The 70,256-nt window shown below is 51.0% G+C and overlaps 1 protein-coding gene and 1 long non-coding RNA gene across 4 annotated transcripts; one reads left to right on the top strand and one right to left on the bottom strand.

The window, feature by feature from the left end:
* Positions 1 to 15,581: 15,581 nt before the first annotated feature.
* Positions 15,582 to 20,754, bottom strand: EMX2 (empty spiracles homeobox 2). 2 transcript variants are annotated; one of them, XM_032423254.1, is made up of 3 exons: positions 20,230 to 20,754; positions 18,092 to 18,276; positions 15,582 to 15,868 (listed from the first exon to the last, which is right to left on the bottom strand). In XM_032423254.1, exons 1-3 carry the CDS (start codon positions 20,636 to 20,638, stop codon positions 15,701 to 15,703), a joined length of 762 nt encoding a protein of 253 aa, XP_032279145.1. In that variant the 5' UTR covers positions 20,639 to 20,754; the 3' UTR covers positions 15,582 to 15,700. The 2 variants fall into 2 exon arrangements, with proteins under 2 accessions (XP_032279145.1, XP_032279146.1); XM_032423255.1 differs by lacking the exon at positions 18,092 to 18,276 and having other exon boundaries at positions 15,765 to 15,868.
* Positions 20,755 to 21,589: 835 nt separating this feature from the next.
* Positions 21,590 to 65,923, top strand: LOC116643994. Of its 2 annotated transcripts, XR_004301683.1 has the most exons (9): positions 21,590 to 21,800; positions 31,880 to 32,044; positions 45,471 to 45,566; positions 50,272 to 51,558; positions 59,286 to 59,626; positions 60,207 to 60,491; positions 61,211 to 61,299; positions 62,841 to 63,003; positions 63,311 to 65,923. It is a non-coding gene; the product is annotated as an uncharacterized LOC116643994 (long non-coding RNA). The 2 variants fall into 2 exon arrangements; XR_004301682.1 differs by lacking the exon at positions 60,207 to 60,491 and having other exon boundaries at positions 62,841 to 65,923.
* Positions 65,924 to 70,256: the final 4,333 nt, after the last annotated feature.

Below are 70,256 nucleotides of genomic sequence, written 5' to 3'. Positions count from 1 at the left end.
GGCCCCTTCTCCTCTTGCCCAAGTCATTCATTGCAGCTAAGATTTTTGAAGCCACCTCACTAAGAGATTTTCCAAGACTCCCGTCCTAGACAGGAGGTGGGAAATGATCGTGTTTCTAGCTTGTAAGCCCTGCCTTGCAACTCGCCCCTTGAGACAAGACACTTTCTCCTCTTTCCTTCTGAATGGCCCTTCCCTATGCGCCCCTGACCCCGCCCCCATCTTCCCACCATCCTCAGTTCAGGCCAGCCACTTAATTCCACAGCCATTTGTCCCAGCGCCCCCGACACCACACAGGTGTACTGTGTACGGACCTGCTTTCAGGAAAGTAAGTAGTTTTTTGGTGGGCAGCCAGTTAAGGGGACTGGATACAGACAGAGAACAGAACACAGCCCCCTCCCCAGGGGACTGCCCCGGGCATGTTATCAGGCGCTCTTGAAACCCAATGCCTGGCCCTGGGGGGCAGCAGGTGTGCCCCAAGACAAGGCTGGTTTTCCTCTCCAGGAAGAAGCATCCCCTGTGGGGAGTGGGGAAGGGGTTCTGCTTCCTCCTGCCAGGTGGGATCTCACCTCCGAGGACCCTCTGGCTGGATCTGCTTGCTCTCTTCTCCCCCTCCCCACTCCATTATTCCCCCCATTGCTCCTCATCTCCCTCCTGACATTTCTGGGTCATTCGGAGTTAACCTCCTCCCACCTTCCTCTCCACGCTCCCCAACATCCTGCTCCCCAAGCCTCCCCTGACTACCCCCTCCCCTCCAGACCAAGCCTGTCCCTCCTCTTTACAGGATGCAGATGGGCTCTTTCAAGGTCAGACAACACCTCAGCTAAAAATCCCTGCTCTGTCCTGTGTGGCTGTGTGACCTTGGGCAAGATTCTGACCCACTCTGAGCCCAGGTGTCCTCATCTGTAAAATGGGGATAAGAGAGTCCCCACATTTAGGTTATTATTGAGAGGATTAAATGAGATAAGGCACATAAAGTTCAGAGCCCAGCACAGAGCACATTTAATAAGCATCCCTGCTAATACAGAAACCGTAATAATATCTTACAGCACATCCATGTTCTAACGTCCCCCTGGTCTCGACTCTTAATTTATGGCTTCCCCAGTATTGACTTTTTAGAGCTTTATTTTTACATTATAATTTGTTTGTACTTCATATGTATATGAATTAAGCTCAATTATATTCCCTGTGGGCCACATCAAATATTTTTTGTCATGAGACACACAGACCCACAGACACCAGCAGAAGTGACAGGGAAGGAGAGAGGGAAAAAGGAGAAGACAGCAGAAGGAGGACTAGTGGGGGGAAAGACTGAGCAGGTCTGGCTAGAGTCAGGCACTCAGGCCAGAGCCTGAGACGGGTGAGGCCCAACCCTGCTCCCACTTGCATCTTAGAGCCCCATTGCAGAGTCTGGATTTACGCGCTTAGAGAGAGGGAAGCACTTGAGGCAGCAAGGTGGAGAAAGGATGGCAGACTTTGTCCGGGAGAGGCCCCAGAGGGCTGGCTGCGGAATCCAAGTAGACTTCCTGAAGGTGGAGGACCTGGAACCTGCCCTAGAAGCACAAGGAAAGTGTAATGGGACAGTAAGGGGACAGAGGGAGGCATTTTAGGCCCTTGTGAGCAAAGATTGAGATGAGGAACGTAAAGGAAGCTCCCACAGGAAAACTCCCTACCCTTCCCCCATTTCCCACACATACACACCCTCATACACCCCATACACATATACACATACACACCCGTACAGGCACATGGCTCCCTGGAGGGGCCTCTCCCTCTCCTCAGCCCCCACGGGGTCATCCACACACACCTGACAAAGCTCCCAGGCCCTTGTCCTGGCGGCAGCCCCATGGACCTTCTCAGGCCAGGCCTGGTACCTGCTGCCACCTTGGCATGCTTCTCAGAGGCTGCTGGCCTCCCAGCACCCTCGAAACACAAAAGAGGATGGAAGAACATGAGGGGTGGTACATTGGGGTGGCCGTGGGAAGACACTGCTCAGCGAGTAACCAGGACATCCTGCCTAGAGGGTCCAGAGACTCCAGGCAAACACCACAAGGGCTCCATCCTCTATGTCCCTCCCCCTTTGGGCCTCCTGTCTGGGGCACACGGAGGGGCTGCAGATGCGTCTCCAGGGGGTCGACCCAGAAAGTCCCCCAGCTCTGCTGGCCTAGAGGCCTGCAAGGCCTCCCCGAGCACCCCCAAGCCCACCCGGCCCCACCACAGCCCAGATATCCATTTTTCCTCCACCTTCTCAGCACAGGTAACCACGGGGCTCTTGAAGAAACTCCAAAGGTTGGCTCCCTTGAAATGGAGAAGGAGGTCAGGAGACACATTTCCTAACTTTCAAAAAGAACCGTTTGGGATAATTAACACATCACCAACACCAAGGGATTGTTTTATACCAGAAGACATATAATTAAGGAAACAATAGCAAGCTTGTTGTCTATTTTGTTCCTAAAGAATGCTAATTATGTTTAGCACCCTGACACATCCAAAGGTTCTCCCCAATATTTAGAAATCAAACAGAACTTGGCTGCGAGGCATCGCTTTGCTTCGGCTTAGAACAGGGAGGGTTGGGGAAGCAAAACAGGCGTCCAACAGGTCTTCCAGTCGGCTATTCAGCTTCTCGGCCACTGATTGCTACACTGGTGAGGAAGGGCACTTGCCATTGCTCAACTGCACTCCCTGTTGCTTAATTACACCTTCCGAGCAGCACCTAATTTGCTTAGGGTGCAACTGAGCTGCTGTGGGTGGAACGCCTCGCCAGGACACTACTTAGCAATGCAGCTACAGCCAGAGGAAGTCAGAAGCCAGGCTCAGCTCTGCTCCGAGAGGCTCGGGCCCCGTGGCCGTCGCTGCCAGGGCCCCGGACTCCGGCAGGCCAGAAGAGAGGAAAAGAGGAAAGCAGCCCTGGCCCAGCTATTCCCTGGAAGCAAGCTTGGAGCCAGAGAGCTCAGAAAGGTCCATCTGGAGGTGTGCAGAGAGCGAACCCCTGCGTCCCCCCCCCCGCCCCACCGCAGGGCTGACCCTTCCAGGGGAGCCCTCCCCAGCAGTCCCTCCAAGGAGGCGGCTCTAGACTGTGACAGTAGCCCTGCCCAGGTGCTGCTCAGCTCTCCTGGTAGCCCCTGCTGGAGCCTGGTTCCCAGGGGTACTCCGTGCTAGGGCACAGCAGGAAAAGTGGGGCCTAACGCTGCCAAGGGGGACAGGCATGTGACCCTGGGCAGGCACCAAGGACCCCGATAAGGGAGAGAGCCCCTTCCTAAGACCCCTCAAGCCCTGCTAATGTCTGCAGTGTAACTAGCCTGGCAACATCGAGCTCTTTGGGCCCTACCAAGGAAGGGGGAGGCACCCATGTTTCCTCCCAAGAGGCACACACAGGGATCTTCTTGGAAGGAAATTCTCCAAACGGGAGGAGGGCATCAGCGTGTGCAGATGGGCCCTCCCTGTGTCCCAGATGGGCTGCCTCTCCTACTCATAACCCTGGGGAGCTCATCCCCAAGAGGGCATAGGTGTAGGCCCATATCTACTCACAAATCAGTGCGTGACCGCATCGAGAGTAGGGTTATTAAGGAATCATAGTGTTGTGGTTAAGCTTTCACAAGACTCCTGTTAGAGATACATCCTAAAATTTTTACTAGGGAAAAGGTATGAGGTCTGGAATTTGCTTCAAAATAGCAATGGGATGGGGAGTGCCTGGGAAAGAAAGCTAGAACAAGACTGACCTTGAGTTTACCATGGGTATGAGTCTGCTCAGGCTGCTGGAACAAGTGCCACCAACAGGGTACCTTAAACAACAGAAATTTATTGTCTCACTTCCGGAGGCTAGAACTCCAAGATCAAGATGTCCACGGAGTTGGTTCCTTCGGAGGCCTCTCTCCCTCTCCTGATGGCGTCTTCTCTCTGTGCCTTCATATCGCCTTCCCTCTGTGTGTATCTGGATCACACATACAAATTCCCTCTTTTTACAAGAATGCCAGTCATGATGGATTTTAAAAGAACACCAGCCCACCCTAATGACCTCATTTTAACTTGATAAAGACCCTGTCTCCAAACAAGGTCACATTCTGAGGTACTACGGGGCTTAGGACATCAACATATGAACTTGTAGGGGACAGAATTCAACTCATAACAAAATTTTTGAAGATGGAGGGTGTATACCTTATACCATTCACTCTGCATTCTATCAATCTGCATTTTTTTTTCATAATAATGGGAGAAAGGGGCACACGGGGAGGCAATGCTCCAAACAATTGTCACATCACCAGATGAACTCCAGGGAGATGAGACTTATTCTCCAGGCCTCCGAGAAAAATCCTAAAACTCAGGTCCGTTTCAGAAGAGACAAGGCAACTTTGATGGTAGTGAGTTTCCCAACTCTGGAAACATCCAAGCCCAGGCTGCATGACCACCCGTGGGGCCTTCCGTAGGATTCCTTATCTGGGGGGAAGCTGGGCTTCTGACTCTTGGTTGCCAAAAAAGCCAAGGCTGTCTTGGACCACAGGGATGGAAGTACAGCAGCCAAACATGGATGAGAGAGTCCTGTTCTACGTGGGACTGAAGGGAACCACTTGGACCCGGGTGCTCCGTTCCAGGAACCCCGTTGCAAAGGACACGTTAAGCATCTCAGAGCTACAGCCTTACATCTGGAGTGGGGCAGCCAGGTGCTCAGGGAGGGAGAAAGCATGCCATGGCATTCAAAAGAGACTATGGGATCCACATCTACCAGTTTCTTTTGTATCCTCCTGGAAAGATTATAAGCAACTTCAAACAAATATACACACCCTTTATGTAATTCTTTTAAACTAATGGTATTCTATGCGCACTCCTTTTGCTCTTATCAGTGGATATTTACATATCTTGGAGATCTTCCCATTTTAGAACATTCTTTTTAGCTGCTGCATAAATCCTATTTTGGGGTAAATTGTTGTACCAATCCCCTACTGATGGATATTTAGATTGCTTCAAATATTTCCCTGTAGTGAACAATACTAATTAATCTCATACACATATCACTTCACAAATGAATGATTAAACCTGTGGAATAAATCCATATAAGTAAAAGGGAGAAAGGAAGAAAGGGAGGGGGCAGGGAGGAAAAGAGGGAGGGCAGAAGGGAGGGAGGCAGGGAGGGAAGAAATGCCTAGAGAAAGGGGCTGGGCTCCAGGGAATGGCTCTCCACCCTTCCTGGAGACAGATAGGGAAACATGGGTGAAAAGCACAATCAGACGGGCAGCAGGAAGGGCAGAGGGTCGGGATGGGCTATCTTAGTTCCTATTTCTTTGGGTGACCCCAGCACCACCCTGGCTTAGCCTCTTTGGCTGGTAGGAGAGAGCGAGTCCGGGACCTGGGAGGGAAGGACACAAGAGCCTCTCCCGGCCCAGCTGTCCTCCATCTCCACATCCATCTGCACTAGAAAGAGAGGCCAGGGAAAGCAACGGGCAGGAGGCCAGTAACAAGAGCCTGACCGATGGCAGAGGGAGGGCATAGGTTGACCGAGTGCTTCTAAAGTGCTGGCCCACATAGTAGGTATTTAAAGCCAAAACAATGGCTGCTCACTCCCTGCTCACACTTGGCCTACGATCTAGCCCAGGGGCCAGGGAAGGGGTCAGAGCTCCTGAGATGAGCATCAGGGCCAGATGCAAACTCCCAGAGGCTCCTGGCCTCGCCTGTTCCCTTCCCTGGGGCCTGGAATCTAGTAACTTCTCTGGACTCTTCTTTCTGAGGTTTACACTGAACTCGCTCGGAAGAAACCCGTTCAGACAGCTGATGGACGGTGAGCAAATGAAGACCTCGGTCGTGGCCCTACACACACACAGATCACGCATGTGCAGGCTGGTCTAGCCACTCCTACCGTCGTGAGGCTGCCCCGTGGGTCTGGCCCGTAGTCCATGCTAAAGAAAATCTCCTTCTCAGCTGGGAAAACTCAAGATGAGGGGGAGGGGAGCAGGTTGTGTGGGTGGCAGGGTGGTGGGCAGAGAAGGGCCTTGATAGTGCTCTGGCTTTCCATAAACTTCAGCACTGATCACCCCCCCCCCCCACAAATAGCCAGGAGGTCCCTGGAGCTGAGTAAGTCCCCTCTGCGCTGCCCCAGGGAGAGGTACGGAAAACGATGTCTCAGTCAACATGGTGCCTTTTCCGCAGCCGTGGCCTTCCGCTTGAACTGATCTGCAGCATTGGTCACCACTTCTGTTTCTCATGAAGACAGAAGCACAGTCATTTAGAGCAGGGGACAAGAAGTGGTGCGGAGTGAGCCCTTTGCAAGGCCGACCAAAGGGGGCCCAATGAGGCCAGGAGAACCAGGGCGGCAAAGGCAGCTGCACCCCCAGCCCCTTACATGGTCCCCACCCACACACGTAGTCATGCCTTCCTGCCACGGTCACCCTATGCTCACCTACACACACACACACTCTTGCAGGTTCTCACCCACAAACACAAAGTGTTCACACTCATGCACTCCCAAACATTCACATGCACACGTGCCTTTGCAATTAATTACTCAGCATCCGCCCCTCCAAACATACTTGCGGTTACCACCCCTCTGCGTGACGTGCAGTAACTCCATAGTGACTGAGACCCAGGGCGGTGGCATCCAGAACCCCAAGGCTGGGTAAAGGGCGGGGGCAAGTGGCGGTCCCCCGCTCAGTGCACACCAGTGACGGAAGGACAGCTCAGAACAAAGCTGATTCTCAATAATAAAGGCACTTTCAATAATATCAGAGCCAACACACAGAAACCCTGCCCAAACTCAAGTGTATGGAATAGAGTGTGCGCTGCCTAAAAGGCCGGGTGCTGGGTGGGGGGGAAATGCTCCCTGAAATCCAGCTCCCACCTCACTCTCGAGGGCACAAAAGGGATGCCTTTTCCTCAGCTTCGTAGACACAGTATGGGCTGCAGCAGCCCCTGTTCCCCAAGGCCTTGTGCCCACTTACACATCCATGTGTGTGCCCCACGTGCTGTGTGAGCACATTCGGGTACAGCCACTCATGCACGCTGGGTACACAACCAAACTCAGGCACAAAACTCTCTTCCTTATTACGTTCACTCCAGGGGACTAAAGCACAGAGCCTTCAGCTTGTCCTTGTCCTGGGCTGATGATGATGATGCCCTCAACCCCCCATCCCAGGCCTGGCACCCCACAGGCAGGCCCCCAGGAATCATGGCTCAAGAACAGGACCCAATGAGCAGGATCCCCCATAAGTGACTCCCCCTGTCCCCTGTTACCTGGCACTAGGATGAGGCCACTGCGTGCACAGTCTTAGCTGAGGGGAGAGGCTGGGCCTTGTGGGGCCCTCTAGGTGGCCAAGAACACGGCCTGCCCACCTTTTAAGTCTGCCTGCAGTGGGTGCGCGTGGGTACCGGAGGGGAAAGGGAGGTACTGTCTCCAGGAAGCCCTGAGTCCCACCTCCCAGGACCTCACAGCCTCTTGGAGCCAAACAGAGGGGAGGCTATCTATGTCCAGGTCAATAAGCCAGACCCTCTGTCCAGGCTGCAAGGTCTGACCACACACACACCCCCAGCCCCTAGGTGGGCCCAGGGAGCCCAGGGGAGGAACAGGAAGCAGGCCTTGAGACACCTGGCTTTAATGACCTCACTGTGTGGCGACTCCTGACTTCTTACTTTCCACGGGCCTCCCTGCAAGAAAGAGGCTCTCCGACCTAAAGAGACCTTATGGGGGCCCAGGAGCCCCGGCCTCTGTCCAAGCACGGTACCCTGAAGAGAGGCAGGGGGAGGAGGGAGGATGGAGGATGAGGCCCCAGCCAACACTGCCCTCCTACCTCCACCGTTCAACCGGGACTGGACAGGGTCCAGCCCAGGACCACCAGCTGACTCTTGGGGCGGGGGGCAGTCCCTGCCTCCTGCCTGCCCCCCAGCTCCAGGCTAGCTCCTCCGGTTTAGGGGGGAGAGGGAGGAGCATCCACACTCTCTGGGGAGCAGAGCGGAGCCCCGCGAAGTGACCCCGTTTCTGAATGAAATTGAGCTGCCATTTTCATCTTCTTCCCAAATGTCAGCAGCGTTAGATCAGATTAGGAGCTAATCTCTTGCCAAAATTCATTTCCGAACAAGAGAGGTGGCTGCGGGCGGGCGGGTGGAGGTTTGTTGTTTGTTTCAGTATCCCTCCCCCCGCCCGACACACGGAGACACACGCGCTCCTTCTCCGCCGCTGCTGGGGCGGCAGTGGGGGTGGAGGCCGACTAGCCCGCACTGAGGGCCCGAGGGGGCCTGGGGGAGGTCCGGCCGCCGCGCCCCCGGAGCAGCAGGTCGCCCGCGGGGGGTTGGGAGGGCAGCCGCCCGGGCCGCGAGCTCCGCAGTAGCGCCGAGCCGGCGCGATTCTTCTCCGAAAGCTCGGACCGCTCCGAGGCCCCAGGATGCGCCCTGGGCGTCCTTTCCCGCCGGTGAGGAAGGGGACCCGGGACCAGAGGGGGCAAGGCGCGAGGGACAGGCGCTGAGAGGGCCGCAAGCCTGCACCGCATCCTCCCTGCGAGACCGAGGTCCCTCCCCAAACCCCGCCTCCCCCCTCCCCCAAGCCCCCATCCTCCCACCCTGCGGGCCAGGGTGGTAAAAGGGAAAGGAAAGGCAATTGCACCTAAAGAGAGAAGAGGAAAGGGGGGAATAAATGCCCAAACGAACTGCTCAGTACCTTGCAGGCCTCATTTGACAAGTGACCAGAACACAGCCGCTGGCCTGAATGCATAATTACCCCCAAGGAAAATTCCCCATCTAATTTGATATTTGGTTCTTTGCAGAAGCTATAGCCTTCGTAAATAATATACAAAGTAAGAAACCTAATCCCGCCTGCTAGAATGTTTAATTCATCATTATGCGAGCTAATTGGAAGGTGATTATATGGTAATTGCTCATTAGTGGTGTATATTTATCGCTGTACCTTATGTCAAGGCCATGGGAATTGTGTAGAGTCTGTTCTCTCATTTCAAGGATCAGTTTCAGAAGCAGGAGCGAAGCAGGCAAGATCAAGTTCTTCCTGACGTCAGGTCCAGCAGAGGGCTATGGAGACCCGCGCTATATATAGGGCCTGAAACGGGCTGGGGGCAGGGGTGGCCTGGGCCCGGGCTGAGGCAGGGAGCCTGGAGATACCGGGGAGCCAGACCACTGCCAGGAAACCCCGTCTTTCCAGGGAAAGAGAGGGAAGACATGGGGCTGGGGGCCCTGGACCCTTTTCCAAGAGCTAACCCATCCCCACTCCAGGCTCCTCCTGGGCCCTTCAGGTGCGTCCGGACCTCTGGGCTTATGCTGGGAGGAGCCCTTACCCCTGCGCTTTCTCTCCGACTCCTCCCGCGATGTGCGGAGGGGCAGTAGGTGTGGGTAGAGAGGGGGATGTCTAAGACTTGATGTGGACACTGGGTAGGAGATGGGGAGCAAGAAGGTAAGGTGCTTTGGAGAAAGAGCTAGAACTTGGAGCACTGGAGGCTTGGGCTTCCTCCTCCATCTGATCCCAGAAGAGTGGGGCAACTCCTACCTCCCTGCCCGGCCAAAATTTGCTCTCAATTTCCCACCCAGAGAAGTAGGGCACTGGCCCGACAGGACTGTGTTGTTGTTGGTGTCCAGGGAGGGGAACCCAGAGTCGCTCTGGGGTAGGCGGCAAGACCAGGGCGAAAGAACTCTAGAAGCCTGAAGAAAGGCGGGCCGTGAGCCCAGCCCAGCCCCAAGGCCAGCGCCTGAGCTGGGAACTTGAGAGGCAGGAAGGCCGGTCTGAAATCCCGAGGGTGAGGAGGAAAGACGTGGGCTGGGTCTGCGGGTGGAAGTGAGGGCAAGGACGGGGCGGTGGGCCTCCGGCCGCTCGGAGGATCCGGCCCGGACGCTAGAAGACCAGCCTCCCGCCGAGCATCCTTGCACGTGGGCGCGATCTTTGGCGCGCTCTGGCGCCCCCTCGGAGGAGTGCGACGCGCCATGCCCTACCCGGACCCCCGGCCCGGGGCGCCAAGCACCCCTGCTTGCAGCCCCCGGGGCCCTCCCAAGCCCCCTTCCCACTCCCGCTGGGCAATCGGCACTAATGAACAAAAGGCCAATTAGACGCTGGGGCGCGGCTGATGAATGGACCTTTCGCTTTCAAGCGTGGCACCGCCTCGGGTTTCCTGGCGTACAGGGTCGCGCCGGGAGAAGCCGCCTCCCCGAGCGGGGTCACGGCTGGGGTCAGCGGGTTCTCAAAACTCCCACTTCCCCTCGCTGCGGGTTTGGTTGGGGGAGGTAAATCCGGCGGCCGAGCCCTGGGCCTACACCAGCGGTCCCGCAGCTCGGCCTCGCGGCACCCCGACCTCACGGGCCCCTTTCCCTCTCCCGCCAGGCCCGCCGCTGCCCAGAGGCGGCACCCAAGTAAATCTAAGGCTGACTGCGGGAATAATCAAGGCCGGCCTAGAAAAATGCGCAGTTACCCCAAAACGGCTGTTGTTACCAAACTCCGGAGCGAGTGGTGCGCTGTAGGAACCATATGTGAACCCCGGCTTCTGGCTGGACACACACACGCCTAGATCCCGAGAGGTACAAAAGCTGCCCCCACTGCCCGGCAGGGACGCCAGCCCATGGGGACCTCCGCCCAAACACAGACAAATGTTCCCGCGGTTCACACACACGCTGAGGGCCTTCCCATTGCCTGAGATCCACAACTAGAGCCGGACTCCCAGAGGCACCCTCTGCGACCGGACTCCGGCACACACATTCCGAACACGAAGTGCATTTCTCCACCTCCGTGGACACTAGAGCCTCGCCGCTGCACGTTGTCGCCCTACCTCGATATAATCTCGATGCCCAAGGCAAGCTGGACACCTTGACTCACTCACACAACCCACAGGGTAGCCCTGACCTCTTCGGCCTCAAACACGCCATTAGCACATTCAGCACCTACGCATCGTATCCTGACTTAAGTCCTGGCTCAGACACACAATTCCATCTCCACGCGAACACAACTGTTTCAGGGACCTAACCCAGGCACTCCACCTACACCAACACACGAGCCTAGCCTCTCACTCTAGCTACTTCCACCCGCTTATTCCGACTTGAAACTGCCCACAGGCGGGCAGCCCAGCCCAGACGCCCCCACCGCGGAGCGGGCCGGGGCCCGAGCCGTCGGAGTCCCTCCCCAGTCGGTCCGCGCGTCCGGAGACTTTGTTTCCTGCGACTGTGAGGCGGGGACGGGGAGGAGCCGAGGTTTCCAGGGCCGCGCGCAGGCCCGAGCCCCGTTTCTGCCAGGCCCACTTGGCGTGGCCGTCTGCCTGCCACAATCCGCCCCTAGCACAAAAGTGGCCCGGCAGGTTCCGGGCGGCCGCCAACGCTCCCGCTCTGGCTCGGCTCGGCTTCCAGGAGCAGAGTCAGAGGGAGCTGGGGGCACCGCACACCCAGAAGGAAAGGCAGAAAGGGGGAACCGTCCGGAGGTCCCAAGGCTTCTGCCACCCCAGGAGTTTCTGGTGCCTCGGAAAAGCCCGACTCCGACCCCCGCCCGCCCCGCGCCTGCATACCGGACCCTTGGCTGCGGAGGAATAGGACCCCAAGCGAGAAACGCACACGGAGGCCGCGTGTACCTGGCAGGAGAACCTCGCAGGGGCACACGGGCACCATACACTCCGCTTGACTTTCTCAGGGTAACGCAACGGAGAACCCACCCCAAATCCACGTGGCTCAGGGGGCTACACGGGAAAGGCCCACCAGCAATCAACAAGGGAGCAGGATGCGGATCAAATGTAACCTACATCCCCATTTGGGGTAACAGGCGGGACACGAGGCAACGCGCGTGCAGTTCCGCCATGTGCAGGGAAGAACGCAGGACCTGCCCCTCGATGCCCGTAGAGCCCGCAGGCCTGGCACCCGTATACCACGCAGTAGCACACAGACCTGGGGCACCCAGCTCCCACGTATCCCTGCCCAAAGGGCTCCAGTCTCTCATGCGCTCACTGCGGAGGGCACGCAGCCGCAAGGCACACGCGCCCCGCACCCTGCCCCGCGCCCTGCGCCCAGATAGTCATCGTGGGATGGCATCTCGCAAATATTTATATTCCTCAACGCCACGGCAGCCCGCGTCCACATTAGACGCTCTAATCCTGCCACTTTAAATAGATGAATTAATAAAGCAAACGAGCGGCTAATAAGCTGACTGTCCTGCCTTTTTGAGGCGGGGGAAGGACTCGAAAGTGCGCCAAATTTGTTTGCAGTGGATCAAGGCGAGCCGCCTCTGCTTCACTTTCTTTATCTTAATTCCGACTTGAAAAGATATAATTATCTAGTTTGAACAGAGCTGCTATCAAATCCTTCTTTGGGCCGGGAAGGGGGGCGTTGGAGTGGATTGCGGCTCTCTGAGCCGCTCGGTGCAGCCGGAGATAGCGCGTAATGAAGATGTGGAGGCCTGAGATACAAAGGGCATTAACCTCATTAGCATGAAACCTTTTCTTCTTACCATTGTGGGACCCTTTCAGCCGCCTAATCCCCCCTATTTTCAAAGCTTGGTTTGTAATAAAGCTTTTAGGTTTTTTTTTTTTTTCAGAGCTAATAGTATTCTCTGATGATTTTATTGCTGTTACACTACATAGGACGTTTACCAAAAAAAAAAAAAAGAAAAAAATCTTGGTCACCCTATACCTTTTCTTGTACTTAAAAAAAGTATATAGTTTCTGCAGAAATAAGCCTTTTATTAAGATGGGAAATTTTTTTTTTTTCTGGAAAGGCCAGTTGGAATTTTGACATGTCTGTGCTCCGTGTTTGAGGCATTCTGGGTTTGGGGAAATGAGTGGAAGGAGAAGGTAACTTGTTTAAGAAAAGGGGAAGACGTTGTGTAGCGGTGACTGCAAAGCACTGGGGACAGCCATCCGACAGGGAGGTCTCCTTGTCAAAGCAGCTGGAAAGCCCACTTGAGTTTCCAGGATATCCAGGGTAGCACCTGTCCCTTTGAGAAGCAAGCCTGGAACTCTCCAGGCAGCTCGCCTCACCCCAGCATCCTCCTGCAGCCAAGTGTCCCCCACAACACACACACCTTCCCAGAGCAGTCTGCGTGAAAATGTGCCGTGGACAGCCAGGGTTCTCCAGAAGAACCGAGATGGAGAAAAAAAGGAGAGACAGGCAGAGATAAAGAAAAAAAAAAAAAAGAGGGAGAGAAACCAAGAATGAATTCTACTTTAGAAGAGAGGAGGGGAGGAAAAAAAAAAAGAAAGAAAAATTTCCATAGTGCCCTATAGTCCCCACACGTGCACGGAATGTCTAATCTTAACTTTTCAAGGCAGGGTGTTAACAAAGCTTGTATTTTTGCCCTGCATTGTAACTTGGCCTTATCACAGTGTAAAGGGTGGGGAGATTGTCCTAAATTATGTCCAGGCGGCCCCCCTGGATCCGTGGATTAAGAGATTAAAGGAGACCACTGGGCAAGGCCTCCTCTTTCCCCTTCATATTCCTGGTATGATAATTGCTTAAACTGATTTGCACTTTCACAAAAGCTCGCAGGACGCTTTGTAGCTCGAACAGAACAGACGAGGTTTCTCTATCAATGGAAATAAAACTGATTAATGCAGCCTATCAGGATAAGAAGCAAATGAAGCATGCAAAAACAACCTCGTACCCCCAGAAGGGGGAAGGAGGAGTGAAAAAAGCTAAGTTTCCTCCAAGACTGGTTACAACTTTCTCTTTAATGTTAAAATTAAGAGTTGAAGGTTTCTCGGAATGCTTGCCTTATAAGGCTGCTGAGGCCCTTGGGCTTGCCTCTTCACCTTCAGCAGATTGGGGCCCGACAGAGAGGGAGGGAGGAAGGAAGGAAGGAAGGAAGGAAGGAAGGAAGGAAGGAAGGAAGGAGAAAAGGAAGGAAGGAGAAAGGGAAGGAAGGAAGGGAACGGAAGGAAGGGAAGGAGGGAGGAACGGAAGGAAGGGAAGGAAGGAAAAGACGGTGGGGGGGAGGAGCTTATATTTCGGGGTTTGAAGTCAGAAGCACAGTTTAAAAGTCCCAGGATTCTGATCCTGCTAAGTGTTTCCTCCAATCCTAGGGGAATATTCTTCTACGCTTAACTGTATGTCCGGATTAAAACAACAACGACAACAACTAGAAGTTAAGAGAAGTACGCATTTTTTAACCTGGAATTCAAACTCCCTCAGAGAGCCTTGCAATGGGCCGAGGTCTGGTTGGAAAACTTTTCTCCCATCCCTTTTCTGAAGGACTTAAGTTTTCCTAATCCTCTCCCTTTTCCACCCTCATCTCTCTTTAAAATGCCCAAGAATCCATCAGTCTGGCCCTTTTGTGGGTGAGGAGCCTGGGTTTCTTGAGCCTCATTGGAGAAGGACCACACTCAAATTATAGATACTTTAAAAAAAAAAAAAACTCACTTCAATTTCTCAAAACGACTACTCTGAGGGCATATTGATAAATCTTTATTGACAAAATATTGACATTGACATACTTCTTGGAAGTATATAGTGTGTTAGAATTCTAACAAATTAACACAAAACACAAAAATATTTACATTCTGGTATAGAAGACATTAAGGAAGCATTTGTCACTCTCTTTAGTAAGTCTATGATCTTGGAATAGAAACTCAGTGCTTGAAAACTTGCCGCCATGTTCTTGGCCACACTTAACATCATCCCCGCTAACTACAGTCCTTCAGATTTTGCAACAGATCGATTTAAAGTTTGGGAATGGCCTTTACAGCGAATGGTTGAATTTGGCCAATCTTTCCAACCACCAAAAGGAGTTTACTTCTTGGTTTTAAGCCTTCGGGATGTTAGGAAAGGGAATGTTCAAGAAATAGAATTAATTTAGGGTTTTTCTTTGCCAGCACAAGTCCTGACTCCTCTTGTGGGCACCCTCCCCCGCCACCCCCAGCCCCCCATCCTGCTCCCCATTTCTCTGTAAGAGGACCACTATCGCTGAGCCTACTTCATTTACCTTTCACAATCACTTTGACGTCAGAAGGTATCAAAAAGTGTTTACAGACTGCACATTTCTCGAAAAAAAATCAAAATAAAAAGCACACAGAACCTGTCTTTAAAAGGAAAAGAAAATTACAATTCATTTTCTGTCTTTAGACACCATTCGCCCAACAACTGCTACATGCAATTCAAGTTTTTGAACAGGTGTGGGATGGGGCTGGATATGGAATTTCGATTGCTAGTATTACTAATTATTTTTAAAGACTGGGGGGGAACTCTGCGAAGTGCAAAAGAAAAAGTCCTGTGCCTGGTTGGGGTTTTCTTTTACCATCATTATTATTATCATTATTTTTTAAAAATCAGGACTGCGATAAACGGAATACCTGCCAATCATCTTGTCTCGCTGGGTTGGCGTTTGACTGACAGCTTCCCTTGTTCAGAGCGCCCTCGGCTGTGCCACATTTGGATCTCTCTCTCTCACTCTCTCTCTTTCTCTCTCACTCTCTTTCTCTCTCTCTCTCTCTCTCTCTCACTCAGCTGCCTCTTTAGACAAGGGTTGCATGTTGATCAAGAAGCCTGCGTCCTCTGCCATCTCCACGCAGCCTGGGATCAGGACCCTGCGCCCTCGCTGCCCAAAGTCTGCGACGCGCCGAAGCTCTCTCTGACTCCCTCTTCCTCTTCTCGGTGAATGTGTGTGTGCGGTTTGTTTTTGTTTTGTAGGTTGTTTTCTTCTTCTTCTTCTTCTTCTTCTTCTTCTTCTTCTTCTTTTTCTTCTTTTTCTTCTTCTATCCCTCCTCTCCCTGTCTCTGTTTTGCTCCGTGGTGTCCGTTTCTGTGGGGTTCGGTTTGTGTTTTTAATCATCTGAGGTCACGTCTATTTCCTCGGGACTCGCCTGCTTGGTGGCGATTCTCCACCGGTTAATATGGTGCGTCCCTTTTTTCTTTTGTTGCGAATCTGAGCCTTCTTCCTCCAGCTTCTGTCTTTTGAACTTCGTCCTTCGGTTCTGAAACCATACTTTTACCTGTGGACGAGAGGCAGATGGGGCGCGTTAGTTCCTCCACAGCGCCCTCCTACCGCTTCCTCCTCCGTGTGGCGCCTGCAAGAGCCCAGTCCCCAAGCTGCGCATCCAAAGGGCGGGCCTCCCCAAGGCCTCCCTTCTGGGAGCCGAGCTCCTAGTGCTATCAGCTAGGAAGCCCGGCTCCCTACCCGTCTGGGCCCTGGCGGGGCGCTTGCCCCAGGCCAGGTGGCCCAGAGGGCACAGTGCCCCTGCTCGCTCGCCTGGCTCTGAAGGGGACACCCACCTCCTGCTGAGAGCAAAAGCCTTACAAACCCTGGGAAACCCCTACAACAATAATAAGTAAAGGAAAATAAAAAGAGACAAGTCCCTGACTCCCTCTACCTAGCCAGTGCAGGGAAGACCTTATTCCCGGCCGGCTGCAGCAGCTTTCCTGTGCAAGGCCCAATGTGCTTTCTATTTTGTCTGTTTCCGCAGCATTGCCTAAATATAGCACCTCCTCTGCAAGGCCTCGGCCCTGGGTAGGCAGTCAGGATTTGCCTGAGCTTCCTCTTCCTTGCCCAGGACTCTTGCAGGTGAGCACGAGTTGGGGGGCAGGGGAGGACTGGAGGAAGCCTGGGGGATGGTGGGATGCAGAGGCCTGGGGACCAGCCCAGCTGTACCTTTCCAGCTAGGAAAGAAGCTCAAAAGTGAAAGCTTCTGAAAGACCTTGGGATAAAGAGGAAGTGAGATAGAAACTAAGAAAGAGGAGAGGAGATGGAGCTCCCTCCCTTCCCTCCTCCGGACCAGCCCCAGGACCCACCAGGCCCAAGCTCACACCCTGCTCACATCACTTCCCATCAGAGCAGGGCTGGAGGCCTCATCTCCCCAGAGCAGCTGCTAGAGGTCCAGGGAGCAACGATGTGGGGCTGGGCTGCCATCCCCATCACCCTCTGGGGGAGCTGGGCAGTGGGTCCCCATTCAGCCACCAGACGAGACACCAACATTGTCCCAGCTTCCCAGCAGTGAGGTACAGTGAGGGAAACGCTGGTGACGGCACCTCTCCTGCCCCCAGGCCTGTCCCTTCCCGAAAGCTGAAGCCCAGGCCCCTGAAGCCCGCCCCACTCCCTCCTTTTAGAAGGCCAGCCCAGGTCCCGGCTTGCTCTCCCCAATGCCCCAGCCCCCCAAAGCGCCCCATGAAAAAGCCGAGCTGGAACAAGGCTGAGTTTAATTTGCTTTGAGTTTGCTAATTGAGGGGGAGGACGGTTCATTTCTCCCCGGCGCTCGCCCAAGGCGCGCGTCGGTGCGCTCGGGGCTTGACACGCACACAAAGACTCCAGGCAGCGTGGGCAGCGAGGCGGACAAAGACCACCGCGGCCTCGGCTATCCAGGAGAAATCAGCTGGGCCGCGCCTTGTGCCGGGCCCCGCACCAACCCGCGAGGCCCTCCTCGGTTTTGTCCAGGGGGACGTTTTAAAAACAAAAGCCTCGACCTCTTTGCGCCTCTCAGAAAAAGTGTTACAACTTAATCTGCCCCAAAACGTTACTGTTTGCCGGGAACTTTGACCCCGCCCTGCAGCTCCACGTACAGTAGCTCCTACTGTAGCCCTAGGCCTCCTCCCCGACCCCAGCAGGCCAGAGCCAGGCCCACCTTCGGGTCCTGTTGAGCCGCCAGGGTCTGTCCCCCAAGGCAGCCCTTCTCTGCAGCCTTCCAGCCCTCTTTCGCTGATTTAGGGACGCACCTAGGATGTCTGGCCTCTGCCTTCTGATTCTCCGATCCCCTCAAGGGGAGTAACTGGAGCCGTCGGTGTGAACCTTGGGTCTGCAGTGGCACAGAACTCGCATTTAACCTATTCCCAGACATCTCCAGATTTGAGCCTCATGCACCCCCCACCCTCGCCCCTCACCCTTCTGGGCTCTCCTTCTATCGGAGCCCAGCCCCGTCCCCAGACTCTAACCGAAAGTCTCAGCAAAAGTGCACAGGTGTCTTAACCAAGAACTGTAAGTCATGCCCAGCTGGACAGGAGGGAGCTACTCAGCGGGTCTCCGCAGAGCCTGGGGTGGGTCGGCTTAGAGTCCCTTGCTGGAGCCCAAGGAAGCCAGGCACCTCCAAACTTAAACATTCTGAACCCAAGCGTGGAACCAGCTCCCGGGCTCCTTGCCAAAGGCCCTCTCGGAGCTCCACACTTGTGTGCTAGCTGCGTGGGGCCAGAGATGTGGGATGGGGTCGCCGGGTGCACCCCTCGCTCACCTGAGTTTCTGTGAGGCTGAGGCTGTGCGCCAGCTGCTTCCTCTCGGCGCCCACCACGTAGTGGTTCTTCTCGAAGGCGTGTTCCAGCCTCAGAAGCTGGGACGGGGAAAAGGCGGTTCGGATCCGCTTCGGCTTTCGGGCCAGCGCGTTGTGCAAAAGGAAGCTCTCCGGGCTTGTGTCGTTCCCTGCCGGAGATACAGCAGAAGTCCCGTTAGAGGGGACCGTCCTGGCCCGCCGGGGGCCGCGCGCTTCTCCCGAGCCGGGCTGGCGGGGCACAGCGCTCATGGCCTTTGCGCGGCCGGGGCGGCTCGGCCCGTGGGGACCCGGGGCCCTCCGGACGTGCGCGAAGAGGACGCTGGCCCAGCCGCCCGCCCCGGAACACCGAGCCCGTACCTGTGCGGCCCCCACCCAGCCGCTGCCCGGGCGGGGCAAGTCCCCAGGCTCCTGACCCCGGCGGGCTTCGCAGCCACCCTGGCGCCACGGGCCTCACCACCTCCGCGCCCGGGCGCTCGGGGCAGAGGAGGGGCAGCAGAGCCAGGCCCCGGGATTGGCGCCCAAGACCCAGAGAAACTTTCTCTTTTTTCTAGCCTCGCGTAACTTTAACCCCCGGGGTAGACAGGCGGCGGGCCGCGATCCAGAGTTTTCTCGGGAACTTAATTTTGAATTATTTAAGTCTCTACCCCTCCGGGAAAGTGCAGAGGCCGGGCGTGGGGTTGCGGCCCGGCCGGGACCGAAATTTCGCCGGCCGGTGCGCCGGGTTTCCGCAGCCACTGCCTCCCGAGGACCCGGCTTCAGCACTGCCCCGCTCCAGAGAACTAGAAGATGCAGGCGAAGGGATCGAAACCCAGGGGCTGCCGAGTTGCGGACGCCCTATAGGACTGTCCGCGGTCCCAGAAGATCCCGGCTACTTCGGGCCTGGTGGGGGCACCAAGAGCGTAGCTGGCAGAGAATGAGGAAAGGACCCATAAACTTTGTGAGCAAAGCCAGAGTAGTTTCGGGTTCACTCAGGAGGGTGGGAAATCGATTCACTAAAAAACCCAAACAAAGAAAAACAAACCGACAGTTTAGGCGAGAATGGAGGCAAATCCGGTCCCGGAATTAGGATGAAAGGTTGTTTTTGTTTGGTTTGGTTTGGTTTGGTTTGGTTTGGTTTGTAATTGGGGGTGGCGGTGACATCTACCGGATTCTAGGCTCTGGCAGGAACGCAAAGGGTTAATGAATGGACAAGCCGCGGAGTATTGATCGGCTGTCGCGGGAGGCAGGTCTTTTCCCCCCAGCTCCGACCACTAAACTAATTACTCGTCCCCTTTACTAGAGTTTTAACTTTCCTCCTACCCTCACCCAGAGAAAAAAAGCAAACAAATAAAAAAAATAGCAAGAAGTGTAAACACTTAAACAGATCTTTTCGTCCAGCCCGTCTCCTGATACGGTTCATTTCTTTTAAAACAAAAACAAAAACCAGACCGGACCTGCCTTCCCGCCCAGGACGCTCTGCCCCCCATTTGAGCAGGTCTTGGAGAGAGTGCCGAGCCTCGGAGGTTACTACCCGCGAGGGTTCCGGGCCCCTCCCCAGGCTTCCAAAAAAAAGGAAAAACAAACCCTTAGGCTTCGCTCTGGGGGCGCGAGGGTCTCCTCGCCGCCCGAAGAGGGTCGGGAACTGAGAAGTCGCGGGGCTAGGCTTGGAGGGACGAGGAGTGGGTGGCGAACAGGGTCTTACGCAGGCGAAGGCGAACCAGGCGGGCGGGCCGTGGCCGTGCCCCTCGGAGCTAGGACAGCAAGGGCACCGCGGCGGAGACGGAGAGCCTGGGTACCCCGCGGGCTCCGGGACTCCTGGGCGGCCGGCGCTCAGAGAAGGCTGTCCCAGCCTGTCTCCACCCGAGAGCACTCGGGGACAACTTCTCCGTTTGCGCCCCCCTCTAAGGGGTCCAGCGGCCCCAGGCCAGCCCCCAAAGCGGCCGCAGCTTCGAAGACTGGGGACCAGCACCATGCCCGGCCCCTCGCCGCCCAGTTTCCGAACAGGGCGCGCGGGCCCGCGAGCTGGAGGAACCTCCTCCCAAGGCCTTGCCAAGCGCCCACCCGGCGCAGGCCGAGGGCAGTGCAGGACGCTGCGCGCTGCAGCCCCGCGACGTGGCACGTACCTTGGAAGCGGTGGCCCAGATATCGGTAGCGGTGGATGAGCCAGGGGTAGAAGGTGGACGGGTCCCGCTGCTGCGAGGCGAAGAGGGGGTGTGGCGAGTGCGAGGAGGGCAGGGGGTGGGCGGCCAGGGCGTGCGGCGGCGGCACCGGGTGCACGGGCACCGCGGGGTTGGGCGGGTGCGAGACCGCCTCGGCGAACACCAAGTCCGGGTTGGAGTAGACGCCCCTGCCGGCGGCGGCGGCGGCGGCGGCCGAGTGGAAGCCGTTGAGGAACGGGTTTATGGGGCTGGAGTTGGCGTAGCTGAGCGCCGCGGGACGGATGGGGTCCTCAGAGCGCGAGGCGGGCAGGGGACTGTCCTTGGCCACCAGCGACTCGATGGTGAAGCAGCGCTTGGGCGCCGGCTGGAACATGCTGCGCCGAGGAGCGGGCGCCCGAGGCTCCCGGCTCCCGGCGACCGCGGCACGCTGCCTCCGCCGCCCGCTGCCCGAGGCGAGGACAGACAAGAATTGGGGACTTGTTTGTTTGGGGTGGGGGTGGGGGGAGGAAAGGAAGAAAGAAAGGAAAGGAAAAGGAAAGGAGGGGGGAGGGGGGAGGGAGAGGCAACGCCGAGGATCCCGAGAATCTTGCACCAAACGCGCCCAACCTGGAGAGAGGGGGAAAAATCCTTCCAGAAGAATTTGCAGGCGTGGATTGGGGTAATTTTCTCTCTCTCTCTCTCTCTCTCTTTTTTTTTTTTTTTTTTTTTTGGGGAGATGGCGGGGGGGGGTCGGGGTTGGGGGCAGGGAGGAGGGGGGAAAGTTTCTCGGGGGAGGCAAAAAAAAGTTTTCTCTCCTCTGCAAAAGGCGGGCAGGGCGCCCTAAGTCCAAGGACAATCCATGGAAGTGTTCGCTTCTTCACAAGTTGTGCAAACGATTTGTTAGTTCATGAGCCTAATTAGTGCGGGGATCACATAAACAGCTTCCTCCGAAGCCTGGTAAATGGCTTGATGATTGGTCGCTATTACTCGCCCTGAGGTGGAAGGGGGGAGACTCTTTAAAGTGCGTCAGAGGGAGGCGAGCGCCTGGGAACCCGGAGGCCTGGATCCCGGCCGAGTGTGGAACGGAGTCGGCGCCGCTGCCTCGGCCGAGCCTCCTGCGCCCGCCAGGCCGCCGACCTCGCCGCGCCTTCGCCCCGCGCTCCTAGCTCACTCGCTCCCGCGGCGCCCGCTGCGGCTTCTCCTCCTCCTCTTTCGCCTCCTCCTCTTCCTTCGGCCTCCTCTCCTCCTTCTCCTCCTCCTCCTCCTCCTCCTCTTCCTCCTTCTTCTCCTCCTCCTCCTCTTCCTCCTCCTCTTTCCCCACCTCCTCCCCCTCTGCCACCGCCTCCTCCTTCACCACCACCACTCCCTCCGGGGCACCCCGGTCCCTGCAGAGTCCCCGGCCCGCGCCGCCTCGGATGCGGCCCCCTGGATCCCGAGCTGGTGGGACAGACGGACGGACGGACACGCAGATTCCCTCGCGCCTAGCTCTCGGCCGCTGCTGGCCCCCGTGGCCCCGCGTCCGCGAAGCTGGGATCGCCCCCCGGAGCACCGCGAGGGTAAGGAGGCAGGGGTGGATTCCTGGCGAGGGCTAACCGAGCGGTTCGGTTACATCAGTCCCCACCCCCAGCAGAACTCCCGGCTGTTTCCCAGGTGAGGATGTAGCCTGGGCTGGGGGTTGGGGGGAGTCCTCCAACCACGCGTAGCGTCTAGGTCCCAGGGTCGCTGCGTTCGCGATTCTTGACCCGGTTTGTTCGTTTGCAAGTTGAGACACGAGTCAAGACCCTGCCCGGGCGACGGGCTTCCCACCAGCCCCACAGGCTCCCGGCTTTTTCTCTCTGGGAGGGTGCTCACCTCCTTCGCCCAAACCGTTCCTAAGGGTGGTATCTGGGACCGGGGGGTCCAAGGTCAGGGGAAAGGCGGACTTGGTGTTACTATTATCGTTACGCTGTCGTTATGACTTGCGTTAGTTTTGTCATCATTACTATTGCTGCTGCTGTTGTTGTTTTATTATTATTATTTCTACTATTATTCCGCCATCTGTCGTGCCAGGGGCGGGTTGCTGTGCGGGGCTTGCAACTACGGCGGCAGATCGCGTCTCCGGTCCCAGGCCGTGTCCGCATTTTCGAGCTCGCCTTTGGTTTTGGGATGATTTTAGGGCCGAGTTCCCTCGTCCCCATTGGCTCACGCAGCGGCATAATTATGATCACATCCCCCAGGCTGCTGGCGCTGCTCTCTGTTTATTGGTGGTTAAAGATCTATTATCTATTCATCAGCCGCTTCTTTTTCCTTTTTTTTCTTCTTGCCAATTGCATTCTTCTAAAGTGAAGTACCAGCAGGTATTTTGCACGTTTACAATTAATGAGAAAAAAAATCTGGCATCCTTTAAATCTATTACTTAGAGGTCCATGCCATTTCTCTAAAGGAGGAAGAAATGCCTGTGTTTGGTGACTAGGTTGCCGTGAGACCCGAGAAAAGTCGACTGGGAGTGGGGGAGAAGAGCAAAGTCCTGAGAGCCAGATTGCTTCCACCACCAGCTTCATCAGGGGAGGGCCTGGGTCTTTGGACATACTCCCCTGCTTGCCCAGCTACCTACCTCCCTGCCCTGAGGGTCTCCCCGACCCTCTCTGGTTTCATCTGCTGTATTTTTCTGTTTAGGTCAATTTCTCGACTTCTTTATTCCAGGCATAATTTGTTTTGGGGTGGGGAGGGGAAACCCTTTCGGGAAAACCCCGCAGGCAAGAGAGTTTGAGGTGTGTTTTCTGGGGTTGTCTGAGTACCTGACCTTAGCTAACAGAGATCACGTGTGCCGTGCACCCCCCCAACTTTCCCAGAGCGTGCACACATATACACACTCACACACAAGACAGGTGTGGGCCTTGGCTTTGCCCTCATGCCCGGAGAAACCTGACCCTGTCTCAAGCTTCAGACCTCTGACGCCAGCTCTGGGCTGGGGTGGTGGCTGGGTTTTCACCCTTCCCAGGTTTTTGTGGTCTTGCTTTGCAGCATTGCCCCTCCCCCCCACGCACCCATCCTTTTCCGCAGGCCCAAGGATGCAGGGTGTTCAGTCCAGCCTCTTCTGGTGGGGTGCATTTGGAGATGTACTTCCCTGTGGCCTGAACCACGGACCTCCAGAGATACTGTCTCCAGTTCAGAAATCCCTCCCTCCGTTAAGTTGTAGGGACACAAGCCCCACCGTGCCCAGGCCAGCAGGGAACCTGAAGCCACCCTGAAAGGTGTTTGGCTGTTGCTGGCCAGCAAGCCTGGGGTGGAGGTAGAGGTCAGACGTCCATTTCCAAAGCCAGAAAGAAACACCCGATTTAGGTGGGCTTAGATCATGGATCCTGGAACCAGAGGGAGAGGTCCTCCTTCTCCTTGGAAGGCTCTCCAGGAAGGATGGAGGGTCAAAACTAGGGGTACTAGAAGCCCTGCCCTGGCTGCAGCGTGGGGAATGACCATTTATTTCCCAGTATTAGTGATCTTGGCTGGGGGCGTGAGAGGAGATGACCTTGAGGGCAAAGGGGATCCAGTTAGTGTCTGGGAGGTGGAGTGAGGTATGCCATGGTGTCTAAAATGTAAGGGCGTTCGACCTTTTTTAAAAGTCAGAGACTGGGCGCTAAAGTGTTGTTGGTACTCCCTTAAACCCTTTCCTACCTTTGGCTAGGAGTGTCCGGAGTGCTCAAGGGAGTGAGCCACAGTCTGGAGCCCAGATCCCCTCCTCTTCCTGCCAGAGGCAGGAACATTTGGCCCAGGCAAAGGGCCCAGATTGCTCGGATCCTTGTCTCCCTTCCTGCAATATCGGCTGGCTGCAGGCCACCCAGCTCTTGCAAAGTGCCCGGAGGTTTGCCCCGGGGTCTCTTGTGGCTGGCAGGTGGGCAAGGGTGAGGGAGCAGCAGGGTCCGTTTCCTCTGCCCCAAGTTCTGCCAGCCCCAAGTCTCGCTCCGGCCCACGCGAGGGAGAAAGGGGTTTGGGCCACGCAGAAGCCCTGGAAGCCAGATAATCTATGCTAATTCATGCAATCCGGGACCTGAGGAACTTGGGAAGGTTCGAACTGCCGCCCCTGACGTGCGGGAGAATTAACTAAGACAGTAACTCATTAACCAGACTGGTGGGTGAGGCTCACCAGGGCACTGGGCACTCTGGTCTGGACTCGGACCCTGGGCCAACTCGACCCCTGCTCCTTGCACCTCAAGGCTGCCCCTCACTTTATTCGTGGCTTAGGCCTTTGCAGAATCCGGCCCCTCTTTGTTTCCTAGCTGCCCTAGAAGGATGGGTGTTTGGTTAAGTACTGGAGCGTGCAGTGGGGATTTCTGAGGCTCCATCTTAGGGCAAAGGGCTCTCTTTCCTACCCCAAACTACCTCAAGTTGGGTTCTGTAGAAGCAGGAATCTACATTAAACAGACAGCTGGACTAGCCGACCCAAGGTGAAGGTTTGAATCTGGGATCTGTCATTTACTGGCTGAGCGATCTTAGGCAAACACCACAACATCTCCCCACCTCCATCTTGTCATCTATAAAAATCTGGTCAGTGCTGCCCGCAAGGCAGTGGAGGATAGAAGTCAGGCCTGTTTTGAGGAGTGATAGAACCCTTCTACTTCTTGATTATGGTGGTAATTACACCTCTATGAGCGTTTTTCCAAACTCATAGAACTGTACACTACAAAGGGTGAATTTCACTGTATGTTATACAGTAATGAACCTGCCCCATCCAAAAACACCAGTCAGGTCTGGGTGACCTTGAGCAAATTGCCTGACCTCTCGGTGCCTTTCTTTTCTGTGAACTGGAGATAAATAATAGTATCTTGGCCCTTGGGATTATTTAAGTAGATAAGCCAAGCAAAGTGCTTGGACTGTGATTAGCACATAATGAACTGTAATAAAAGTTAGCTCCTGTCCCTGATGTTGCTATTATTACCTGCCCACCTCCAGGGCTCCTTGCTGGGCTTCAAGACTGAACCAACATAGTTGTGCAAACATAAGCTATTGCTGGTCTCACGTTCCTGCCACTAGTTTCTCCATGCTCCCCCCCAAAGGCCTGGGACTTCCCTGGGCAGGTGCTGGGGTGAGAGAAGCCTGGATTCCTGGCTAGTGGGAGGCATCAAAGGACAGAAATTTGGGGGGATCTCTCATAATTATCTGCTTTGAGTTTCCTGCCTGGAGTGCATTCATCGCCTCCTGCAATTCGGGATAGATGCCCAGGTGCTACCTGGGGTCACTCCCTTTGCCACCACCTTCTTGAGTCTCAGTTTTCTTATCCGTGAAAAGGAAATATCAAAATCTTAACAGTTGTTGAGAGGAGTTAAGTGCGCTAACGTTTGGCATAGTCCCCGTTCAACAAATATTATTGTCAGGCCACCGCCTGGTGTGGTCCAGCCCACCTGGTGCACTCCGCCACATCCAGGGCCCTCCCAGTGAGTCGGTACCGGTTCCGTGAGCCCGCACTGGAAGCGTGGGAAGCGTGGACGTCCGCGAAGGGCGAGCCCTTTCCCAAGCCCAATGCCAACGCGAGGAAAGGTGTCCCGGGAGGGAGAGGCCTCAGGGCTCGGTTAAGAATTCCTCCAACCCACTGTGATTCCCAGTCACCAGGCCTCTCCGAACGCGCAGAGAGAGGGTGGGAAAACGAAAAGAATTCATACCTTTAAAACATGTTCTTTTAAAAAATTGTTATTAGAGCAAAATCCCTCCCGGCGTCCTCCCTGGAGGCTGCTCCCTGGGCCGGGATCCGCGTGCGCGCAGCGGCGCCTAGTGGCGAGGGCCGGAGCGGGCGGCATAGCCGCGGAGCCCCCGAGCCCCGTGCGCAGGGGAGTGCGGGGGTGGCGCCCCACTGCCAAGCTCCCGAGGTCACCGCAGTCTGGGCCGGCAGAGGAAGTCTGTGGAGGCTCACTGACTACAGAGTACAGAGAACGACTTGGAAATGCGTCCCTCCTCCCTCCATCAGCTCCAGCTCTTCGAATCCCAGCTCCAGTAGGAGTCGGGCTTCTTTCCGAAGAGTGCAAGGAAGGGGGAAGGATTTCAGTTCTAAAAATGACGAGGCGGCCATGATCACCTGTGCCAGGCCGATGGCCAACTACCGCGCAAATGGACCCACACATCCATGCCTGAGGTCCCAGATCCCGCTGCCCAACCACGGTGGTTCAAAGAATGGACCCCTGTAACCCAGCGCTGGCCCCACCTGGCGTGGAGTCAGAGGGAGCTGGGGTCACCGGGCGCGGCTCTCCCAGCTTCGCGCCCCCTCGTGGGCGGCCAGTGATAGCTCGAGACAGGGGTCCTGGTGGTTATTGCAGAGGTAGCGATTGGTCACCAGACGGATTGGGCGGCCACGGCGGACATGCCGGGTGACCGTCCCCTTCCTCCTGGAGCGCGCGGACCCCATCTGCCTCGGGGCAGGCTAGCCTCTCCCGTGAGGTGAGGTCGTGGAATCCTCGCGGGGTTCGCTGGAAATCCAGGCGGCAACCTCCAGGTAACTGTTCAAAGCGTCCACCTGGGGGCCAAGCGGTCCCAGGAGTGTCTGGACGCTGGTCTGGGCCTTTGCTGTCCCAGGCGACTGCAGGTAACTGGTGCTGTCCTTCTCTGGATGTTAGCAGAAGCTTGTGAACTCCTGGGGCTGCGGAGATCTAGACAATCTTAGACCTAACATTTCAGACCCAGGAACTCAGCACTGACCTGTTGGAGCTACACGCAGGACCTGACCCTAGAGTTTTACCTCCTTCGTCACGCTGAAACGCATCAATCCTTCAACACACAGGCTGTCTGGATTCACTACTAAAGTCAAAGAAACAGAATCAAAGCAGGTCCCCGTTTCCTTCTCCCTCAGCTGCCTTCAAGTGAGTCTAAGGCCAAGCAAAGATGAGTGAGGGACAGACTGATGGACACAGACAGGCAAGCAGGAATTAGGAACCACTGGTCTTGCTCAGGCGACCGCTCCGCAGGGGCGGAGATAGTTCTGTCTCTCCTGCACTCGCCCCTCCAAGTGTAGGCAGTGTTGTCACCCTCCCCGCCACCCACACTAAAACTACAGCTCCACTGGGCCACAAGGGCAGTGACTGTTGCCAGGTGCTCTGGGAGGCTGGGCAAGATGTCTAGCAGACCACAGGGGCATCATGGAAGGTGGGGGACACACCTTCTGACTCCTCTACCGCCTTCTTTGGCATCTTTCCGTTTGAGACTCCACTCTTGTCACCTGTGACTGACCTTGTAAATTGGGGTTCAGTCCTTTTAGGAAACTCCTTGGGATTGTCAGCACTAATGAGCCGTCAAACCTGGGGATGGCTTCTGAAACACTGGTGCCCCACCAGCTCCTCTTTCAGGAACGGAATTGTTTCTTCTTTCAGTACCTTTCCCTTTTTTTTTTTTCTTTTTTTTTTTTCTTTTGACTCTGGGGGCCAGGCTAGGGCTTAGAAAGGGATCCTGGCCATTTGAAGAAAGAAAGAAACTGGAGACTTTCTCTTGGAGCCTGCAGCTCTCCTTGAAACCTGGAGAGGGTGCCTGGAAGGTTTAGAAGAAATTGTAGCATTTAAAAGCCCGTTTGCTCACACTCCTGATCCCAGTGAACTTCAGAATCTGATGTGGAAGGAGTCATAATACCCATTTTCCAGATAAGAAAACTGAGGCTCCAAGAGGTGACACAAAGCACTCACTTCCTGGCCGTGCGTGCCATGGGCATTCCACGAGGGGCCCTGGGACCGCCCCGCCCCCCGCCAGTATTGCCAGATACCTACATTCAAGCCAATGAGAAAAGAAAGGGAAGAGCCCCCCGCAGGCGGACAGGGGCGCCCAAACCGTCGCTAGCAGCGAGGTTCGTCCAGGCGGCCCCACGTAGTGGAACTCCGGCGCTTGCCTGGAAGCCGCTTCCCCACCGTTGTCCTCCAGGCCACCTTTTCCGTCCACAGGCCTCGCCCCGCGCCCCTTTTCTCCTTCCCTGGTCCCCTCCTGCGGATTCAAGCACAAGCGGGCCGTCAGCGGCCTCACTGCAGCCGGGGAGCTGAAGAGCCGACAGGGCAACGCCGGGTGGCCGGGGCGCTCGGAGGCCGCGGCCGAGACTCGGTGGCCCCGCACCCTGGCGTTGCTCTCGTGGGCGACTCAGAGCGACCCTGAACCCGGGGGGCGGCGCTTGCGGACGGGAAAAGCGGAGCGGCCCGAGCTCCCCTCCCAGGCAGCAGGGCGGCGCGAAGGCCCCGCGTCCTGCTACCTCTGCCTCCGCGGCTACCTAGGCCAGCCTGCGCGGACCTAGCGGGGAGACGGAAGTGTGCCCAGGGACAGGGAGCTTCCGAAGAGGCGCACAGAGAGGGTCTTCCCGCCCCCCCCCCCACTTCGGCCTGACGAGACCTCATCCCCCAAGCCTGGGCCCTGGCGGCCTTTATTTACCGGCAGCGGCCAGGCTGCCCCCAGGGCTAGCGGGGCGGGGCGGGGGGGGGGGTGTCCCTCCAGTGGGGGCCCCGCAGCTGCACCCCTGCCCACCACACTCACATTCCGGGGCTCCTAGAGTCCAGGGGTCGGACGGACCAGGCCCCGCTCCGCTATTTGAGTCCCCCTCCGCGTCTGGGCGCGGGGACACGCCATGCGCCCAGCTTCCGCGCGGCTGGCGGAGAGGCCGAGTGGGGCCCGCGGGGACCTCCGGGTCGGGCCTCCGAGGCCTCCGCGCCGGGTCCGCCCGTCTCCCCCACCCCGGCGGGGACCCGGAGAGGCCCGACCGCAGCCGCCCTCCGCTTAGCCGGCCGCCCGCGGCTCGCCGGGAGCAGCGCAACAAAGGGTGGCATCGCGGCGGCGCGGGCAGGGACCTCATTGGTTCAATATTAGCTTTTCATTCCAGTCTATTGTGCCCATCTGAGATAATATTGACTCTGAGGTGAGAGCCCACAGACGACAGAGCTTGTCTAACACTCCGCGGCAGGGTGCTCGAAGGGAAGAGAACCAGAAACGGAAAGTTAAAGGCACTGCAAACAGAAGCGGCTCGCGCGGCGGCGCGCCCCGGGGCGGCGGACGGTCCCGGCAGCAGGGCGCTCCGGGCGGCGTGCGCGCGGGCCTCCGGCCGGGGAACCGCGCTTCGGGAGAGGGTGTCTGGGTCCCGAGCCCGCTCGAGGACGGGCACTGCGCGTTCCCATCGAAAACAGCCCTCGCTTAACACACACTCCCGTCTTCCAGACGATTGATTTTGAGGTCCCGCTTCTAGGTAACTGGAGAAAAACTGAATCCCCCACGCACTGTTTTAGCTTGCCAGGAAGCCAGCGTCGGCCTCTGGGATATTTTCCCCTTTTAAAAGATGAAACTCTTCAGGGTAACTTCTCTGTCAAAACGTTTCTCCTATTTCTTCAGCATGAGAAGAGTAAACACTCGCAGCAATTATCATTAAGCTGCATTACTTGGAAGTGCGCGGTTAATATCAAATTTCTAACTGTGCATTTCGCTTTGCTTTGAATCGTCTCCTTGCAGCCCATCCACGGGTTTCGTAACTGCCTTTCTAACCGCAGCTTTAAAGCGCCTCTGAAACGTCAAGTCTTGCATATAAAGATTCGTTTCAATTTCCAAACTGCCTCTAAATGCCCACATTGGAAAATGGCACTTTAAGTTGTCTTATATGTCTGAGACAGAACACTTAGGTTTACACTGGGGGGAGGGGGGTAACCAAACGCCAAATGCTCAGGGCTTGCAGTGACCGTGGAGAAGGATGCCCTAGGGTCTCATTTACGAAATTTGTGTCTCCCCCACCCCCTTCATTGGAGACTGACCTCTGTAAGAGATAATCTGTTAACTCCATTACTCCAATGAGGAGCTAGTCATTTGGAATATTTATGGCCACCCCAAGACACGTGGGCTGGTGGGGAGCTGGGATGGAGTGAGGACTGGGGTGGTGCCACCAGCATCTGGGGACCATTGTGCGCCTGCCTCCTCCTCAGGCTCCCTGGGGCTCCGTGGTACCCGTCCCCTTGGCTCCTTGGATATTTCAGAGGAGGAGATGCTGTTTAATATATATGACCTATAATATATTATGTATGGTCCGTTTGTATTATGTATTATTTGTATTATTTGTTATATACAATATATAATTCGGTATTATATATTATATATATTATTTAACATATAACATGTATTATATGGTTTCATCATATTATATGCTGTTTGACATATATTTAACATCTAGTTCCTATATTACATTATTATATTACTTATTAACATATAATATGTTTAATTAACTATACGTTATATATCGTATACTGTATACAGTTTTGGATGTATAATATACAAATATTTATTATATATGTGTTGTGTGTGCAAAAGTCTTTGGGGGAGGCTTTAATCTCCCTGAAAGTGTATATTTGATTGTTTAATGCAAAGTTATAAAGTCCTGATCGAAACCACGTTGACACCAGTTCTGTCTTTATGGCAAATACCCTGGTGTCCAATTTGGGCCCCAGGGAAAGGCGGGGCGGGGATAACTCTGACGGGAGGGACAGCAGGTCCCTCTCTGGAAAGTGCTTTTCCAAATGCCCGGTGCCTGGGAACAGAGGAGACCGCGTTCTGGACCTGGCGGCCGCCTCCTTTTCATTTGCGTCGTGGTGGTTGTTTTGGTTTGGAGAAAGGCTGTTTAGAGGCTCCGACGGCCCCTAAACTGATGTCATGAATTAAAAATGAATCTGGGGAGTGCAGCATCTGCCCAGCTGAGGCGTCTGGGCGGGCAGCGGAGGCCTTTCCGAGGTTCTGGGCTCCAGACTCCGGAGCGGCGGGCTCGGGCCTCGCCGTCTGGTGCGGCCGTGCAGCCGCGCTCTGGGCTCCGGCCGGTCCCGGCCTCTGCTGCGTGCGGGCCTCCGGCCGCCCGGCCCCGCGCTCCGAGAAGGTGCCCGGGGCTTGGAGCGCTTGCGGATCAGGTGTTGCCAACTGCAATCCGCTTCTACTCGGGGTTAAGGGCTAAAATTAGCAGGTAGTCGCCCGCTCCCGCAGGAAGGCCCGGGAGGTGTGGCCCGAGGAAAAGCAAATGGGGATCTCATAGGTCGCAGGCGTTCGCCCCTGTAAAAGGCAAGAACCGCACAAGAGATCCAGTTGATAGAGTGGGGAGGGTGGGGAGGAAAAAGGAAAAGACAGTCGAAGTCAGGTATGACTGAAGACAGCTTTAGAAAAGAGAAACGCCCTCACTTTACAGCCGGGGAAACGGGACGCGCGGCTCCTTCCCCCTCTGAGGCCTGGGAGTCGGAGGAGGGGCTGGGGTGGGGGGAGCCAGGAAGACCCAGGGAAGGGGGCGGAGGTTCAGAGACTGCCAGGGTGCGGAGGGCTATTTCTTAAAAAGAACTCCTCCCCCCCCCCCATTGGCTACCTGTCTTGTGGGACAAAACAGTGAAAGTTGCAAGGAAAAAAACAAAACAAAACAAAACCAAAAACCAAAAAACAACACCTCACCAAGAGGTTTGGGTTTCCCACTTCCAGTAAAACCCTGAGCTCTGCGAGACCGAGCCCACCTCTCATCTGGGGCCAATCGCCAGCCTTGAGGAAAGGTTTTTGCGGACCTCGGAGGGGCGGAGGACTGCAGGTTGGGGCCTCCCTGCTCTGTCCCTGAGGGGACTCCTTGGCCGATTTGGCCACCGGGAAGTGGGAGAAAGTCTTGGGGTTGCTAAAAATAAAAAACAACCCCGACCTTCCTCCTCCCCAGCGGTTGCAGTCTCCAGGCCTGGCTGCATGGTGAGACGTCTGAACACGCACAGGATGCCAAGCCTTCCAGATGAAGAATGGATCACAGTGCCAACCATGTGGACGTGGATCTCCCCCAGATGGGCTTTGGTGCATCTCGCCCATCTGTAGTATTTCCTCCATCCAGGTGATCCATCTTGCCTCTGCCCAGCGTGGTGGAAAACTTGATTCTCATTGTGGAAGCAGGAGAGTGCCGTATTTCTGCCCCTTGCTCTGAGCGCCGCTGATTCTGATTTAAGGGGCGGCTGCTCAGGTGTGCTGGGAACAAGATAGGGTCTATTTCATTGCTCAGCTGCTGCGGGGGCATCTTGCATGAGAGGCGGTCCATTTCTATCACTGATGTCACCTGTACACTGTGCTAAGCATCTGTGACAAGGTTCTATCTTATCCAGTCCTCTCGGAAACCCACTGAAGTATTCAGTCTACTCCCACCTTCCAGATGTGAAAACCAAGACTCTGAAATAAAGGGATTCGCCCCAAGGTCACACACACACAGCGAGTAAATGAAGAAGTCTGGATTCCAACCCAGGTCTGTCTGACCCCAACAACTTGTCCTCTTCCCCCCACCTCCTGTATCCTATCAGAATGCTCCCCTTTTCCCCAGCGAGGAAGTCAGGGCCCACAGTGTGAGGAAAGAGATAACACTTTGCTCTGAGTCCCCCCAAAAGTCAATGACCACAGACTACAGAGCCTAGATCCCACATTCTCTCCAGAGCCTTTATTCCAGGTCTGGAAGAGATGAGAGAGAGCCAGCACGTGGGTAGAATGTATGGATTACAGAGAGCCCGCTCACACCTTGCTTTGGCCACGTTCCCACACACCCAGGGAGGTGAACACTGTTGTTATTACCCCGTTAGAGAGGCAGAGATGGGCTCAGCGAGGTTGAACAACTTGCTCCCTGTCCAGCCAGTTCACGCAGAGCCCTGGCACTGGCCCGGGCCAGCCCGTTCCAAGCCTCCCAGCTCCGCACACCACATATGGGACCATTTAACCAACAGAGTCGGGCCTTGAATTCTGTTGTGAAATTGCTAGGTTGTTTTCTCTTTAAGTGTTCCTGCAAATATTTGGGGATTCAAAACTTTCTCTTCATTTATGCCCCTCCTATATTCACTCCTTCTCCACCATGCACCCATCTGTGTCACAGGGCCATCAAAGAAACAAAACAAGGAGTTCCCCCTTATCTCTGTTCAATGATACTCAGAGACCATAGTGTATAGATTTTACCTACACTTGTATACTTTGCTCTATAACCATTTGCTTTATGCCCATCACCAAAACGCAAATGTGTCATCGAGAATTTAAAGTTACGTGTGCGCGTATTTTTCATGATTTTCATGGAATTTTTAACCCTTGCTTTAGACAGTGTTTTCGATTTGCTAAGATGCAAGGGCAAGAGTTTGAGGTCGGAGGAATCCTTTGGTCAAATGGTCCCATATCCAAAAGCATAACCAAGAAACCAGACAGGGAATGGCGGGAGAGGTCTCTAACCGGGGGGGATGTACCAAGTACCCTACCATCAGGACGAGATCTTGCCAGGGAATGGCATGAGCCTTCAGACAGCCAGGGCTCCATCTCTGTGCCCATCTGAACCTCACTTCTTTACTTCTCCACAAGAGCCATTGTCCTTCCATTCCAGGAAAAAGCCTTATTTTTGTCTGATTATTATAAAATTATATGTATATTTTCATACTAGACCAGAATGTATGAAGAAGTAAGTAACAGTCACTTGAATTTCCCCTAGCCAGAGGCCACCACTGTCAAACATTGGGAGATGTTAACTTTTGACACCTTGGAAAAGAAAAGAAATTCAATTATGTCTACACATTTTCATTATTGTTGTTCTAGTAAATAAAGAAAGGAAAGAAACGTGCTATGTAATTCTGTTTATATGAAATTCATAACTGAATATAGAAGTCAGAAGAGTGGTTGCCTCTGGCAGAGGTTGGCTATAAAGGAGCACAAGGGAACTCTTTGGGGTGCTAGACATGTCCTCTATCTTGACTAGGGTGATGGTAACACACATGTGTACAATTGCCAAAATTCATTGAACTTAAGACTTGTGGGTTTGACTATAAATTTTTATATCTCAATAAAGAAAAAGAAAGAAAAGGAAGAATATCGGGCAATATTATAGCCAAAGACCAAGCTGGGCAGGGGGATGAAGGAAAAAAAAGCATAAGATGCTCAGCTAAGACAAACTACACACAGACCCAGAGCTTTACAGAGAGGGATACAGGCTTGGCCCCCTATACCAGCCTCCCCCAGCAACCCCCTTTTGCAGGCCCTCACTTAAGTCCAAGAGGAATGCATCCTTAAAAGGGGAATGCAATCGTAAGTTCCTGCTGGGGCCCACCATCTGCCAGACTCTCTCTTCTTCGATGCTGTGACTCCTCCATGTTAGTCAGACACTGCATTTCCTGGTAGGGGCGGGGTGTCCCTTGGAGCCCAATAAGAATCTGTGCTGAGTCAGGAAGGAAGCTGGAAGGCCTTAAGTTTCAAATAGGTTAGGTTCCAAAAATTTCTTTCTTCATCGCTGTCTGGGATGCAGAATGTTGTCTCTCACAGCGACAGTGTTAAAAATGGTCAAGTTTTCAAGTTTCTCCTCCCCCAAAAACCTATTAAATGTCTACTCATAAGATAAAGAATTATAGGCTTGGTAGGAATATAAGTGTGTTTAATTATACTGGTAGAGTGCCATGAAAAGCAACCCCCCCCCCTCCGCCCCGGAAATGTACCTGTTATTTGCCAGACACTGTGTTAGCATTTGGGATTCAAAAATGAAAAATCTCATGATCTCTTCCCTCAAGCAGCTCACTGTCTAGTAGAGAAAGACGACCTTGTAAATACATAAGTGCAATAAAATTCATAGGTATTGTGATAGAGGTGGTCATAATTAAAGAAAACAGAAAAATAGAAGTAATGCTAGTTGGCAGGGGAGAACACATTTTGAAGCAGGGGGAGTTGTTGGGACAAGGAATTAGATGAAGCTCTGTGGAGACTCTAGGGTCCTGGGGCACTTTGAAGGGAAGTGGTCCGAGATCTGATTCTACTTCAAAATGTATGTCTTCCTTTTCTTTTTTCTTTTTTAAGATTTTATGTATTTATTTGAGACAGAGAGAGAGCACAAGCAGGGGGAGGAGCAGGGAGAGAGGGAGAAGCAGATTCCCCACTGAGCAGGAAGCCCAACATGGGGCTGGATGAGACTCCGGGATCATGACCTGAGTCGAAGGCAGACTTAACTGGCTGAGCCACCCAGGCGTCCCTATGACTTTCCTTTTCACCGCAGAGCATGACCGTTGGACTTCTCAGTCATGTTTGGGGTTGGTTGGTTTTGACTTTCAAATTATTTGAAGGGAGTAGAAGTGGGCAATACTTACAATTCCAAAGAGAAAAGGAACGAACATTTGGAAGGTATATAAACCTTGAACAAAGCTTGTCAGAGGTAAATTTGGCCCAGTGGTGAGAGAGGAAAAAGCATAACCCCCAACACTGGGGAAGAAAGAAAGGCCATTCCCCACACCAGCCACCAGATGGTGAAGATGGGCCAGGATAGCTTGGTTGCCTTCTTGAAAGCAGAGTGGGTTAGTAGACTGTGCCCCCAGAAGTATAGCACCACTTAAAAATCACATACTTATAGTATTTGGGGATCATGTAGTCATTCAACCAACATAGCGCATTTACCATTTATAAGGAAATTTGCAACTGACCAGCAATTAACAGGGTTAAAAGATCTAGTGGATCATGATCCTTGCCCTCAAGGATTATTTGGGGAACTAGATAACTATTATTTAATGTGCCCAGACATAAAATCCCCGATGTTTTGTTTTGTTTTTCCCTCCTGATGCTGTTGTATCAGCAAGTCAGGAGTAATCACAATGCAGGATCTACTGACCTCACACAATTGTTCTGAGGGCAGAATATGATTAGGAAGTAAACATGCCTTTGTCAAGTTCGGGCATTAGACAAGCATTAATCATTAAAATGGTTTTCAGCTGTGTCCTCTTGCTGGTCAGTTTTTCATTCAACAAACATATACTGTGCACTTCTGCTGAGCAAGCACTGCTATGGGCACTGGGAACATGGCAGTAAAGAAAACAGACAAAATCTCTGCCCTCATGGAGCTGACATTCCCCAATAGGACAGTCTGCTGACACTAATAAAAGGATTCATCAGCCACGTGAGAGAGGCAGGAAGCTTAAGGCAGAGCAAAGCCCAAAGTGTGTATATATATATACACACTCTGTGTAGAATATTGAAAAAAATCAGAAACAAACCATGTGTCCTTTAATGCGGGACTGGTAAAACATTGTGTTTCTTCTGTACTAGAGAAAATTGTGTCACTATTAAAAAGATGAGAGTAGGGGCGCCTGGGTGGCTCAGTCGTTAAGCATCTGCCTTCGGGGAAAAAAAAAAAAAAAAAAAAGCATCTGCCTTCGGCTCAGGTCATGATCCCAGGGTCCTGGGATTGAGCCCCGCATCAGGCTCCCTGCTCCGCAGGGAGCCTGCTTCTCCCTCTCCCACTCTCCCTGCTTGTGTTCCTGCTCTCGATGTGTCTCTCTCTGTCAAATAAATAAATAAAATCGTTAAAAAAAATAAAAAGATGTGAGTAGCTATCTCTATGTAGTATCACAAGAAGATCTCCAAGACCTGTTAAAGGAGAATAAAGCAAGTTCCAGAACAATACATAATATGATCCCATTGATGTTTAAAACAAACACTTACCTGTTTATTCACACGCTAATGTTCAGTGACATGTATATACACTTAAATGAGATCTTAGAGAAAAATTCTGGAAAGATACACAAGTGACAACAGTGCTACTTCAAGTCCACATTCAAGGGAACAAAGGGGCGCTGGTGGGGGAATGGTGTGGACCAGGTACGCTTACTGACTCTAATGTATACAAGTATACAATGTATACTTCTTGATTGTTTCATTTCTGGCAAGAAGAGTGTATTGGTATATGGCTTGTGTAATTAAACAAGGTGTATGCATGTGGGTACAATTGAGTTATAGCAATATGATTATGGATGATAATCGTTGCTCTTTTAATCTCCTTTAATGTTGTTTTAATTGTCTATAGAGAGATATATACACATAGATGAGATGAAGCCAAAACATAAAAGGTGGAATTAAAACACGGTGCCCTGGCTCCGAAATCTTGCCTCTCCCCACCCCACCTGCAGTTTACAGTGAAACCTTTTTTAAGAGCATCATGGGACGTTGGATAGAAATCCTTGATCTCCTAGTTCTGAGGCACATGTAATTATTTCACAGGTAAGTAGCCTCAAGGATCTTTTCGATAGATATGACTTCATTTTGAGAGCATCATGCCTCTCCCAGCAGTAATTGAGCTTTGGCTGGAGCCAATGTGGGGGTTCTGGTATGTGCTGGGTGACTCCCAATCAGGTTCCCCTGGCTCCCAACCCAAACCAAGTGAGCTGGCCTTGGCTTTGGCTGATCTCTGAAAACCAGCTCATTCATCCTGTCCAGATCTCTTCCACTGCCTCTCTCTCTCTCTCTCTCTCTCTGAGACTGTGGGCAAATCTTCCGGGTCTCCAATGGAGGCAGCTGGCCTGCGTAGCCTATAATTTATAACCCTAAACTTCTCATTTCTACTGTGGCAAATTGTTACAAGGGGCCACATTCACTCACATGCACCTGCCATGTGCTGAGGACGAACAGAAGCAGAAAAGCAAGGTCTCTGGCTTTAAGGGGCTGCTCTTGGTGGAGTCAAATTCTTGGGGAAGTTGAAGCCAATGGAACTGCTAGAAAGGTGGACTCTGAAGCCATTTGGAGACCCTCCTGCACTTCTCTCCAGCCTCCTGCTCTAAGTCTCTTACATAAAGTTGGGCTCTGCTCCTCCAACCCCTTTGTTCTGAAAGTAAACTGGTAGTGCCCCTAGCCATGAGGTATGGCTTCAGGTCCCAGAGACGGGCCCACATCCATGTGACAGTGGGGGAAGAAGAGTCTCAGCATGGGGATAGGGATAGCCTGAGGCCAGGGTGAGATCTGAAAAACTGGAGTGGAGACCCAGGACCTTACAGCCAATCTACTGGCTCAGCCGATCTTTATTGAGCACTCGCTCTGTGCCAGGCACTGTGCGGAGCACAAGCATGAATCAAGGGCACTTGGGGCTTCCAGACCGGGCTCTATGTTAGAAGCCTTTCCTGAGCAGGCTGATACCCTCTGTTGGAGAACATTCAGATCTGTGCCTTTCTCCAGGAGCCCCTCAAACAGTCAGTTCAACCCGTCTTAGCCGCCAAGAAGCAAAAAGCTGCCAGAGGAGACCCAAGCATGCTAGACACTGGGTCAGAAGGGGTGAGGGGGTCATCCTAGATGTCATCCTAGATGGTGCAGAAAACTCCACAGTGGCCTTGGTCGAGGCCAATCTCCAGCAAGGGGAACTTGCTTCCATGTGCTGAGGGTGGATAGGTGTTTTCCCAGAAGTGTGGCAGGAGCTGAGAATGAAGCGGACCTCTCATTCCTTCTCCACACCTCCCAGCTGTGTGACCTGGTCAGTGTCTCAACCTCCCGTGTCTCAGTTGTTTCTTCTGTGAAATGGGAATAATAACAGTCCCGCTGATTCTTCTTCTTTCAGAAGATGATCTGGAGATTAAATGAGGTAATGGATAGAAAAGTAAATTATAAAGCACTTTACAATACAAGCAGATGTTGTCATACACTTTGAGGCCAGCCCCTCCTCCCCCTCCAGGAAGGCCCTCTGCCACCAGCTGTGTGAGCTTTCCCCACGTGGCGAATGCAAGAACATTCATGTGGGCGGCAGAAGGAATCCCTAGCCAGATCACTGCTCGTTGGTTCAAGGGGTCCTTCTAGAACCCACAGATGCCCTCCCAGGATTTCCCTTAGGAGGCAAGTGGACAAGCCAGCCCTGGCCCTGGCTGAGCCATCCCATTACTACTGCGGGCTCAGGCCCCACACTGAAACCCATCAAATCAATGCCATGTATGCCCAACAGGTGGCGATAAGTGGCATTTTCAGGGTACTCCCTGGGTGCCATGTGGGAGAGGCTCTTCCTCAGCAGGGAGAAGGAACTCTGGGGTCAGCGGGGGACCCAGCGCCTCTGGTCCTCAAGTGCTGTCAAACTTGGGCAAGTCGCCTCACCTCTCTGGGCACCGCTGTCAGATGCGCATTGTTTTTTTAATTATAAAAGTGACACATGATCATAAAAAATGTAAATGTGACAGAGGGGAAAGAATCCGTGAAGATGCCTCCCCCAACTCCACTACCATTTACAGTCCACTAGAGCAATTCTTCTCAGTACAGGAATAGTTATATATGCTTCTTGAACAGAAACTGGGATCACAAAGATACCTTGTCTCTTGGACCTTTTTTTTTGTCCTATCGTATAAGCAGGTCTGCCTCCTTCCTTCAACCACCTGCAGAGTGTTCCAGCATCTATTGGGCCATTTTGTGACATTTCCATAAGATAAATTCCCTGGCATGAAATTACTGGATCAAAAATATTTCTCCACATCCTCAATACATTGAGTGTTCTCTTCCTTTTTAAGACTTTGAGAATGATGAGGGAAAATATTATTTTCTTCTCATTTTAAACTGCTCGTTAGTGAGGTTCAGCATCTTTTCTTGTACGTTTAGTGGCTATTTATATTTCTTCTTCTGTAAAAATCTTGCTTACGTCTTCCAATTTTTCTATTGGCACGGTGGTCTTTTTCTTATCTGAAAACAGGACTTTATATAGCAAAGCTCTTAATCAATTGCTTGTCATATGTTATGTTACATCCCTAGTTTGTCATGTGTTTATAGTGTGTATCTCCCATACCAAAGATTTGAATATTTATGCAGGTAAAATTGTTAGCTTTTTTTCCTTTATGGATCCTGAGGTTTATCTGTTTTCAAGAAAGGCTTTTCACCGTCTCAAGATTATGGAATTATTTTTATCTGGTTTCTTTTGCAACTTTTGTCATTTAGAAAAATGTGTGCATCTTTAATACATCTGGAATTTTTTTTTCTGTGGATGTGGCATGAGGTCAAAACCCATTTTTTTCCCTCTCTTTAAGGGATAACTGATTATTCCAGCATTGTCAATGCACAATGTAGCCTTTCTCTACAAACGCAAATTACAGTCTTTATCACATAACTTACATTTTACTCCATTAGCCTATTTTATTCTATTCTACATTCTACTTTGTTTATCTATTTGGTATTTCTATAACATTAGCGTACTGCTTAATTATTCTGACTTTTGTAATATCTTTTCAAATCCAATGGGTCAAGCCCCATCTCATTTTTCTTCTTTTACAGAAATTGTCTATCCTCATGGATCTGTCCTCCTGGATAATACTGAGAGTCAGCTTGCCAGTTCTTTTAATCAGAAATTTTATTGAATTTACATAAAATTTATAAACTAACTTGGGGGGAGAATTGAGATCTTAACAATATTTAGACATCCCAAGCAGAAAGACAATAATTTATTTTATTTAGATTTTCTTCAGTGTATTCAAACTTGCTTCTAAAAGGTCTTAGATATTTCTTGCATGAATTGGTGTATTTTCAGTTTTATGGTGATTTATGCTTTTTTTGTTCTGTTTTTGCTGTAGCAAAAGGAATAATTTTTATATTTTCAACTTGCTATTTCTATTATATGAGAAAACTATTTAGTTTGTGTCTGGGAATCCTTGTGAACTCTCTTATTGTTTCTATTAAGTAATCTGTTGAGTCTCTTGGATTTTCCACTTAATAACTGCTTTACTTATTATCAAAGGAAAACATGTCTACTGTAGAACATGAAAACACACAAAAGGAAAGGGACAAATAGTACCTGTAAAATCTACTCTTTAGAAAAAGTTATTCTTAAAACTTTGATGAATGTCCCACCCCCCAAAAGATATATTATACGCATATATTGTATATGTTATATACATTTATATGTATATACACACACACATAAAATAGTATAATTTATATGACATTGTACACATATCTACTGAAGTATACAATGTATAGGTCTAAGAAGTAAGTAATATATGTATACAGAGTTGTTCAAATAGCCTCATACTGTGCAAAATATTTTCTAACCCACTTTTTCTACTTAATAAACTATCACAAACCTTTTCCCACAATGTTATTATTCTACATTATCATTTCAACAGCTGCATTAAATGTATGAATTTATTTAAGCAACCCCCAACTGCAGACATGTAGAGAGTCAATTTTTTAATATTAGAAGTCTAAAGTGAACATCTCATTACTTAAAGCTCTGTGAGTATTAATGATTATTTCTTGAGAAGAACTTTCTAGGAGTGGAATTCTGGGTCCACAGGCATGCAGAAATCTAAGGCTTTGGTGACAAGTTGACAAATTGCCCTCCAGAAAACTTGTACCAATTTATTCTTCTACCTCCACTTTTCAATACTTATTTCTTCTTCAGATCCCACTTTTTTTCAGTAAACATGGTACCACAGGCATTTCTGAAGTCTTAATCTCACTGGCAATGTCACTTTAATGGTAACAGAGTGTTTTTTCAGCCACCAGTCCTCTGTCGGAGCCCCTGCAGTTCCGTTTCTGGGATAAACCCAAGAATTCCCAATTTCCAGACTAAGCAGCTTCATTTGATAATGGGGAACCCCAGCTTTGGGCTCCAGTTTCCAAAGGAGAAATAAAATGGTTAACTCAGCCTCGATTTCATTCGATCTCTGCTGCCGGAAGGTGGCCAGGGGGCTCCATGAAATGTTAATCATTCTAAGAGATCACTAGCTACTTAGCAGAAGATCCATTTGTGCTTTAAATAAAAATGCCCCTTCCCTGTCATTTTTTATCAGTGAAAAAGGTGTCCTATTTCTCCCCATCAGGTGTTCACTTGGCAAGAGACTCCTAATCCAGAAACCCTTCCAGCACGGGGATAAGTTTTTCTAAGCAGCAAATGACTACAAACACATCTGCATTGACAAGTCACAACTTACATCCTTCTATGGTGTTTCTGCTCTTTTGAAAATGTTAATAAAAACTTAATGTGGAAAAAAAACAACTTTTTCCAAATATGTGTACCAATGAGCCTGAGGCACTCATACTTTCTTATAAAATAAAGTAGGTCACTCACATCAATCATGTTGTCTTAGCACATTTTTTCCAAATTAGGAATTCTCAATCCATCATACAACATAATGGCATCCCTTTTCCAAACATTTCCTTTTAATATGCTCTTTAACATGATAAGCAAATCTAATAGAATACATTAGTGTCACTTCTCAGTGATGGAGTGTTTCCTCCTGTTGCAATTCACGATGAGTTCAGGGGAACATTTTTACTAGCTTACCATCTAACGGCAACCACTTGTTGAAAATATGACAGTGACCCCAAAACTGCCAAGGCCACACTTGGGTGTGAGTCACAGGACTCCTGCCTCACCTCTCCATGTGTCGCATATGTAGAAAATGCAAAAGATGTGTGTGTCCCAAAGCAAAATAATAAACCCAGATTCAGTGTGCGAAAGGAGTGTTTACATTCAGCCTGTCGAATGCAGGAGGGCTGCACATGCACACAGACTGTCCTCCTATAGATCAAAAGCTTGTACTGGGCTTCGGTTTAAAACCACATTGCTCTCAGCACGTTTCCAGATCTCCTGGATCACGCAGAAAGGGAGGATCCTTGGCTTTATGCGTGTGAGATTCTCCAAAACCAGTTACCATCTTTTTGTAAGTGAACTTGGACCCCGCAGGAGGTGCATGCTTTGTTTACGACCCACTTGAGATAGATATATTTGCATGTTCCTATATTTGACAACATGTACCTGGCAAAAACAGGGTATTTATTTCCACTCGGATCTCTGGTTCTGGGACTCATGTGTTCAGTGTTAGCACTTGCGTTTCTTTAGGGATTTTTTATTTGGACAGAGTTTTGGAATAAAATATTTGGGAAAGCTGGGGATGGGAGAGGTTTGTAGGGCGCCCAGGAATTCAGCTGTTTCAGGCTTTTGGCCACCCAACAGGAAAACATCTGAGTGGAAAGGGGAAAGTTCAGTCTGTTTTCTGGACCTTTCGTTTGGACACGTAGGGTCCTGTGGACACTGGTTTAGATTCCCCAATCTATAAGCCACATCACTCCTCCCTCAGGCCTTGGGGAAGGGGAAATTAAGTTTTGGATTCTGCTCAGCATAGCTCCCTGATGCAGTCCCATTCTTGCGCAGAGCTAATGACATGAGGTTGTGTGTGCCCAGGAAACGTCATGAACTCATTTGTTGAAAAAAATGAAGCACAGCTCCTGCCCTTATGGAGCATGAAGTCAGGCTTGATATCAAGCCGAACATGATGAGGAAAAGGAAAAAAAAAGAAAAAAGCCCAGGTTGTTCAGAGAAGGGAGAGATCACTGCCAGGTGGGGGTAGACATAATAAAAGTCTGATAAGATAATAGATAATCTTTGAACCAGGCCCTGACGGGTGAGTAGGTTTTGGATCTGCAAGGTGGGGAAGGGGCAGTCTAGGCCAAGGGCTCCTGGGGAGTCAAGGGACAGGCATAGGGAAAGCACACAGGGAATGGTATGCATGACAAGTAATTCAGGACCGATGGGACGCAGGCTGCATAAAGACAGGCAGGAGAAGAACTTGAAGGAGGAGTTTAAAGTAAGCGTGTGAGGAGTCTTGATTGCCAAGCTAGGGTGCCAGGGCTCCAGAGAGTGCTCCCCGTCCGGTGCCTCAAAATCATTCTCATCACATCGGTGCATTTACCGGGAATAGCGAGATTATTAGGGTGACAATGTTGACGTTGGTGCATTTGAACCCCCTCAATCTTCCGTTTCTTTTACACGTCTCCTGCTATACGTAAGCAATAGCTATAGCAAATTAAAGTTTTCCAATCCTGAGACTGAGAGCATCGCCCTGGAAATTCCTGCTGGCTTCAAAACCATTGCTCACGGAGGTCTAGGATTCTCCCAAGTTTCGGTCTTTTCCATGAGTTGATTAAAATGTGTAGAAGCTGCCCCTTTCCTTCCAGCCCATAGACCCAGAGGGGACTCTGCAATGGAAGACTTCAGGAGCTTTGGTAAACTCATTACTTTGTTCCACAAACATTTATTGAGCAACCACTGTGTGCTCCAACATTGCTCTGTCTGCCCGGGACAAAGTGTGTCAACGAAAGCGACACGGTCCCTGTCTTCATGGGGCTTACTTTTCTGGTGGGAAACGCAAAAAGCGAACAGTGATTTCAGAGTGAGGAGGAAACAAAGGATATTGACCGAGCCGCTGGAGGCTAAAGGAGCACACCCCACATCAGCGAAGGTGGTCAGAGTTGGCCTGAAGGAAGAAGGCTGAAAAGGAGCCAGTGAGATGAGGAGCCCCGGGGGGAAACACACAGGCAGAGGACACAGCAAGTGCAAGTGCGTGGAGCTGGGAGAAGCCAGTAAGCCAGGGGAGAGGGAGCAGTTGGGGCTGGAGGGCGGCAGGAACTGATCTGGGATTTGAGGTGCCATGGGAAGTTCCTGCAGGGTTTTAAGCCGGGGAGTGACCCAGCTGTGAATGTTGGGGGACCCGCCGTAGAAGCCCCCACTAGCCACCATCTGCTTGAGCCCCGCCGTCGCTGACTTGCCCTGCAGAGTCAAAACAAGCGCTCGAAGTGCATCAGCTTTTATTTTTACAGCAATCTTTGTACCCAAACCACCATAGCATTTTTAATAACAAACTGGCAGGGAGTCAGACATCTGTACTTGAAAAAAACAGCTCAAGCCAAGTATTTCTAAATGTTTTATATTTACTTGTAACATTAGAATAACCATGAGGTTGCTTTTTGCATAATCGGAACCATTCTCATTAGGGTTCGACAGATCTCGTCCTTCATGGGCTTGGGCGGTGGTTTTCATTAGGGCACTGACATGGATCTGATGGGAGTGAATCTTTCCTTGAACGTTTGTGGAAAAAAGGGAAGAAGTTGAGAGAAGCCAGGACAAGCTAGGAAAATAAGAACTCTGCGAAGACAACCATTGGCTTGGAATTGGGGTGCCATGGAAAAAGCCCAGGCTGGGCAACCTTGGGCAAGTCACTTAACCTCTCTGAGCTTCCATCTATTCATAAGCAAAATGGGGATGATAACAGAACCTATTTCATGGAGTTGTGGTGGGGTGTCTAGATGAAATAACATAGGTAAAGGGGCCTGGTATGAGGTTGTGTTCTGGCTGCCTTCCTCCAAAGTCCGTATTTAACATGCAAGCTGGAGATGCTACCCCCATCGATTTGTATCTTTTTTTCTAAAGTAGGGTTGTAAGATTTATCAAATAAAAATGCAGGATACTCAGTTGAATTTGAACTTCAGGTAAAAAACAATTATTTAGTAAAAGCATGGTCCATGCAATATTTGGGACATGCTTACAGTAAGTAAGTATTTGTTGTTTATCTGAAATTAAAATTTAAGCATTCTGTGTTTTATCTGGAAACTCTATCCTAAAGATTTAATGGTCCTAAGAACCTTAAGAAAAAGTGTTTTTAAAACATGATCCAGTGTTGGTCCCCTAAAGAAGCACCAGGATCAGAGGCGGTTTAATATCCTTGCCAAGACCGTGTCTTTCTTGCTCTCTGAATCCCCAGTGCCTAGAACAGAACCTGCCACCCAGTGGGTCCCCAATAAAGATGCACTGAATGAGCAGCTACAAGACTGTGAGCCCTTGTTGTAAGTCAGTTTTGGTAAGTATGTCTATTTTAAACATGTTTTATGGATCAAGCATTTCCTTTACCTGAAGCTAGTGAGAAGGCTTACCCACGGGCCGCTCCAGCCCTCACTCCCCACCGCCAGAGTAGACCTGGAATCGAAAAGGAAGGCAGGCTCCAAGCTCCCGTCTTCTCTCTTAGCCACCTGCAGCCAATATGGAGCCAGATTTGTGCAGTGTCCATCTCAGCCCCTGCCCTGAGCTCCCCTCCAGAGCTCCCCGCAGAATAACGTGGGCTGCAAGAATATTTCGCACCAACTCACTTCATCCTTCATTTATTTTATTAAAAAAGAAGATAAAACTTCAGGTTCAGCGTCTGTTCTTTTCTTCCTCTTCCTTCTGGCGACCAGGAGACATCTGGGCTGGGAACTGGGGAATGGTGGGCTTTCAGGCTGGGAGAAGCTGTGTGGGGGGGGGGTGGGGGGGGGGGGGCAGGTAGTCAGGTGTGGCCCCTCCTGGGCTTTCCAGGCCCAGGAATGTCTGCATTTCCCAGGAAGTCATGAGCACAGAGGATTTCCCCAGGAATCTGGGCTGGGCTTGTAAAGATATGATCCCAACATCAAGAAAAGAAACCAGCCAGTAAATTCCTAGTTAGTTCATTTTCTAAGACTTCTGAATGTGTTTTGAATTTTCTCGAAATTAAGATAATCATAAAAGGTTAAGATATTTAAACAGAGCTCCACCTGATCCCAGGGCTTGATTTGTATGCTTAATTAGTTCCCGAACATATGGTTCAGAGCTTCTTATAAAAACAGGGTAATGACTCGAGGTATATTCGGGTATTAGATTGAACGATGTTAAAGGGACATTCAGACCCATCTCAAAGGCCTTAACCTGCCCTTGATCTGTGCTGGAAGCTTTTGCTGACATCTGTTTCAAAGAGATATTAGAAAAAAAAAACAACTTTCCAGTGGCCTCATGATAAAACAAAAATCCATACGGAGATAGATATCAGGCATTAAAATACTTAGGATTCAGCATTGCCTGAGGAATGTGTGGCCCAGAGTCTACCAGTGGAGCGGGCGGGGCGGGTGAGGAGGGGCTCATGCAAAGAGGAGACAGGGCCTCTGAGCATTACTGACAGTGCAGGGCCTGGGCTCAGCCTGGAGACTGAGCAGCTGGGTCACAAATGTCCCCAGGGCCCTTTGTTCTTTCTTGCGTTTCACTCCCTGCTAATAAATCAGGTGCTTCTGTGGGTGACACATAATTCAGGTCACCAGGAGCCACTTCCCCAGCTCCCACGCAACCCCACTGTTCCCCACTCCCTCCCAGAAAGGCACTTTTAGGGACCCCTCCCCAACCCTTCGGACAGGATGGAGTGAGGTATGGCGCTGACTTCCCCACCACCTGGTCTGGGTGTATGACCAGTCCCACCCTTAACCCGCATGGTCAAGAAAGGGGAGATCTCTCTATATATTTGCTCTGCGTAAGACGGCTTTCCAGACTAGTCCCGGCCAGCCCCAAATGCCAATCAGATTGCTGCCCTAAGCCCTTCCTATATAGGCACTCGGGGTCCATTCTAGTGGTGGAAATTTGGGCTACAGGTAGAAAATGGCTGTTGGGGTTAGACAGAGCCATCTGGGGCCATACGGCGGGTGGCACGGGGGATGAGGCCCATCTCTGACTTCAGGGCTCCATCGCTCTGCCCAAATTTATGCATTCGTCCGTATAGTCACCTGTCCTCTCAATGAACACCCATCAAGCACCTATTGTGTGGGGGGCGAGGTGCTGTGGGAAAACCAGAGCTGATTGCAGGGCAGCCCTGCCCTCCAGGCACTCAGGGTCCGAGGAGCTAAGGCAGACACAGGAAGACAGGGATGAGCGAGGCCGGCCCGGATCTCGGAGAGAGGTGTAAGCAACTCCATATGGAAAACCTGAGGGGAAGAGATCATCTCAGGCAGGGTGGCTAGGGTGGCTAGGGCAGCTTCACAGGGGACGTGGTGTTTGCCCTGGGCTCTGAAGATGCTCCCGTTTGGACGATGCTAACCGGGGGTGACAAGGCATTCTGGGTGGAGGGGAGGGCGAGAACAAAGACCCAGAGAAAGGAAACCACCGTGAGGCCCCCAAACAGTGGGTCGCTTTCCAGGTGGACACACGCCGCTCATCTGAGCCTCAAACATCCTTGTGAAGTCGAGGAGGCAGGCGTAATTACTTCCATTTTATAGATAAGAAAATCAAGAGGCAGAGAGGTATTATACACATCCCAAGGTTTCACAGCTCAGATGCAGGAGAGAGCGGATTCAAACTCAGGCTTACACTGCCCAGATCCACCTTTGGCCGAAAAGTTCAGGAAGGGTCAGATGGCCAGGGGTCTGAAGAGCTGCGGAGAGCTGAGCAGACTGCTCTTCCCTCTGCAGTCACGGGGAGCCACTGAGGACTGGGAGCAGGGCTGGACCACCCTCTGGGCAGCTGGGAGTAGGAGCCTGGGCAGAGAGAAGCTGAGTGCAGGAAGGTGAAGGAAGAATGTGGGCCAGTCCCCCAGAGGTCATTCCATCCAACCTGGACCAGGAGCCAGAGGACAAGGGACAACAGGGATTCGAGAATGGGGAGTTAACACTTTTCTCCTGCAGAAGGCAGGGTAAGAGGCTCCGAGGACCAGGGTAGCTGTGCATCCAGAGGGCTGGCTCCGATTCCTCGCAAAGTCAGCTGAGATGGAGACATCTGTGACAGGTCGTGTGGAGTGTTTGCCACGGGCCACCTGCTGTCACATACATTCCTTCATTCATTCCCTGGAACAACCACAGGAAGTGGTTTACCTTCTCATCTCCATTTTACAGATGAGCAAACTGAGGGGCACAGTGGTTAAGGAACGTAGCCATGGTCACCCAGGGAGGAAATGGCTTAGACTGGTGTGTGAATGGGTCTCCACCCCCCATCCCAGGCTAAACCCCTGACTACTACCCACAACCCCCCATTGAGTCTTACATACCACCCAGAGGGTCACGAAGGACTTGGGTCTCATTGCCCATCGAAGTCCGTCTACCTAGCTGTCCTTGGCCTGCAAAACCCTCCCCAAAATCTGGCCCAAGTTTACGTTTTCCCCTTGTTATGTCCCCCTGGGTCCCAAAGGATCCTGCTGCCACAGCCCAGCAGACAGGAGGCCAGATCCAGGCTGTGATACAGACAGACAGAGAGAGTCCCTGCGAGCTTGGAGAACCAGCCTGGGGCGTCACAGCAGGAGACCCCAAAGCCAAGCTAAACTCCCTGGGACTGAGATCAAAGCCACCGGGGGTGGCAGAGCAGTGAGGAACAGAAATGAGCAGGGGTGCGACTGGTCCCATATCATTCCTGTGGCTGCATCACCGGGCTGGGGCTTCTTTGAAGGCCTGGGACACCCCCCCACTGGGGTGCAAGACAAAGGCCTCCTCTCTTCCTTGGGGTCCCACGTCAGGGACTGGGGAACCAGTGGCCTGGGGGTTGAGAAGTTGCCTGTGAACAGGTGAGAGTTCAGTCTCCCTGCCTGGCTACACTCAGCGTGCTGCCCGTCCGTGGCAGCCCAGGATGCTGTGGCCACATCCAGGCTCTCGGGTAGCTGCCTTCCTTTTCCTGTGTGGGTGTGGATCCCTTGTGGCTGCAGGGACAGCACCATGCACATTGTAGGCCTTCCAGAAATCCTGGAGAGCTGACTCCTGGAGAGACACAGCCTTTGTGTGGCCCTAGGTCCCTAAAAGCTCTCAGAAGGGACCTTTACTGAGAGCCAGGGTGGTCCACAGCTGGGGAAGAGCACTGTCCAGGGAGCCCATACCCAGGGCTTTACCCCAGCTTTGCCACCAGCTTCCAGAACAAACTACATCAACTCCGTCTCCCTATCTGTGGCACTAAAAAAAGGCTAGCTGGTCCTAAAGTTTCCACAAAGCTCTGACCTGCCAAGCTGGGGCATCTCTCAATGCATCCTCATCTTTACCTTGCCCTTGAAAGACAGTCACATGCAGGGCTTTCTCATCTTCACCTACTGGCCCCCTCTTGGTCAGTTCTTCGTCCTGGGTCACCTCCTCTGAGAGGCCCTCCTTGATCACCCAGCCTATAGCATTCCCCTCCCCACCCCCAAGCAGACTCTACTATCACCCTCTTTGGTGTCTCCATCTGACCTTTCCCTGTCTGGATGTTCTTCCACTTGTTTATGAACTGTCTCCCTGAATAGGATATACGTTCTAGGACCACAGGGAGCCTGTCTGAGCTTTCCCTCAGCGGCTCCTTGCTCAGTCTGCAGAGCCCAGGAGAGAACCTGGCAGAGTAGATACTCAACGGGTGTTTGCTGAATGAATGAATGAACCATGAGCACTTTTCTGTGTGTTTGAAATGGCTACAAAATAGTTCAAAGCATGGGTGTATTAAAATGTATTAAACCAATCCCCTCTTGTGGGACGTTTAAATTGTTTCTTATTAATAACTACCATTAATTATGCCCCTAAGAAAGTCCCTTTCGTTTCCCTACTCACTGTCCATGTCCTGTAGTAAGCACATCAGCTCCATGGGAGCGGGGACCCTCTCTTCCGGAGAGTCACCATCCCCAGCCCCAAGGGCATGGCCTGACACGCTGCGCTGTTCAAAGGTATTTTTTATTAAATTCAGTGAGGGCTCAATTATTTTTCCTCCTCCCTACAGGTCTACATTTTGAAAATGGCCTGTTTACCAAATTAATGCACTTTATGATGTACTAATTTCTTTCCTATCTTAAAAAGTCCGTTCTAGCTGCCGTCCTGCCAGTTGGGCAGCTTCTGACCACCGCGGGAGAATCAGCTTCTCTATGTCTCGCTCATGTCATTCTGGATCACTGCCAAGGAATTTGAAGTGTCCAGCAGGCCAAGTGACCTTTTTGGGAGTCACTACACTATTCCACGAGGCTCTTAGAAATTGCAAAGATGCTCAGGAATCCACGGAAACATCTCGGTTAACCCTGGAGCCCTGGGGTCACCGGACTGTACATCCTCACTCCCGCCAGGGGTGCTGGGGCCTGAGGGACTGGCAAGCTTTCGTCTCTATCCCTTCTTACCGCTGCCGGCCACTGCGGAGACCCACAGAGCAAGCTCAGCGCTGAGGCCAAGCCGACAGGGAAAACAGGACGGCTTCTGGGGAGTTGTCTGGGCCCCACACCCGTGAAGGGCAGAAGCCTGGCAGCACACAGAGGCCTCCCTGGGACTGCCCCTCTCAGGGCAGCCACAGCGAGGAGGACACGGGGCCCTTCTGGATGGATGGCTGAATGGGCACAGAACCCCCAGCCTGTAAAGGAAGTATATTAACACTGCTACATTATGTTAACTTTAATGTGCTTCCCTAGAATTCGTAACACTTCTTCGAGGTAACTTTTGACTCCTCAAAGGCTCGTATCTCTTTGAGCCCTATTCAGGAGGAAGACGGAGCAACAGCATGGAAGACCAGAAGGATACGGTGACAAATCTGAAGTGAACGAGCAAGATGGGGGTGGAGAGGCCAAGACTGGAACCTATTCACACCAGGCTTCCTCCAGAGGGTGCAGATGGGAGCTGGGTATTCTGGAGGGGCTGTCTGAAGTTAGGATCAGAGCCACCTATTCAGTTGGGCAGGTTGTGCACTGCATCAGGGCAGCCTCCCTAAAGGAGTGCCAGTCCCATCTTGGATAACATAGACTTGTAAATGTATTCTATTTCTCTGGCTTGCAATAAAGTGTCTATTCTAATAAAATCAGCATATCATAACACTTTTCCAACAGACAGAAGCAACATGTTTTGGGGAAGAGGCTCCTTTTCCAAATATGCTCAGAGGTCCTCTAGGACAATCCTGATAGAAGCCACTTACATTTGGGAAGACTATACTTTTCTGAGCAAACAGAAAGGAAGAGTGGTGGTCTTGCCATGCCCAGAAATAAAGCTGCCTTCGTGGCAGAGGAATCTGGGAAAGGCAGCATGGAGGATAAAGGAATCTGCAAATAAATAAGACAAAAGACAAGCTAAGAAGAAAATGGGCCAAGAGCATGATCCATTGACTAACAGGTAAAGAAAGGGGCATTGAATGGATGGAGGTGGGTTGTGGACATTTGTCACTGTTTGTCCCGCACAGCATCCCAACCCCATTCCTCCTGACCCTGGGCTGACCTCTCAGGGCACAGCGGCCTTCTCCCCGTTGCAAATTACCACGGGGAGAGGCAGGTCCCCCCTCTACTACGGAGAGCTAAGGAGGCAGTTCTTCCTTCTCTAGACCCCTGGGGCCACGTGGGCAGGCTGACAGAGTCCACAGACACCACGCAGATGAAATGCTCAACTTCATGTAATCAAGGGAACACAAATCAACAAAGATTATTGTTGCATTCATGAAAATAACATAAACAACAGTAGCTGGTAATAGCCACTGTGGTGAAGTTGTAGGGAAACACACACTCTCAGGACCGACAACGCCATGTCAACTGCACAGCCTCCTTGGAGAGGAATTTGACCGCATTTCTTAAAAAGCACCTCTTCTCGCACTCAGTACTCACTTCCAGTGATCGGCCCTGGAAAAGAGGTGACACGTGCACAAAGACACAAATACAGAAATAGTCATTATAATAGTGAAAATTTAGAAACGAACCCAACATCTAGAAACAGGGCCAGGAGATGTAAATAGGAGTAGCTGGCCTGCCTGCAGGGTAGCCGGGCAGGGTGAGAAATGCAGACAGTGCTGTGTGCAGGGACAGAAAATACATCAGAGATACATCTGTAAGTGACACTGGAAAACACAGACTCCTTTTTTTGTTTCACCTCCCATGAGCACAAACACAAAAGAGGATCTTTTTTTTTTTTTAAGATTTTATTTATTTATTTGACACAGAGAGAGAGAGAGCACAAGCAGTGGGAGAAGCTGAGGGAGAGGGAGAAGCAGGCTCCCCACTGAGCAGAGAGCCCGATGCAGGGCTCGATCCCAGGACCCTGGGATCATGACCTGAGCCGAAGGCAGACGCTTAACTGACTGAGCCACCCAGGCGTCCCTTATTCCAACTGTATCCATGTTCTAAACACAGGGAAAGAGTTCTGAATAGACATCTTTCAAACTGTTGTCAGTAGTTGAGCCTAGGAAAAAAAGTGTAATTTTGCTGTTTTTATTCAAACGTTCACAAATGAGCCTCCCCTCCCACTATCCGTATGTTTCTGGAGAGCCCATTGACTCGGGGGTTGAGCTGCCTTGAGTTCAAATCCTGATCTTGCTGTTTTCTTAACTGCCCGACTTTGGGCACATGAACTGAGTGTTAATTTTCTTAACCGAGAAAATCCACATGACATGCTGGGCACAATGCCTGGCCCAGGAGAGTGGCTTTCTAAATGTTACTTATTATCTTGGTATCTCTGCTCTCTCTTAGGCCCCAATTTTCAGAGCTATAGGAGATGTTGGTTGCTGAATGAATAAGGTTTCTGATGGTAAGACTCTCTTTCTGAGGTCTATAAATATGAAAGAGAATAAGCTAGGGACCAGAACTTACTATTTTCACATTTCCTCCAATTCAGTGTTTTTCAAACTGTAGGTCATAATCAACTAGTAGGTCAATGTAGTGGGTAGCAACCAGCATTTAAAAAATATAGAATAGAGGGCGCCTGGGTGGCTCAGATGGTTAAGCGTCTGCCTTCGGCTCAGGTCATGATCCCAGAGACCCGGGATCGAGTCCCGCATCGGGCTCCCTGCTCCTTGGGAGCCTGCTTCTCCCTCTGCCTCTCTCTCTCTCTCTGTCTCTCATGAATAAATAAATAAAAAAATCTTTAAAAAAAAAAAAAAAAAAATATAGAATAGAAAATATCAAAATGTGAGTAAGAACAAGCATTGTTTCATGAAATTCGTTTTGTGGCTGTGTGTACGAGGTTGCAACGTAAAATGTATTTCTTACTCTTGAGCAGAGTCAAAATTACATGGGGAAACCTGGGGTCAAATGCAGCCTTCCTGAATAGTCTGGGTGCGCTGTACCCAGCCCATTGCTGCCTAACTCCGTGCTCAACGTCATGGGCCAGGGAGGCAGAGTCTCCTATAGCAGCCTCATGAGCTTCTATGGTAGACCAAGGAGACTGGCGCTCACGTGACAGCCTTCTTCTTCCCTCCCTCCCAGGGGTCTTTCCCTCAGCAAGATGGCGCTGGCACTTGGGGGAGCAGAAACCTCATGCCCTATATTAGATTCCCAGGGCTGCCGTAACAAAGTACCACAAACTGGATGCCTTAACATAAGAGAAATTTATTCTCTCACTTTTTAGGAAGCTAGAAGTCCAAGATTGAGGTGTCATCAGGATCAGTTCTTTCTGGAAGCTCTGAGGGAGAGTCTGTGCTATGTTTCCCTCTTAGCCACAAGTAGCTGCCGGAAATCCCAGGCATCCCTTGCCTTGTGGGGGGTGTGCCTCTGCTTCACGTGGCATTCACCTCTCTATGTCTGTAGGTGTCTCTGTTTCCAAATTTCCTTCTTCTTATAAGGCTACCCTAGTCCAATATGACCTTGTCCTAACTTGATTATACCTTCAAAGACCCTATTTTCTTTCTTTCTTTCTTTCTCTCTTTTTCTCTTTCTTTCTTTCTTTCTTTCTTGAGAGACAGAGAGCATGAGCAGGGGGAAGAGGGGAGGGGGGAGAAGCAAAGGGAGAGGGAGCATCTCAAACAGATTCCACACCCAGCACAGAGCCTGACACTGCACTCAATCTCACGACCCTGAGATCATGACCCGAGCCAAAATCAAGAGTCAGATGCTCAACCAACTGAGCCACCCAGGCAACCCTCCAAAGACCCTATTTTCAAATAAGGTTGCATTCACAGGTTTGGATGGATATGAGTGTTTTTGGTTCGTTTTTCTTTTTTGGAGGGGGGAAACAATGGCCAACCCAGTGTCTCCAGTTCCAGACAGTGAGGAAGGAACCACACTGATGCTTCAGTCAGGGAGGAATCAAGATGGAGGTAATAGCGAGGTTCTTCTCTGTGCTGTGAGCTTCAGCTCGGGATTCTAGAACTCAAGACCCTTGGACTAGAAGGGACAAGATCCAGTCTAGTGAACCTGTGTCCACACTTTTGGAACAGCCAGAGTGGCTTACCCAGCTAGCAATAAGGCCTGGGCCATTATTACGGATGCTGAAGTTTTTTGCTTGAAAGACAGAAATTGAACCCATTATCTTCTCAGTTTATAATGGAAAAAAACTGAAGTCAAATTATTTTCCTTAAATCCAACAGTTGGGATTGGCTGAGTCAGTCCCAGAGTCCAGCACTGGACTCTGTTCAGTGCTCTTTGTACATGGCCTTTGTCTTAAATACCTAATTCTAAGAGAGGTGATGGCACCTATGGGTGGCTTGCAGGAATGAGGGAGATTCCAATTCCTCTATAATCTTCATCAGCCTCCCCTCAAAGGCACTTCAAATTTAACAAAAAATAATGTTATTATTTGATATAGACATGCCCTCAACCTTATGAAAAGTGTGAATATGAGCATCTTTAGAAAACTGTGCAAATCAAATGTCTCGATATTGTAGCCCACAACCAAAGCCGATGCAGTAGGCTTGACATGCAAATGTTACAGCTTCGGGACATGACCCCTAGTCACTCCTCCCCTTCCAACCAGATTGTCCCCCACCCCCACCCCTTCCAGTATGGAATTCTAGACTCTAATGGAATAGTGGCAATGCCCACTGCTGCCTCCTCAGCACCTGGGACATGCCAGGCTCCATGCTAAGCGCAAAACATGAATTACCTCATTTTTCCTTCCAACAGCCATTTGAGGGGGGAGCTTCTATCTCTTCTAGCAGGTGGGGAAGCTGAGGTCAAGTCTGGCCCCCAGACACGCTTTGGGTTTTTTAACCTGAATGTCTCTCCTGGGGCAAGGACACCCCTGCTGTCAGAGGCACCACCATTTTCTGTTACAACTACACTCACTCAAACACATCAGATAGGTTTTTTTGCTCAGCAGCATTATTGAGATATAAGTCACACACCGTACAATTTGCTCATCTAAGGCGTACAATTCGATGGTTTTCAGTATATTCACAGCTATGTGCAATCATCACCACGGTCCGTTTTAGAACATTTTCAGCACCTCATAAAGAAACCCTGAACCCTTTTAACTATCACGTCACTACTTTTCTATCCCCCCGACCAGCCCAAAGCTGTCATGAATCTACTTCTCATCTCTATAGATTTGCCTCTTCTGGACATTTCATATCAATGGGATCATGCCATGTGTGGCCTTTGTGTCCGACTTCTTTCCCTCAGCATCATGTTTTCTAGGTCCATCCACACAGTCACATGTATCAATGTTACAGTTCTTTTTAGGAGTGAATACTATTCCATTGTATGGATGGATATACCACATTTTGTCTATCCATTCATCAGTGTGGGAGATAAAGTTTTCTAGATACTAAGCTGTCAATCCGTGTTCTAAGTGATTCATCTTACTTAATCCTCACAACAACACTATGAGGTAAGTGCTGTTATTACCTTTATTTTATGAAGAAAGAAACTAAAGTGCAGAGAGATTACCCAATTTGCCCAAAGTCACACAGGTAGTGACTCCCTGCTTGGCCACTGAGTTTGTTTGTAATTCCCAATGGTATCTGATCCCTCTTTTTATTAGGGTCTTCAGAGGCAACTCATACATACCTCAGCCTGCTCATTTATCCCTTCCTGGAATCCAAAATGGTGCTCCAAGTGCCACACCTCCTCACCGCCCACTTCCCCACTCCTCACCCCCACCTCTACTCTGACTCCCACCCAGACTTGGCTCCTTCTCCAGCCTGTTCAATCACTCCCTCAGTCAGGAACATTCCAGAAAACTACTTTGCAATATCGACAAATACCTTTATTCAACAAATGACGTTTGGTCAACAAACCCCTTCAAGGGCTGTCATTTGAGCCCTGTTAAATCCTCATTATTCGGGACCTCATTAATTCAATATCTGTGATCTTTTCAAGAGTCTCTGCTGGGCTAGAGTATGATTCAGTTAGCAAACTTTTCTTCACTATGAATCACAAATTCATAGTGTAAACAAGATGGTAGGAGGCATGTTTAAACAAAGTGTTTTCAAACCTTTTCAAAAATTGCAGAAACACCCAAGAGCCACCCAATAGGTGAGATGTAAGTCACATACAACTGTTACCCATTCTTTAAGCAGGTCCCCTAAAGATCCAACAGGAAACCTTGCTAAATGGGATAGTGGCTAGATTCAGTATTCAACACACTGTGACTGCCTCCCTTTAAAATATGTGGTGTATCCAATTCCCTCTGATTCTCCGAACTAGTCCTGGTCCTCAGCCTCGCTTCTTTGATGGAAATCAAATCAGACTCAGCAGAACAAGGTAGTGAGCCCAAATCCCCTCTTGGGCCACACTGGGCTGAGAAACATTTAAGATGGGTCTGCGAAAGGACCAGTAGGAAAGGGGTTTCGGAGAGAACCTCCAAACTTGGAGATGCCTCCTCCCCTTCAAGAATTGTTATTCTTCCCACAGAGAAATTCCACTTAACTGAAAAGTCTGAGGAAGGTGTGACCATCACCTGGGACAGGCAGTCTATGCCTTCAGCCTATTGAGTGCTAGTTGCCTTTGAGGTAGGCATTTCCTGCGGTCCAGCAAGCAGAGAGAAGTGGAAAGCCTGGGAGTGGGGGGTGTCCGCTGACCCTAGTGTTTCCAGAGTGAAACCTTCTACTTCTTTCTCCAGACTGTAAAATACTGTGGGTTCAGGATGCCCCACCCTATCCCAGGTTAGGAGTTAACTATTTTATTTTATTTTATTTTTTAAGATTTTATTTATTTATTTGACACAGAGAGAGAGAGCGAGCATAAGCAGGGGGAGCGGCAGGCAGGGGGAGAGGGAGAAGCAGACTTCCTGCTGAGCAAGAAACCCAACGCGCGGCTCAATCCCAGGACCCTGGGATCATGACCTGAGCTGAAGGCAGCCGCTTAACCAACTGAGCCACCAGGCGCCCCAGGAGTTAACTATTTTAAAGTACCAGAGAGATTTCAATCTTCTGCAGCCTTCTAGGGGACACATTTTATCCTGTCTGCAGGGCAGCGTCACTGACGTTCTTTGCGGGTGGCGGGGTGGGGGGTGAGAGCATACCCAGCAAAACACAGGTTTATGACCCATTGTGCCTTGGCTTCCAGCAGTCCCACTGGTGTGGACTCAAGGACTAGTGGGCAGGGAAGTCAGGGAACTGTCTCCCTAACTGGCTTTGTAGCTGATTTGTCTCTGGGCCCCTGTCTCTCCTGCCACAAAATGGAACATTTGACTGGAAGGGACTGCAAACAGCTTTCAACTCCTGCCCTAATTCTGATCTTTTGGTAGAGGCTGCCTGGAGAACTGTGCTCAGAAGGATTTTGAGAGTTTGAGGGAAAGCAAGAACTGGGATCGATTAGCAATGTCTGCCAGGACCATGGGAAGGAGGGTGTCATTTCCTTGCCATGTATTTGCCACTGCTGACATTGATCTCCTAAGTCTTCTTTGGCTCCGAACTTGTAAGGTTTTTATGATTCCTCTTGACTGTGCTATTTTCTGTGCCTTCTCCAAGGACCTATTTCAAGGGCCGTGCCCACCCCGTGGGCATCAACAATGGTCTTCAGACAACTGCTTGTAGGGTTAGGCCATGCAAGGTAGGGGCAAGCAAGGCCAGAAGAGGCCAGCTTTCTGAGACTGGAAATAAGTCCCCCAAAGAGTCTTTCTCTGTCAACACTGAACTGGAACCCACAGGGCATGGGGCACAGTCAAAGCGGATGGCCTCTTTCATGATTATGCACTTTGAAACAAATGTAGATTTGTAGCCTCTGTCTGCACGGTTTAGGCATGGAGGACAAAGAAAGCCAAATACCGTCTGAAAAAAGTGAACGTCATTTTGAACAAGGACTGCTAGGAAGGGGGTATCTCCCTGTCTGCAAAGCAGAGGGGTCTTTGCAACCAGGCAACGAGGTCGTGCATGCCAAGCGCTCAGCATGGAGCCCGGTACCAGTAATCGATACCTGATAAAAGCAACCCGTGATTCATGGGATTCTTCTCTAAGATCACTCTTTGGTGGCATTGGGCAGGAGGATATGAAATCTATTCTGAAATCAGCCCTCCCATCGGCAGGGTGGGAGCCTGCTAGCTCACCACCGGGGCCCCAAGTTGGCCAGTTCCAATAACACGATTAGTCATTTTTCATTCCTGGGATGTCTACCCATGGGTGGGTGCATGTGTGCATGTGTGAGTGCGTATGTGCCTTTCAGAGTGGGGGAAAATCCATATTCTCTCTCTTCTGACCGAATTAATCAAATAAATCTTCTGTAAGGAGCTGCTAAATGAATCACAGATGGCTCTGCCCTTTACAGGTTGCAGAAAGCACCCGTTACAGTTCTTTTAATTTATCAGAGGAAAAAAGATGCCCTCATGTGCCCCTTCCCACTTGCAATAATAATCAGAACCAGTCTATTTTCCGAGGGTCCGAGACTCATTTTCCAAAAATGTGTATCAATAGATGTAACAGCAGGAAGATTATTTTGCCAAGTTCCAGCCTCCAGCACAGCAAAGGTGCCCTGGCTGGGGAGAGCGTTTATAAAACCACATTTAATAAAAGAGAGTGTTATATTAAGTATGTTTGCTAGTGTATTTAAGCATATGGTTTCCATATCAGGCGTAAAGATGGCAAACACATGCTTTACCTTCTTTCTAACCTTTCCTGGAGACGTCCTTTCCAGGGGGGTGGCGGGATGGGAGGATTTGGGGTGGATGTGAGTGTGTGTTTTGTTTTGCTTTTTACAACGCAGGCTCACATGGAAAAGCACCAAGGAATGTTCAGAAAACATGTGAAGACTCTGCCTTTTCTATTTAATGTAATTAGCCCAAGAAACTTGCTTTGCGTACTTTCTTCAACTGCCCTAACATTCTCCCAGCGCTCCGTTGCCTCCTCCAAGGCGCTGGGGGGCTGGCTGACTTGAAAGTGTGAATCAATTTCAGCTGCAAAGAACTTGAGCTCCTGGATTTTAAACGTGAACCCCTTGGTACAGCAAGAGCTCCAGGGACGGATGCCCAGCTTTGTGTCCACGCGTCCTTGTTCACCAGCGAGCCGTCTGACGCCAGGATTCGTCTGCCCAGAGATCCCCTTCTGGTACTTGGGTTGGGTTTTGGGCATTTTATCTCTTTCCTTTACATCAGAGGCAATAGGCTGTGGCCTGAAGGCCTGGGGTCCCCGGAAAGGCAGCTGGGAAAGGCCTCCACAGCCCACCACCCGAAAACCATCTAAACAATCCCCTGATTCAGAGACATCCCAGAAGCCAACATGCCACACTAGGAAGGGGATTGGGTGGGGGCATCTGCAGTGGGGCCGCCCTGCCCACCCCCACCAGCCCGAACAGATTTGCCTGAGCAAGTTATAAATCTACTAGTACCATTTCTTTTTCGTCACTTGCCTAATCCTGTGCCCTTCGTTTCATGTGCTGTAATTACTAACATCTGCTTTCTGAGCCTGGGCCGCGTGGAGTTTGCAAAGGCCGTTTTCAGCCTAGAACAATGGTGACGGCTGTTTCAGCTGTTTCATTTAAGCCTCGGGCCAGCACTTCCTGGTCGGTCTACATCTGCCCTCCTGGGTCCGATTCCTGTTTCGGGGTTTTGTGTTTTGTTTCCTGAGTTGTGATTTTTTTTCTGTTTTGTTTTTTTTCCCCTTCATCTGACCTTACTATACATTTAAGAGCATTTCTAACTTAGCACTCCAGCTAGTATTTCCAGCACATTGGCTTATTAGATCGGCAACAGCCAGAGAAAGATAGGAGAAAGCCAGGACTGTGTCCAGCAGCGAACACGGTGGAAGGAAGAGGCACAGAGGAGAGCTGACCAGGCACCCAGGGAACCAGACTCTAAGGAATTCCTGGGTCTTAAGGCTGTGGAAGAGGCTGGCCTCTCGGGAACTTAGACACAGGAAAAATGGGCTTAGCTCATCTGTCCCCTGGCCTGGTGTGATCTCCACAGCTTATTAGGTAAGAGGTTACCCAAATATCCTCCTGAGGGAACCGTGTTTCTGGGTGGCCACTGACGCTCAGAGGCCCTTCTCCTTTGGGAACCGAGCAAACTCATTGGATGAGGTGCGGTTCAGAGGCCCCAGATTCACTTTTTCCCACTGAGTCACCAGCAGTGCAATAAAAATCCTTTCTGATTTGCACAGGGAGGTTCGTGGGGTGGGGAAAGGATGTGCTGTGGATAAGGGAATGAAGGCATCCAGTTTGGGATGATCAGCCTCGGCCCTTTGAGCAGAGATGGCTGTGTGTTGACTAAAGGGAGTGGAGAATGGAGCCCTGCTCTGGCCCTTCCTTCCAGCCCTGCTCCTGCCCTTCCATCCACCCCACCTCTCCTATTTCCCTCTGATGCAAGTTTGGGGTCCCCAGCTCGGCTGGCACACGGATGTCAAGTTATTATCTGAGACCCCACCACAAGCACCGGGTTAGAGGTCTCAAGCTTGGCGAAAGCCGCCCTCAGGCTTTGCTGGATACTGATCGCCAAACCAGGCAGAAACCAGTCTCTGCGTGGATAAGAACTTGGAGGGATGAGTACATGTCCCGTGGGTGCCAGGGGACCGGTGTGAGCCCTCCGATCAGGACTTGCCAAGTCAGCCCATGTTCCCACCCATCTCGGGGCATCAGGACCGGCAAAGCCCCTGGAGATCTGCTGCCCACACCCTCGTCTTTATTTTTCTCAACAGAGGAAGAAATTGAGCGTCAGGGAGAGGAAGCGGCTTCTACGGTTGCTGCTTGGCCAGGCCTGCATCTGTGGACAGAGAAGCAAAGGAAGGTAAATCTGTGTTGCTTCTGGAAGCTTTCAGCATTTTCACCATTTCTGTATGAAATGTCTCTTTCAATCCCAGACCCTCTCTGCCCTTCGAAGTGGCTCATGAAAATAACTGGAGGCCGATTCCCAGACGGGCATGACGAGTGAGTTAGAGAAACCCCAGCTGCGGCACCCTCACTCCAGCACCAATGCTTCCGGCTGCCGGGGGAGAGCTGACCCCGTGGTTCTGGAAGTTTGTGCTGACTTGACACCTGGGGTCATGGAGGTTCCTGGCACGCAGCCGAGGGCCCCATGTCTTCCCAGGGGTAAGCGGGCAGAAGGAAGAGCTCAGGTGTGAAAGAGATGCAGCTGAGAGAGGGTCCACCCTCCCCACCATCCCCACCAGGTGTTTGGGGTGCAGAGGGGAGGAGGCTCAGGCCTGAGGATGCCCACCACTCCCAACCCTTGATCTGAGTCTGGAGTGGCTGAAAGGCCTGACCCAGGCAGGCACAGGGGTCACAAGGGATTTTTCCTAAGCTCTGGAATCCAAAATGGTGGATGGCCCAGATGGGGCTGGGCCTGGGCCCCTCGGCCCTGCAGGAGAGCCTCCTTCCTGCACCCACTCTTTCTGCCCGCCAGCCCAGCCCCTTCCCTGCCCCCCTCCTTTCTCACTCACTCCTTTTCTTCTTAAAGTTAATTGCAACTTTTTTCTCAGCGCTCTGATCTGGATAAGCCACATCTCATTAGAAAAAGATTTAGCTGGAGCCAAAGCAGGCTGGAGAAGGAATCCCTAATCAACAGAGAAAAGATTTGGGTGTAATTGCTCTCTCCCGCCATTCTCTGCCCCCCCTCAATCTTTCTCTGCTCATTAATCTGAAAAGAAAGTCGCAGCCCAACGTCTTGGTGTTCAAGTATCTGCTGCTGCAGCAAACAAATCAAAGTGCTTTGGGGTGTTCTTTTGCGGGGGGTGTCTACACAGAGAGCTTGGGTTATTGGAGATATGAGTAAAGCATTTTGGTTGTGGGGAGCAGTGTATGAAGCACCTTGGTTGGGAGAGTAAAACTCTTTGAGGGTGTGTGTGTGTGTGTGTATGTGTGTAAAGTGCTCTGGTTGTTGGGGAAGGTGTGAGTGGGATGTGTGAACCCTTTGGCTGTTGGAGTGTGTATGTGTGTGAAGCTCTTCGGTTATTGGTGTGTGTGTATGCTTTGATACTGGGTGGCCCTGTGAAACCCTTTTGATTATTGAGGGGGGTGTGTGTGCACACGCACACGTGTAAAGTGCTTTGGTTGGTGTGTGTGTGTGTGAAGTGCTTTGGTCGACAGGGGGGTGAAAACTCTTGGGGGGTGTGTGTGTGTGTGCTTGTGAAGCACATTGGCTGTTGGGTACATGTATTTGTGGGTGTGAAATGCTTTGGGGGTTGGGATATGGTCGGCTGGCCTGGAGGGAAACGCTTCAGTTGTTTGCGCAGGGGCGTGCAGCATTTGGGCTGCTGAGGGTATGTGTGTAGTAGTTCTTCAGTGTGTGTGTATGTGCCGTGCTTATGAGTTGCCTCATTCAATCCTCAGGAGACCCCGGAAGAGAGCTCTTACCCCACGTGTGGATGGGGACACTGCTGCTGACAGCTTGCTAACGTGCTGAAGTCACTCTGTAGGAGGCAGAGTCAGAATCTGAGCGCGGGATGTTGGACGGCAGAGCTCTGGGCCCTCAACCACTGCTTTCCAGAAGAAAGTGAGGAACTGTCTGGGCGTGGGAGGTAAAGGGAGAGTGGGAGAGTACCCCCAGGCTCTCTGGGAACCCAGAGCCCCAGTGTCTAAGCTCTCCCACTCACTTTTCCCACTGTGGCCCAGCCCAGGCCCCTGGCCCTCCTCCTGAACCCCAGGGACCACTGCTGTTGGGAGAACCCAGGCAGACAGTGGCCCCATTTTCCCATCTCAGCCCCCTGTGGGTGAACCCTGGCTGTGTCTCTGAGCACAGCCCCTGCACATTTGCACCCCTAACCCCGAAAAAGGATCAAACATAGCTACTGGCCCCCCAGGTGGAGCTCCCTTGTAAAGACAGCGTCTCTGTTCAGGCCACGGAGTCGAGCCAGGTGCAGTGAGGCAACGGTCTACACTGGGAAGCAAGGACAGCATCCAGGTGCCATGGTGACCAGAGCCCGGGGCCCCACGTCCCCCAGGGAAGGGAGGGCACTGTTCCTCCAGCTTCCCTGTCACCTCACCCTCCTCTCCACTCTTGGTCTTGATTGGACTTCAGGCTATTGTGAATTGTTATGAACACTCCCGCCACACCAAGGACAAGATGGACACAAATATTTGCAAAGCATGCCAAAGCTCTGCGTGTGACCCTGGAGGAAATGAATCTGGGGAGGGAGAGTTTTCAAAGGCACCCAGTGACCGGCTCAGAGCAGGGAAGAACTGGGGATTTATCACCTCCATGGCTGAGCCCGAAGGCAGACCCTCCACGCCCATCGGGCTCCAAGCAGATTATCTTCCAGCTACATGAAGAGGGTCTGCCCCAGGCCAGGTGTAACTGCACAGACTTAAAACATAGAGCCATGTGCTCAGAACGCTTATCAAGGCCTAGAACAGTGCCATCCAATACAGTAGCCACTGGCCACATGTGGCCATTGAGCGCTTGAAATGTGGTTAGTCCACACCGAGATAAGCTCTAAGTACAAAATCCACCCCAGATTTTGAGGACTTGGAGTGAAAATCAAACGTCCAAGTATCTCATTAGCAATTGTATATTGATTCGATATTTAAATAATATTTTGAATATATTAGGTTAAATGAAACAAATTATAAAAATTAAAAACGATGCATGCACGTCAGGTACTTGGGTTCACCTGATTCCTTTACCTTTTTAAAAAGTGGCTACTAAGAAAATTTCAGATTACATATGTGACTTGCTTTTGCGGCCCCTATTAGATTTGTGTTAGCACCGGCCTATAATATAACCCTTTCATGAATATTGTTATTCCCATTTTACTGATGAACAAACCTGCTCAGTGGTTGAGGGACTGGGCCAAGAACACCAGCTAATGAGCCACTGAAGCCAGAATTCACATCAGGAGAGGCCAGTGATCCTGGCGGACAGTCTCCTATCTGATGAGATGCCTAAAACGAGATGTACTGTTGTTTTGACAAGCTCTTCTGCGCAAGTGTCTAGTGCGTGAGGACGGAAGGAAATTTGGAATCTAGGACGGCAAAATAAAAGCCTGTGGCTTGGTTATGAGGGGGGGGGCCTCCCAACACCAGCAGGGAACGGTGAGGTGCAGGGTAATTCTCAGTGCCTGGTGCCTGGGGGGGCTTCTCAAGTTCTCCGAGTGAACTTGGGCTGGTCCCTTCCCGTCTCTGGGCTTCAGCGTCTCCATCTGTGAACAGAAGGGGCTGGAAGGAACGTCCTCTGAAGTTCGTCAGGATCCGGGGTGCACCTCAGCGGATTCCCCCCTCTCGGTGGTTGGGAGGGAGCTTGAGTGCAACTTGCCGGGTCCCTGGGCAGAGGTCCCCTCTCTCGCGTCATCTGTGAGATGGGGACGAGAACAGCGTGACGTCAGAGAGCTGCTCGCAGGGCCAATGAGCTCCTGTGGGCGGTGCCCTCCGCGCACGCGCAGCGCGCAGGAGGTGCCGGGTAAATGCCCCTCTCGCCGTCGTGGTCACCGTGGTAGTATCCAGGCTGACCCGCTGGCTTGGAGAGTTCTGGGTCAGCAGTGTCTGCCTTGGGGCCTCCCCCTGACCTGACTCACACAAATGCTGACTTCGATCGAAGGCAGTTTCCCCCGGACTTGGCTTCTGAAGGGTTGGTTACAGCTGCAATTCACTTCCCTGATTACACGAGTAACAGAAGCACCCAGAAAGAGCGCGGCTTGGCGGGCGCCCAGAGGACCGTATTGCGGAGGGAGACTCAAGATTCTTGTAATAGAGCATCTTCTGGAATGTTCCGAGGAAGGCAGGAAACCTCCACCACACCTGCCCCCCACCTCCGGTGATGTATTAATTTGTAGTGTTACTTCTTTCTCTCAGTTGCAGTGGTCAAATGTCACTTTTCCATCCTTTGGAGGAGTGATGTAGATCCGGGGCCACGAACCTGCTTCACCCCCTTCCCACCGCCCCGCCGTGGGAGGACTCTGACCTTGGTTCTTCTCAGACAGCTGTTTTCATTTTTTTTCCCCCTGAATTGTGTGGGTAAACAGCCTCCTTTATTAGATAAAAGCTTTATCAGCTCAGCCGCTCACCTTCTACATACAACTTCTTTCTCACAAATACAAGTCTGCATTAAGAGTGAGCTGAACCCGATTTTGTCTCCTGGGTCATTATCTTGGATTTAATCCGGCGGAACCTTGAGTTCAGAGTGTAGGCTTTCAGCTGTCTCTAGCGTTCATCGGCTGCCATCTGCTGGGCAGTGCTGGTATGACATGCTCCCCGGCTGGCAGGCCATTTCACCAGGGGTGAAGAGGTTCATCCATTCAATTGAAAAATATTTATTGAGGGGAAACTGTGCCAGGCATAGTTCTAGACGCTTGGATTCATTGGTGAACAAAACTGACAAGTATCTCTGTTCTTCTGGAGCTTATGTTCTTGCAGTGGATGATAAACAATAAAGAATTCAGTAAGGTAGAAAGTGATCAGTGCATGGAAAAAAATTACAAAGTAGAAGATGTAAGGGGGATGGGAAGTGCTGGGTGGGGAAGGTGAGTTGCCATTTTAAATAGTCTTCCGGGTCAGCCTCATTGAGAAGGTGACTTTTGAATAAAGGATTGAAGGAAAGGAAAGCTTTTGCCATGGAAGACAAGCTTACCTGACAGAATGGCTGGGAGTACAAACGCCCTGGGGTAGGACTGTGCTCTGTGCATTCAGGGAGTAGCCAGGAGGCCAGCATAGCTGAATAGAGTGAGCCAGGGAAGAGGAGTCAGAGAGGTGATCAGAACGGGGGAGAAGGGCCAAGATAGTGCAGGGTCTTGTGGGCCATTGGCTGTCTTGATCGGCTTAGGCTGCCGTCAGAATATATCATGGTGGCTTATGCAACCCAGACATTTACTTCTTACAGTTCTAGAGGCTGGAGAGTCCAAGATCGACGTGACAGCCAGTTCAGTTTCTGGTGAAGGTCTCCTTTTGGGCTGTGAAGGGCGACTTGCTTACTGTGCTCGCGTGGCCTTTCCTCAGTTCCTTGTTGTCTTCTTCATACAAGGCCACTGATCCCCCCAGGAGAGCCCCATCCTCGTGACCCAGTTTAACCCTAATGACCTCCCAAAGGCTGCACATGTCATCACAGTGGGGATGAGGGCTTCCACGTGCTGGCGGGTTGGGGGGTGTGTGCAGAAGCCACGTCGGCAACATCACAATGCCAGGATGTACGGAAAAGGCTCTCAAAAACACAAGCCACTCTGCTGATTTTCTTCATTCATTCAGTACACGAGGTGGGGAAAATAAAGTCCAACCCTGTGTGTGGAGGTGATGTGAGTGTGTGTGTAGCCTGTGTGTGCATGGGAGTGAGGGTGTGAGGGTGTGTTTGTTGTGTGTGAGTGTGTGTATGTAGGTGTATGTGTGTGTATTATGGAGCAGCTACTCACTGAGAGATTAAATTTCATTTAATTTACTTTGGCGTCCCCTCCAAAAAAAATCAGTTTGTACCAAAAGCATGCTTTATTTTTTTTTAAATTTTTTAAAGATTTTATTATTTATTTATTTATTTATTTATTTATTTATTTATTTATTTATGTAGAGCGAGTGTGAGCAGGGGAGGGGCAGAGGGAGAGGGAGAGAGAGAATCTCCAGCAGACTCCAAGCTGAGCAGGGAGCCTGTTGTGGGGCTCAATCCCACAACCCCGAGATCATGACCCAAGCCGAAATCAAGAGTTGGATGCTTAGCCCACTGAGCCACCCACACGCCCCAAGCATGCTTCCTAGGTACCTGTTTGCTGAGATAAATGAGGCTTTCATCAGGGTCCCTCACTTTCCTTCCCCACCAGCTCTGCCTCAGACCCTATGACCTGGAAGGCTGATGTCCTCTTGGCATGTTAACATACAGCAGGCCGACTTCCTCTTCCCTCAGGCCTGCAAACGTACCTGACTATCTTTCCTTCTGCAACATTTGCTGCTCGCCCCTCTTCTTGGGAGTGGAGCCCACCCTTCCCCTAGCTTGCTGTGGAGGGTGCAGAGTTGGGTAAGACCCACCACAGCCCTGGCCAAAGGAAATGACCATTTCCTAGAACCCCAAAGTCATGACTGAACTCAACTGCCCAGTGTACAGAGGTCAGAAGTGTTTGAACTTTGGGGGCCGATTGAGTGGCTTTAAATTGTACGTTTGTCTCTTCCCAACTCGGGGATTGGAGGTGAATTCTTTAATGTCTCCCAGCTGCTGCTCCAATGGTCAAAACCCATCTCATGGAGTAGCTGAGGAGACCAAAGGGATCTGTCCTTCAGGTCCCTGATGTTTACTGAGTATGTACTATGTGCCGGGTGCTGGTCTAGGTGCTGGGGGCACAATAATGAAGTCTCATGAGGTATATATTCTAGCAGGATGTAATGTTAACTAGCATAAGATGTCAAAATTTCAAAAGAAGGTGTTCAAGTTTCTAAGAGCACATATTTAGTGCACTCCCAGGTGTTGTGTGTGTGTGTGGAGGATACCAAGGGGTACATACTGGAGATACTGTATAACACCATTTATAATTACTTAAAATTACAAATCATGCTGTATAAATATTTTTAACATATAACTGAATAGTAATATTATTAAAACATTTACCAGAAATATAAACATTAACAACTTCAGGATAAAGGTCCCTGGTGAGAGAGAGAATGAGAGAGACGGGAGAATGGGATTTGGAACTACATGTTTAGCTACATCTGTAATATTTTATTTCTCTGTAAGAAAAAACCTGACGCAAATATGGCAAGATAATTACTTCCATTGAATATTTTTAGATTTATTGTTTCATCTACTAAATGCAGTTATGAATAAAGCTGCTATAAACATCTGTGTGCAAGTTTTTGTGTGGATGTAAGTTTTCAGTTCATCTGGGAACTGAATACCAAGAAGCGCAATTGCTGGGTCATATGGGAAGGGTATGTTTAGTTTTGGGAGAAACCAACTCTGTCTTCCAAAGAGGCTGTGCCATTCTGCAGTCCCACCCGCGGTGAATGAGAGTTCCTGTTGCTCTGCATCCTTGTCAGCATTTGGTGTTGTCAGTTCTTTGAATTTGGGTCATCCCAATAGGTATGTAGTGGTATCTTGTTTTAATTTGTTTTTAGTGGTGATATATAATGTGTAGGATAGTTTCAGAAGCTTTTTTTTTTTTGCCATCTATGTATCTTCTTTGGGAAGGTCCATTCAGATCTTTCACCAGTTTTAAAAATCAGGTTGTTTTCTTATTGTTAAGTTTTAGAGTTCTTTGTATACTTTGGGTAGTTGTCACTTATCAAATGTGTCTTATGCAAATATTTTCTCCCAGTCTGTAGTTTGTCTTCTCATTCTCTTGACATTCTCTTGACATCTCTTGGCATTGCAGAGCAGAAGTTTGTAATTTTAATGAAGTCTAGGTTACCAGTTACTTCTTTCATGAATGGTGTCTTTAGTGTTGTATCTAAAATGTCATTTCCATACCCAAGATCACCTAGGTTTTCTCCTATGTTAATTTGCTCTTCTCGGGGCGCCTGGGTGGCTCAGTCGTTAAGCTTCTGACTTCAGCTCAGGTCATGATCCCAGGGTCCTGGGATCGAGCCCCACATCAGGCTCCCTGCTCAGCGGGAAGCCTGCTTCTCCCTCTCCCACTCCCCCTGCTTGTGTTCCCTCTCTCGCTGTGTCTCTCTCTGTCAAATAAATAAATAAAATCTTTAAAAAAAAAAAAAATTTGCTCTTCTCTTTCTAGCTTCCTAATGTGGAGGCTTAAATTATTGATTTTAGATATTTCTTCTTTTCTAATATATGTATTTAATACTATAAATTCTCTTCTAAGCACTGTGCTTTCACAGCAGCCCACAGATTTGGGTAAGTTGCATTTTCATTTTCATTTAGTTCAAAATATTTTAAAATTTCTCTTGAGATTTCTCACTTGACCCATGTGTTATTTACAAGTGTGTTGTTTAATCTCCCAGTGTTTGGGGATTTTCCAGCGCTATGTCTGTTAGTGATTTTTAGTTTAATTCCATTGTGGTCTGAAAGCAGACATTGTATGATTTCTTTTAAATTTGTTAAAGTGTATTTTATGAATATGGTCTATCTTGGTGAGTGTTCTATGTGAGCTTGAGAAGAATGTATTCTGCTGTTGTTGGAAGAACTTCTTCTATTAAAGCCCTTAGCGTATTACTCATAGTTTTGTTTTTAAATTCCTGGTCTGATAATTCAAACATTCCTTCTATATCTGACTCTGGTTCTGATGCTTGTTCAGTTTCTTCAAACTGTGTTTTTGCCTTTTAATATGCATTATAATTTTTTTAAAAATCCAAAGATAATGGACCAAATAAGAGGAACTGCTATAAATAGGCCTTTAGGGATATACTGATAAGCTGGGGTGGCGGTGGGGGTATGGGGAACCATTTCTTAGTCCTACGATTAGGTCTTAGTCTTTTTTTATTTTTTAAGATTGATTTATTTATTTGAGAGAGAGAGAAAGGAGAGTGAGTGCTGGGGGGGTGCGAAGCGGAAGGAAAGAGAGAGAGAGAGAGAGTGCGTCTTCAGCAGACTCTGTGCTGAGCATGGAGTCCGACTGGGGCTCGATCTCACCACCCTGAGATCATGACCTGAGCCAAAACCAAGAGTTGGAAGCTTCACCGACTGTGCCACTCAGGTACCCCTAGGTCTGTCTTTTGGTGAATCTATGCCCCTGGACTGTGAACTTCAGGGGTACATCTGTCCCCACCCAGCCCTCAACTTAGATGGGAAAGAATGGCTGGATGGGGCTGGAGTTGGTATTTCCTTTCCTTCACATGAAAGACTAAAGCTGAGTGTTTCTCCTCATGCAGGTCGATTAGGCTCTGATA

The sequence above is a fragment of the Phoca vitulina genome, unplaced genomic scaffold (genome assembly GCF_004348235.1).
Source record: "Phoca vitulina isolate PV1807 unplaced genomic scaffold, GSC_HSeal_1.0 scaffold28, whole genome shotgun sequence".
NCBI classification, from domain to species: Eukaryota; Metazoa; Chordata; class Mammalia; order Carnivora; family Phocidae; genus Phoca; species Phoca vitulina.
Note: the sequence above shows the minus strand (reverse complement) of the source record. Positions and strands in the feature narration are given on the sequence as shown.

Excerpts from the sequence above, each read along its gene's own strand:
- EMX2 (XM_032423254.1), bottom strand. The coding sequence starts at position 20,638 with ATGTTCCAGCCGGCGCCCAAGCGCTGCTTCACCATCGAGTCGCTGGTG. Across the intron at positions 18,277-20,229 it reads TCTGGGCCACCGCTTCCAAG|GGAACGACACAAGCCCGGAG; the intron begins GTACGTGCCACG and ends TATCTCCGGCAG. Across the intron at positions 15,869-18,091 it reads TCAGCCTCACAGAAACTCAG|GTAAAAGTATGGTTTCAGAA; the intron begins GTGAGCGAGGGG and ends TCTCGTCCACAG.